Source organism: Peromyscus maniculatus, chromosome 4 (genome assembly GCF_049852395.1).
Source record: "Peromyscus maniculatus bairdii isolate BWxNUB_F1_BW_parent chromosome 4, HU_Pman_BW_mat_3.1, whole genome shotgun sequence".
Lineage (NCBI taxonomy): Eukaryota > Metazoa > Chordata > Mammalia > Rodentia > Cricetidae > Peromyscus > Peromyscus maniculatus.
In genome coordinates, this window is record NC_134855.1 from 67,164,410 (window position 1) to 67,236,498 (window position 72,089).

A 72,089-nucleotide genomic window follows, 5' to 3' on the forward strand; every position below is an offset into this window, starting at 1 on the left:
AGACGGATAAGATCAGGAGACATGATGTGGAGACATAATAACATGATATGAAAGACACAAAGAATAAATGTTTTAAAAGTTAAAAAATCTTCAGGAAAGAAATGGCATACATATCTAAACAGAGAATTCTCAACAGAAGAATCTAAAATGGTAAGAAACACGTAAAGAAATGTTCTTGGGAGAACTTACCCTTTTTGAGGAGGGGATGAGAGGTGGGTTGAGGGAGGGTTGGGCAGGGTTGGAGGGAACAGGAGGAGGGATGAGAAGGGGATCTGTGGTTGGTATGTAAAATGAATAAAAAAAATTCAACATCCTTAACCATCAGGGAAATGCAAATCAAAACAACTCTGAGATTCCATCTTATACCTGACAGAATGGCTAAGATTAAAAACACAAGTGACAGCTCATGCTGGAGAGGATGTGGAGCAAGGGGAACACTCCTCCATTGCTGGTGGAAGAGCAAACTTGTACAGCCACTTTGGAAATCAATATGGTGGCTTCTCAGAAAACTGGGGATCAATCTACCTCAAGACCCAGCTATACAACTTCTGGGCATATACTCAAAGGATGCTCCATCATACCACAAGGACACTTGATCAATTATGTTTATAGCAGCTTTATTGGTAGCCAAAAACTGGAAGCAACCTAGATGTCCCTCAACCAAAGAATGGATAAAGAAAATGTGGTACATTTACATAATGGAGTATTACTCCACTATTAAAAACAATGACATCATGAAATTTGCAGGCAAATAGGTGGAACTTAAAAAAAAATCATCCTGAGTGAGGTAACCCAGACTCAAAAAGACAAACATGATGTGTACTCACTTATAAGTGGACATTAGCTGTAAAGTAAAGGATAACCACGCTACAATCCACAGCCCCAGAGAAGCTAAGTAACAAGGAGAGCTCAATGGGGGACATATGAATCTCCCTGGAAAGGAGAAATATAATAGACTTCATGGGTGGAGGGGGAAGAGGAATAGGAATGATGAGGTTAGGAGAGGATGGAAAGAGTACTGGGAGAGACAACTGTGTGTGGTGTTTACCCACCAACCCCACAGTTCCACAGAGCTTTCTTGAGTGTGAGCAGCAGGAAATATTAGAAGGATTTATATTGTGGAGATAAACAGATAGAGAATAAAGGATAGCCTCAAGAAGGCCCTGACTGTCTCTGCCCCAGGGTATTTATAGAAACACCAAGGGGTGGAGCAAAAGACCACCACCACCACCACCACCACCCACCCACCCACCCATTCACCCACCCACGACCAGGCCCACCACAGCCAAGTGCAAGCCATCTCAGACACCTGCACTCAGGCCCATGGTCCAATCATCGTCTCTATGTGGACCTGCTGGGCAAAGCCACAAGGAACCTGAAAATGGGCTCCCACACAACTGGAATTGGGGGATATCTCAAGGATTGCCCTAGCTAAGACTTCTAGCAATGGGAGATACAGAGCCTGAACTGGCCATCTCCTGTAACCAGGCAAGGTTTCCAGTGGAAGGACTGGGACACCAACCCAGGCGCATAACCTTCAACCTACAAATTGTTCTGCCTACAAGATGTGCTGGGTACAGGTGGTGTAGAAATTATGGGAGTGGCCAACCAATGACTGGTCCAGCTTGAGACCCATACCATGAGAGGGAGCCCATCCCTGACACTGCCTGGAGGCCTAGAACCCAGAGGCTGGATAGCACAGAAACCTAGGGTGGAACCAAACACGACTGGAAAAAAATCAATGTAATGATTCCTAACAATACTCTGCTATTACTCATAGCTCGGTGCCTAGTCCAATTGTCACCAGAGAGGCTTCATCCAGCAACTGATGAAAACAGATGCAGAGACCCACAGCCAACCATTAGAGAGACCTCAAGGAGTCCTGCAGAAAAGGAGGAAGGATTGTAGAAGCCAGAGGGGTCAAGAACAAGCAAGAGAAAACCCACAAGAATCAACTAACCTGAGCTAACAGAGGCTCACAGAGCCTACCATCACTAACTGAAGTTGACCCTCTGCGTATATGTTACAGTTGTGTAGCTTGGTCTTCTTGTAGAACTCGTAACAGTTGGAGCAGGCCCTGTCTCTGACTCTTGTGCCGACATTTGGGACCCTTATCCTGGTACTGGGTTGCCTCCTCCAACCTTCAACTTGATATGCCACGTTTTGTCAATATCCATGGGAGACCTGCCCTCCTCTGAATAGAAATGGAGGAGAAGTGCGTGGAGGGGGGTCTGAAGGAGAGGGACTGGGAAGAGAGGAGGGGGAAAAAAGAGGGTGGGCTGTAAATAAATAAATAAATAAATAAATAAATAAATAAATAAATAAATAATATTCACAGCAAAATAAAAACAAAAATAAAGGTGATAGATACCTTAATTTTCTTCATTGTACTAAACTTTTCATTAGGTATAAGTACATCAAAAAAGCATGTTATAATTGAAAGCAAATATAACTGATGTTTCTTTTTATTTAATAGTCTTTATATTTTCTAAAAATTTTATACATGAACACATTGAATTTATATCACCCCTGTTCCTTCTTTTTCACCTTCTAAGACCTCCACCTCTCCCAAATTCTCAATCTCCATTTTAATTGTTACGTGTATATACACATGCATATATATATATATACACACACACACACACACAAACACACAAACATACATGTATATGTAACCTACTGAGTGCATTTAACTTTGCTCATATGTGCATGTGTCCAACCCTGAGCACTTTGAACTGGACAACCTATATGGAAATTTGTGCCTGAAGACAATCAACTCTTAACAGACATTAACTTCTTGTAGTTCTTCATCTAGGAGTGTGGATCATGTGGAATTTCCCCATCTGCATTGGTACATCAACAAAAAAGAAATTCAAAATAAATAAAATCTGTCCCTAATATGTACAAAGCTCTGAGTTAGAATCCAGTACCCTGTCTCCAACCCATCAATTATACAATAACTAAACATATGACCTACACAAACTTAATCACCCATATTTATGCCCAAAATACCGTGTATATTTTGTACATTAAATTAGCAATTTCCATGTTTTAGGACTTTCTAGTATATACATGGTTTTAAAGAACTTAGAAATTGTGTTGCAAAAGGGCAAGTTTGGTATGCAGAAACACCACAAAAAAGTATTTATTACTAAATGTTTAAGGTAGATTGTTTAAAATGCTATTAATATGGATTTCAAATATTGATTTTGAAGGTCTTTAAGCAAATACAAGTGTGTATATCATAAGAGTTCATCTGGTTTAATTATGCTAAATCATCTAGGCATGCTTACTCACAAGATTGTAATTTGTGTTCAATTCTAAATGTTTTCTGTCATTAAGAAGATATTTATACAGCATGTATATTAAATTATTAAAATATTCAATAACTTTATCAACTATGCCTAATATAAATAAAAATAGTTCATTAAATCATGGTGTTATATTATGTATTTCCTCTAATATCATAGCTTTCAAAAATAAAGAATCCAATTATCACAGCATATCTCCAAATATTTTATTGGATTTATTTTAAATTTAATGTTTTGATGTTTCTGTAGTGGTTTATTGTTATCAATATATACCACATAAACCACAATTTTAATTTTTATTAATATCATCCAGATATTTATGCAAATTAATGTTAATAAATTGTTGTGACAATTTTTAAATGTATATATTCTAAAATCTTTGAAAGCTTCCACATAATGTCCTTTTATCCCTAGTACTTCAATGAGTAATTCCTAAATCCAAAGATGCTCTCTGAGATGGACTGTGCCATTTTCAAAGTTAGAGAACTTTTACACAATCCTACTACTTCATCCAGGAACATATGTCACATTCAGCTGTCATCAGTACATAAAGAGAAAATAACTTTTTTTTTGGTGATAACATACCATTTGTTTTTTGTTTGTTCATTTTGTTTTGTTTTTTCCTTTTATTGAAAATAGATGAGAAAGACCCATAAGGCTCGAGCCTGGAATCGTCATTAGGAATTCTTTTTTTCTTTCCTGAAGTGAAAAACTAAAAATGCATTCAATCTGAGGCTTGGATCCCTAAGGGGGAAGTTGGAGTGGGCTGCTGGGGACGCGGATGACTGCCCAAAGAGAAGATGAGGGAACCAGAGAAGATGGAGAGAGTGCTGAGGAAGCTGGAGAGCAAAGGGAAGAGTGGAAGCACATGAAGAGTGGGGGAGGGTCCAGGCCTCGAAGGGAAAAGGACACCAAAAGGACAACACAAATGAACAAAGATTGTGAGCTTTCCACGAGACGCTTCCGTCCAAAGAACAAAGGGAGGGTTACATAGGAAAATGTCACCCTCCATCAGCAACTTCCCAGTTCTTGATACATCTGTGGACATCTTAGAGCCGTATGAAGTGCTTTGTGAGGTTTTCTAATACACAAAGGTTTTGGCGTGGGAAGCTGTCATATAAACTGAATTTCACTGTTGAGTGCCCTGGTGTGTAAGACAGAACTCTCACTACATTCTCACTGCCAAACAAAAACAACACACCTTCTAATACCACAGAGAATGTATGGGATTACTGGATCTTTGTCGAGGAGAAATGTCATTTCATTTTCCAAAGGATTAGATAGTGACCCTTGGAAGGATCCACCATAAAATTTCAACTTTTTAAAAATGTTTTAGGAAATAATAGTATAAATACCCACAAGAAGTCCAGCAAGAAAAATCTAACAATCTACTTCACACATCTCAAAAACTTTTCAAGCCTAAATATAAGCAGAATTACCTATCACATTATTACTTCCTTCTCCTGACAGAAAGTTGGTTTTATACACAATTCTCCAGGTGATAAAATGTTACACATAGCAACATGGTGACATGTTCACTTAAGCGTCTGCAGGGACACAGTTGAGTTTTGCTACTCAATAACCTTCTTCCTGAATAAACAATTTAAAAAGAAACTTCATCTTTAGGCATTTTGTTGAAGGATGTTCAGGGGAACCCCAAGGCTCCCAAGGTTATTTCCTGGCGAGTCCTAAACAGGTTTTCCACAGCCAGCCATTACTAACAGCTGGATCTTATTATGGTCTGCCAAGGAACAAAGAGCATCTTTAATGGTGGTCATGTATTTTAATTATCTGCAGAGCACAAAAGAAACAACTGTGTGTGGACACCACCCTCTCTTTGGAAATCCCTCCAGAGGTACTTAGGAGTCTTCTAGTTGAGGAGCATTTGAATAACAGGCTGTGAAATGTTTCCAAGATTTATATGATACCTGTTACATCTTTAATGGGAGCAAGGAGTTTTAGAGATGTGATCTTACACACACACACTATAGTGACAACTATCTATCATTCAAATAAATTATGTTTTATTTCACTTTTACAAAAAAAGAAAAAGAAAATGGTTTTTTCATATATATACATATATATATTCTCATAATTTATCCTTACAATGGTTTCCCCTTCCTCTACTCCTCCCAGCTCTTCCCTACCTCCCCTCCCATCCAGATGCACCCTTCTTCAATCTCTCATTTGAAAACAAACAGGTTTCTAAGATAATGATAAAATAAAACAAAAACTAACACATAGGAATAGGCCAAAAGAAAAGAGTCAAAGAAAAGACAAATAAAACAGATATGAGAGTGTAGACCCACTCATTTGCACACTCAGGAATCCCATAAAAACACTAAACTGGAAGCCATCATATATATGCAAAAGACCTATAACACAAAAATAGATAATTGTGTATATATATATATATATATAATTAAATTTAAAAATAAGATAAAGCTTTTTTTTTAAAAAAGAAAAGCCCTGGCACAATATTATGAGATGAGAAAACTCCAAAGATGCCATTGAGTTCACTTTCTGTTGGCCATCTACTGCTGTTCATACAGCCTACCCTTAAGTGTAGTTTGAAGGGGAAAGAATTCTTCAATCTTTCTTTTTCTTCACTCTTTTGAACAATAAATGCCAGTAATGTTGCAGAACATCCTTCAGTTTGATTTTCTCTTAACCTATTACAAAATTATACTCAGGTTGTATGTTTCGGAAAGAATAGCAGAGCAATGATGTTAGGTGCTTCTGCAGCACATCATATAAGGAGGTGTGCTCCATTGGTGTATATCATTGCTAATAATGCTCCCTTTGGGCAATTGTCTAAGAGGTAGTTAAGTTACATTTCCTTTTGTAATTAACAAGCATCTGTCAAGATACAATGAGATAGCTCATCCATTCATTTATTTCTCAGCCAAAGAAAAAAGTGTCTCTTCTATTAAATGAAGTGTTTGTTTCTATCAAGAGTACATTCATAAGACAGATTGCTCAAAGTAACCCTGCGAAACAAAGATGTTTCTGTCCCATGTCACAGTAAAATTACCATAGAAGGTGAACCTAAACCAAAATAAGTATACTCTAGTATTCTGCTGCAAATATTGCTATTGTAGCTAGAGGTAAGAATGAACGCAATCTAAAATAGCTAATTATGCCGGGCGGTGGTGGCGCACGCCTTTAATCCCAGCACTCGGGAGGCAGAGCCAGGCGGATCGCTGTGAGTTCGAGGCCAGCCTGGGCTACCAAGAGAGCTCCAGGAAAGGCGCAAAGCTACGCAGAGAAACCCTGTCTCGAAAAAACCAAAAAAAAAAAAAAAAAATAGCTAATTATGTAAGAGTGTTTTCATTAAAGAAACTAATTTGCATGTATTTTAGAAGATGTTCATCAGTTACAATAATGCTGTTCTTTCCACTCATAGTTCCCCATCAGTTTGGACTCAGCATCATTCCGATATTGATAGCCAGTATCCAGACTCTATTTCTCATCTACTTTCATTGTCCTGATCCATAGACTCTTCATGGCTTTCTTCACTTCTGCATTTCTCAGGGAGTAGATGACAGGGTTCAGGAGGGGAGTTATCACTGTGTAGAACACAGCTATCATCTTGTCTACAGGCAGGGTAGCAGAAGGTCTCAGATAGATGAAGACACATGGACCAAAAAACAATATAACCACAGTGACATGGGACCCACAGGTAGAAAGGGCTTTGTACCGTCCCTCAGAACTTTGAGTCCTCAGATGAAACAAGATGACCACATAGGATGCTAAGAGGACCACAAAACTGATCACAGACAGTGTACCCCCATTGGCAACAATCAGCAGACCAATGAGGAAAGTGTCTGAGCAGGCAAGTTTAAGCACAGGAAGCAAGTCACAGAAATAATGGTCAATAACATTGGGACCGCAGAAGGGCAAGTGGAAGATGAGAAGGATCTGGGCAAAGGAGTGTACAAAGCCCCCCACCCAAGCTGTTCCCACAAGGACAGCACACACCTGTCGGCTCATGATGCTGGTGTAATGCAGGGGCTTGCAGATGGCCACATAGCGGTCATAGGCCATCACTGTGAGCAGGAAAATCTCAGTGCCACCAAAGAAATGCATGAAGAAAAGCTGTGTCATGCAGCCCCACACAGATATGGATTTCTTCTCAGCTAGGAGATCCAAGATGAGTTTGGGGGCTGTTGTAGAGGAGTAGCAGATTTCCACAAATGAGAGATAGCTGAGGAAGAAGTACATGGGGGATCCAAGACTTCTGCTGGCCACAACAGTGACCACCATGAGGAGGTTCCCCAGCACAATGGCTGTATACAAGAGCAGAAATATCACAAAGCAAACTCTCTGCACCTCTTGATTGGGAGAGAGTCCCAGAAAAATGAACTCAGTCACATTGTGTATGTTAGCCATACGGGAGCAAGTAGGGTGTTATGACCTGAAATGACACAAAAGACTTCATGAAATAAGTAAATTAAATAAAACCTTTTGCAGGAAACCTGAGGACTAACTATTTTTAAATGAGTAGGAGTTAATAACGAAAAAAGAGCATACTAAACAGACAGAGGAGGTGTTAATGCATTGTGTATGGCTGGAATTGAGGAGAAAATGACTAAATATAAAGCTGTATGAAAAAAATGCCCTTGATATAAGAAGGTGTGTTAGAGACTTCAGACTTTACCTACAGTCAATGAGGATTCATCAAGGATGTGTCAGCTGAGGAGCATAGACTTGTTTGCAGAGAGGGGAGTCAATGGGGGATGACCAATTAAAACTCAATAAATCCACTCATTGTTCAACATGGGGCATCCAGGATAGTATTGCTATAGCCAAGTTAGATGCTTTCCTAGTACTTTTGAACATCTTTATTGTGCTTTCCCATGCGTATTTCCTTCTTTGCCTTTCTCCTATCTCATTTTCTTTCCTTGGTTTACGAAGGGTGGGTGCGGAGGGGGGGTATTCAATCTCTCACATACTCATTAGTGTCTTCAGAAGACATGTTCATGGTGTACCTCCCTTGGCACATTGCACCCCTTAGAGAGACTGCAAGCCTGTACACAGTCATAATCTGTGATCTTCAATCTGCTTCTCCTTCAAATTCTCACTTTGTATAGTTGTTTACTTGATGACATCATCATAGTTTAGGCCATGCCCAATTTTCTTCTTTGCTGTCATGCTCATTTCCTCTAAACTTGTGCCCTCAGCATCAGTATTCTGGTAACCTTTCATAGTGCACTCATGCTCTGGGACATCATTCCCTAGAGACAACTATCTACCTTCTCAGGAAATCACCAAGACTGACACTAACTGACTTGAAACTATCCCAGTACATGCTAGACTTTGTCCAAAGTAGTTGAGGACTGTATTGTGTCCACAGAGCCTCTCCTACAGCAAGACTCCAGGACACCTGAGAGTAGGAGCCAGATGACTTCCACTCATATCACAAAGCTTCCCCTCCTTCAGGGATCAGACTAGTGATACGATTTTGTTCCCTACAGGCCAAAAGGGACACATTAGTACAAGGGGGGGGGGGCAGGCGGGAAGATAAAGACCAAAAATCCATTCATGAAAGAAGGCACTGCTCACAAGCTGAACTCCTGACCTCACACGTTCAGATTTTTGCATATGGCAATTGTGTGATATCTAGGAAGTTCTTTAACTTCTTAGAGGCTAAGGTTCCAAACAATACCATGCAGACAGCACATGCCTCAGATATTGAGACCATAGATTCCACTCCCAGTCTCCTGGTACAGGTTAAGTTCTTATCATAAGACTCTTTGTGCCACAGCCACAGGCCCTCACAGCCAGTGGTCCTTCTTATCTCATGACATTTTGGGATCACAGCACTTACTGACTGAATAATAATTATTTATGTAGTCATCTGTCTAGCTATCGTGTGAGCTTCCTTAAGGCAGGGACTATTTCTTTCTCACCACTTCATTGCTAGTGTGTTATGCATCTCATGACACCACTCCCTTTTCTTTCAAAGTACACTCAGTCACCACATGTGAAAGAAGCCCATTAACAGAAAACTAAAGCCACACCAGAGTTCTTCTGGTTTTGCTGTTCTGAATATACATATGCAAAGAAGTCTCTGGATTCCCACTGTTTCTTGCTGAGCCAATGGAGAAGTACTAAGGCAACTATGGGCTATCCCTGCCTCCCTGTGTAGCAGGATAGATTGGCTCCCCTTTCAGACGTAGACTTGGAGACAGAGACTATACATAGATACAGAGACACGAGGACTTAGCTCTACCTGATTATTAAGTAAAAGAAAAGTAGACTTACCTCCCAGGTGTTCCATAGAAAGCTGATCATTCAGAAGGCTCAGCCTTAAGTTCATGCTGCCTCGATGACACCAAGGGAGAAGGCATGATCCAGCGAGAGGAAGGAGCTCCCCAGAGATCTGTAGTCTCTCTTCCCTTCCTAATAAGACAAAATGTCTCATGGGAAGCAGGACCTCAAACGCCTCTACAGGAAACAACTTTAGATAGAGGGAAATGCAAACTAGTTGAATTTACCCAGTGTTCACAGAACGCTGACCCATGACGGTCTGTTAGCAGGTGAGAATTCACCTACCCATCATAAATCTAATCTGGTGGCGTCACATAAAATGACACACTAATAAGAGTGGCCCAGGGATTAGGAAACATACATGTCAGGAAATTGAAAAATCTCATTGTCTGTGATGAAAAAATCCTCATTGTCTGTGATGAAAAACACAACTGAACAAACAAAATAGTGCAAAACACAGACTCTCTGCCAGGGGTGGCTTTGCCTCAGAGGAGGTTTGGTTCTGTCTAAAAGCACTTTCCCATTGTCCAACCTAGTTGAAAAGATACCAGTGACATTAATAAGGTAGAGGTCAAGGATGCAGAGAAACACATTACAAGGCACAAGACACTCCCATATAACAAATAGCCCAAAGTGAAGAGGCCACAGACCTACCATTAAGATATCATGGCACAGAGGAAAATTAATTTGCTCCGAACTGATAATCACTAAAGTTGTCATTTGGTAGATTGCAGGGGAGTTCATAACACTGCTATGAGCATGCCTGTATGTACATGAAGCTTCCTGTGGTAAAATATCTTAAAGATGCTATAAAATCATTTTTCAAACAAAATATCCTTTATGTCAGTGCAACACATAAAAACTCAATCTTGAATAAAGATTAAACAAAATGTATTAAATTTAAACTAATTATTAATAAGAAAACCATAAGACCTATTAAGATTTAGGAAAAAGTTTGAAACTTCTTTTTGCATATTCAACTCACGAATCAAACATTATCCTTCAGAAGCAAGGATAAATAAATAAATAAATAAATAAATAAATAAATAAATAAATAATAAATAAACAAGCAAGCAAACAAACCAACATGAATAATTAGGGCTTGAGGAATAGATCAATAGTAAAGAGCACTGACTGTTCTTCCATGGCCAGGTTTGATTCCTGGCACACACATGGCAGCTAACAACCATCTTTAACTACAGTTCCAGATAAGCTGATGCATCTCTTCTGGTCTTTTGTTTTCTTTTGGTTTGGTTGGGTTGTGTTGGGTTTGGGGTTTTGGATTTTGGTTTTTATTTGAGACAGGGTCTTTCTACATAGTCATGACTGTCCTAGAACTCACCATGTAGACCATGCTGGCCTCAACTCACAGAGATCCATCTGCCTCTGCCTTCAGAGTTTTGGGAATTAAAAAGTGTGTACCAACACCTTATAGGTGTAGCTTCTGACATTACTACTTGACACAATTTCATGGAAAACTCCATGATCCTCTGACTCTAACAATCTTTCAGATTCTTCTTCTACAGTGTTCCCTGAGCCTTAGGAGCAGAGGTGTTTAATAGGTATGCCCATTGGGATTAGGAGCCATGACTCTGCATTTTGGTTGGTTGTGATTTTCTCTAGTGGTCTCTGTATGTTAAAAAGAGAAGTATCCACCTGGGCATTGGTGGCACATGTCTTTAATCCCAGCACTCGGGAGGCAGAGCCAGGAGGATCTCTGTGAGTTCAAGGCCAGCCTGGGCTACGAAGTGAGCTCCAGGAAAGGCGCAAAGCTACACAGAGAAACCTTGTCTCGAAAAACCAAAAAAAAAAATGAGAGAGAGAGAGAGAGAGAAAGAAGTATCCTTGATGATGAGTCAAGGCTATATTTATCTGTGAGTATAATGACCAATGCTCATAGATTGTTGTTAGGGGTTATGCTAGTTTAGTAAATTAGTGCCTGTAGAGTCTCCTCTAGTAACCATTATTTCATTAGTCCTGAGTAGCTAGCTAGGTATCCATTCCAGGAATGGGCTCCCTCTTGTTGATCAAGTCTTAAGTCCCCTGTGGTGTGACTCCTTGCACAGCCTTGGTGCAGTGGGAGGGCCTTGGACCTGCCTAAGCTCAGTGTGCCAGGCTCTGCTGACTCCCCATGGGAGACCTTGATTTGGGAGATGTGGGGATGTGGGGTGGCTTGGGAGGGAGGGCTAGGGAGTGGGAGGAGGCAGGAAGTGGGATCTGTGGGTGGTATGTAGAGTGAGTAGAAAATTTCTTAATAAAGAAAAATGAAAAAAAAACTATAAATCTGTTCCAAGGGCTAATATAAATGTGAATCAATGAGAAAATTATACCATTAATTGAAACAGTAACATGATATAAATATAAAAAAAACAAGTCCTAAGTCCAAGTAGAGAATTGTTGGCTACCAACAAGTTATACACATTGCTACTGCACCCTTAGGGTTATCATGCCATGCTTGTCATTGATGGAGTTCGTTGCCATCCTAGCTGAGTAGGAGTGTTGGTTGCTTCCCTCCTTTAGAAGCATGCATGGTACCTTTTGGTATCATAAAAGCTAGTCTTCCGGAAGGGGGCATTCAGATCAGTTCCTGCTCAGGGGTCTCTGGGTCCTGTATCTGAAGGGCATGGAGTCTTTAACAATAGGGACTTACCTTCTACCTCTGGGGAGTAACCAAGGGAAGTGGCAACATACTGTGTGTTTTGAGAGTCTCTTGGAAAACCCTAGCCAACAACTCAAAAGAGAGCTTCTCATGTCTAGTATTAGGAGGGGGGATTGTCAGGTGGTCTTTAGAGTCTTGGAAGGAACAATGTCAACCCAGGTAAGTTTTTCTTTGGCTCTTTTTCTCCTATTAGTTTGTTTACTCCTATCTTAATTTATTGCTATGTTTTATCTTATTTATTATATTATTATTCCTTGGATGCCTGTTCATTTTCTAACAAGAGATGGAAGGGGTGTTTATCTGGAGGAGAAGGGAAGTGAGAATGAATGGGAGGAGTTAGGAAGGAAGAAAATGTAATACTATGTATTTAAAAAAAGAAAATACTATTTTCAATAAAAAAGAAAAAGTTCATTAAAACTATATTGGTATATTTATACACAGCATTATTGTATTAGAGGTTTGTTATTTGGGCGTCTTTGTGAAATGTTAAGTGGCTGGACTTCCATGTACTCATGTTTTAGTCTTCTGTTTTGTTCCATTTATTTGCATGTCTACTTTTCTGCCAATACTATATTGTTTTTATTACTATAGATTTGTGATATAATCTTAAGATCTGCAATGATAATCTCTCCAACATTGTTCTTTTTGCTCAGGATTGTTTTGGCTATCCAAAGTCTTTTGTGGTTCCATATGAGTTTTAGGACAGTTTATTGTGTTTCTGTGAAGAGTAAGGTGGAGATTTTGATTGGGATTGCATTTGATTCTGTAAACAGCTTTTAGTAGGATGGGTATTTTCACAATGTTGATTTTACTATTCCATTAGCATGGGATGTCTTAATTTTCTATTGTCTTTCCCTATCTCTTTCTTCACAGGTATAATTTTTCATTATAGAGGTCCTTCATTTCCTTAGATTTATTCCTAGATAGCTTATTTTCTTTGTTGCTATGTGAATGGGAGTGTGTTGTGATATCCTTCTCTGTATGTCAGTCGGTAGTGTATAGAAAAGCTATTGATTTTTATGAGTGAATTCTTTATCCTGACACACTGCTGGATTTGTTCATCATTTCTAGAAGTTTTATGATAGAATTTTTGGGATCTCTGATGCATAGTAGCATATCATCTTCAAATAGAGATAGTTTAACTTCTTCTTTTCCCATTTGTATCCCTTTAATTTCCTGTAATGGGTAGCCATTCCAGCTTTGATCTGGAAGTTCCAACCCCCATTGAGGCTTCGGTAATTGTCAAGCCTACAAGGTGGGGCCAAGGGAGGACCCTGGAGACCTGAGATCCGGATGGGCCAGCTCTCTCTCTGTTCCTGGACCCTGGATGGTGGAGGTTGACCGAGCAGAGCTCCAGAGAACACCGCTGGACTGCGATATGCCTTCCCCAGACCCTGCGACCTACCTATCCCTTCATGTGTAAGTTGTGACACTAATAAACTTTCCTTTTAACTACATGGAGTAGCCTTAATAATTTCACCAATAATTTCCTTCTCTTGCCTTATTGCTCCAGCTATTATTTAAAGCACAACATTGAGGAATGGGCATAGTGGACATTCCTGTCTCCTTCCTGACTTCAGTGGGTGCTTCAAGCCTTCTCTCCATTTAGGATGATGTTGGCTGTGGGGTTTTCATACATAGCTTTTATTGTGTTGAGGCACATGTCCTCTGGCCCTCCAATCTCTAGGACTTTTATCATGAGGGTGTGTTGGATTTTGTCAAAACCCTTTCTGCATTCTATTTAGATAACCATGTGATATCTGAAGTCCATTTATGTGCTTTATTTCATTTATAGATTTGTTTGCAATGAACCACCCCTGAATTTCAGGGGTAAAGCCTTCATGGTCATAGTGTATCATCTTTTTATGTAGTCTGTATTCTGTTTGCAAGTATTTTATTGAGTTTTTTTAAGCCTGTATTCATCAGAAATATTGGCCTGTATTTGTAATGCTTCCTTGTTCATTTCTTATTCTATAATTTAGGTCCCCTCTTTCTTTGGGGAGGGGAGAAGTAGTTGGGCCAAGAGTCTCTTAATTTTGTTTATCTTCTCAAAGAACCAGATCTTAGATTTACTGATTTTTTTTGTATTGTTTTATTTATTTCTATTTCATTGATTTAATGCTGCCAATTGGGTTTAGATTTGGTTTGTTTTTCCAAATTGTGTTTGTGCTCTTTCTGACTTTTTAATGTAGACACTGAGAGCTAATACATTTCCTTCATAGGACTGTTTTCAATGTGTCCCAGAGTTTTGTTGTTTTGTCTTTTTATTAGAATTCACTTCCAGGAAGATTTTCTTTCTTTCTTGATTTCTTCTTTGACCTGCCCATTATTCAGTAATAAGTTGTTTAATTTCCATGACTTTGCATATTTACTAAAGGTTGCTTTTTCTGTCAATTTTAAGTTTTATTGTGGTCAGATAGAATACTAAAAGTGGTTTAAATCTTTTTGAATAACTAAAGATTTGTTTTGTGTCCCAGGTGTGGTCTATTTTAGAAAAGATTTTGTGTGTGGCTGACTAGAATGTATATTCTTTGTTGTTTGGGTGGAATATCCTGTAGATATCTCTTAAGTCCATTTGATTTGTGAAGTCAATTAATTCTGATATTTTTTCTAATTATTTTTCTGTCTAGAGTCTCTCTATTAGAGAAATTGCGATAGTGAAATCACTTTCTCTTGGCGGATTAATGTTAGTCTGTATCTTTAAATCCAGTAGTGGAATTTTTATAAAATTGGGAGCCCAGAGTTTGGTGCACATATGTTTAGGATACTAATGTTCTCTTGATTAGAATGAAGTATCCTTTATCTCTTCTGATTGGTTTTAGTTTGAAGTCTATTTTGTCAGATTCTGGAGTAGTAAAACCTGCTTACTTCCTGGTCCCATTTGATCAGAGTGCTTTTTTTTTTTTTAGAAAGAAAAGTAAAAATCAAACTTGTTTATTGTTGCTTTTTGCCATTTGGTAGCATTTTACACATGGGCTTCAATCTTCAGAATACCCTGGATTCAGTAGAAAAACCTTTTAAATGAAGTTTTGTACAATAGAAACTTCTCAGCAATCAAAATTTGGACTGTAAAAAAATACATTCAAAACTTACTTTTCTGAAAAGACTTAACTTTGAACAAAGCACCGAACTACACAAACGCAGAATGAAAACAGCATGTCAACTCCACCAAAAGTAGTCATCATAAAAGGTGTAAAAGTCACCTAACCTCACTAGGCACTGTTCACTTTTTAAACAGGAGACAATAGAAAATATTGTCCACAAACAATATCCCAGCTCTATGGCAGCTTTCAGAAAGTCTTCAACTTCATGCTTTAATAGCGACAAGGTGAGTATGATCACGATCTGGACCGAGATCTGTATCCTCCACGACTGTAGTAAGGAGAAGGTGACCGCCTTCTGTAAATCTGATCCCTGTCTTGAGTTCCTCTCCATCCACCACCTCCTCCACCACCTCCTCTGTGTGATCTGCCGTAATAGTCCTGATCATCATAACCCCGATCATATCCTCTCTCATAATAATCTCGGTGACGTGAGCTGCCATAAGTGGGTCTCCCCATGTAAATTCCTGGTGTTGGGGTATGGGGCCATTTTTTTTTTTTTTTTTTTTTTTTTTTTTTTTTTTTTTGGTTTTTCGACACAGGGTTTCTCTGTGTAGCTTTGCGCCTTTCCTGGGACTCACTTGGTAGTCCAGGCTGGCCTCGAACTCACAGAGATCCACCTGGCTCTGCCTCCCGAGTGCTGGGATTAAAGGCGTGCGCCACCACCGCCCGGCAGGGGCCATTTTATTATAGAGAAATCGACCCTAATTCGGCGTCCATCAAGCTCCATTCCATTGGCACGTTCTTTAGCTTCCTTGGCATCATCTACATTTTCAAAATATACAAAGGCAAATCCTCTTGAACGTCTAGACTGTTGGTCATACACAATAGACACATCAACAATGGGGCCATATTTAGAGAACACTTCTCTTAGGTCTCTTTCCATGGTGTACAAGCTCAATCCAAATACTCCAAGACAACAGTTGGGGTCAGGATTTGCCCGGTTCCCAACATGACACCTTCGAGTAGACATGGGAGAATGGGTGTGGCGTGCCATCTACGATAATCTCGGCTGTAAGACCTGCTCCGGGATCGTCTATGGGAGCGGGGTCGAGATCATGACCTTGTAAAATGCCTTCTAGAACTTCTTCTGGATCTAGACCTGGATTTAGATCTGGACCTTGACTTTGATCTAGAACGCCTTGAATCTTCCTTGGAGCGAGACCTTGCAGGGGTATGCCGTGCAGATTTCCCCGATCCATGAGCACTTCCACTTCTGGAAGCAGAACGGGATTCCCGTTCGCCGTAGTTCTGCTCGCCCGCTGTCGGATTGCTGTCACCGCTCCTGGCCTTTACGGAAGCTGTCAAGTTCCTGCCTTCTTACCAGAGGCCCCGCCGCAGCCTCTAGCGATGACACACTTTTGAGAGTCGATCAGAGTGCTTTTGTCTATTCTTTTACTCTAAAGTGTCTATCCTTAAAATAAAGGTCTTGTAAGCAACAGATAATGATCCATTCAGTCAGTTTGTCTTTTAATTAGAGAATTGAAGTCATTGACATTTGTGATGTTTGAATGAGAACTGCCCCATAGACTCATATATTTGAATGTTTAGTCACCAAGGAGTAGAACTGCTTTGGAGGAGGTGTGTCACTGGAATGGGCTTTGAGATTTTAAAAGCCAAAGCCATACCCAGTTTCTCTCTCTCTCTCTCTCTCTCTCTCTCTCTCTCTCTCTCTCTCTCTCTCTCTCTCTCTCTCTCTCTGTGTGTGTGTGTGTGTGTGTGTCTGTCTGTCTGTCTGTCTGTCTCTTTTTCTGTGTGTGTGTCTGTCTGTCTCTCTCTATCTCTATCTCTCAAAAGCCAACGCCATGCCCAGTTTCTCTCTCTCCTCTCTCTCTCTGTCTCTGTCTCTGTCTCTGTCTCTCTCTCTCTCTCTCTGTCTCTTTTTCTCTCTATCTCTCTCTATCTCTCAAAAGCCAATGCCATACCCAATTTCTCTCTCTCCTCTCTCTCTCTGTGTCTGTCTGTCTCTCTCTCTTTCTCTGTCTCTGTGTGTGTGTGTGTCTGTCTCTCTCTCTGTCTCTCTCTCTGTCTCTCTCTCTGTCTCTGACTCTGTCTCTCTCTGACTCTGTCTCTCTCTGTCTCTCTCCCTCTGTCTGTCTCTCTCTCTCTCTCTCTCTCTCTCTCTCTCTCTCTCTCTCTGTCTGTCTGTCTGCTGCCTGCAGCTCAGGATGTAAATCTCTCAGCTTCTGTCTCTGTGTCAGGTTTGTCTGCTTCCTGCCATGACCATGGATGACTCCCTAAAACTTTAAGCAGTCTCTCGAATTAAAGGCTGTCTTTTGTAAGAGTTGCCTTGGTTGTGGTGTCTCTTCACAGCAGTGGACACTGACTAAGGTAATATTTAAAGCTATTGTTTAAGTGTGTTGGTTGTAGTCATCTTGCTGTTGATTTTGGAGCTGTTTGTGTTCTCAGTGGTATTTTGTGTTTTAATAATTATAGCTTTGTATTTTTTTCCAGTTTCTCAGCTATGCTCATTAATCTCTTCAGCCCTAACTTTCTTTTGCTTCCTGTATTTTCTTGAGATTTAGTTTGTTTGATATAAATGTTTTAGGCTGTTTGTGTTGTTGAAAGTTTTTCCCTCTCCTTCAATTACTGAGGATAGCTTTTGCTGGATATATTAGTTCTGGCTGGCCATCATAGTTGTTTCGGAGTAAGAATGCATTTGTCCAGACTCTTTTGGCTTTCAAATAATCCTTTGAGAATTCAGGTGTTATTCTGATGAGTTTTCCTTTATATGTTTGAATTTTTTTCTCTTGCAGCTTTCAATTCACTTTCTTTGTTATGAATACTCAGTGTTTTAACTGTGATACGCTGTGGTGATTTCCTTTTCTGGTCTTGTCTATTTGATGGTCTGTGTGCTTCTTGTATTTGTGTGTGTATGTCTCTCCTTAGTTTGGGGAAGTTTTCTCCTATGATCTTGTTGAAAGCCTGAGTTATACCATTGACTTGGGATCTTTCCTCCTCATTTTTGCCTATAATTAAAAGGTTTGTTTTTTTTTTTCATGGTGTCCCATTTTTCCTGTGTATTCTTTCCTGTGGTTTTCTTTGTTTTTCATTTTTTTTTCTTATTTGGTCAAGAACATCAACTTTACCTTCAAGTCCTGGTTTTTGATATTCTGGTTGATTCTTTCTACTTACAAGGCTTTCCTTAGCATTTTCTAGTTAATTCATTGGGTTTTTCACTTCCATCTTCATTTCAGCTTGGGTCCTCCTCAGTGTGTCTATCTCCATGTTGAAGTCATTCTCAAGTTCTGGATTTTCTTCAGTTCCTGTTGACTTTATTTTTATGTTTTCTTAGGCATCACCAGGCATTTGTGCTCCTTAAGACTTTTGTCCTTAATTTCATTGAGCTGTTTCTTGGTATCTTCTTTAAACTCCTTGAATTCTTTCATGAAGTCTATGATTGATCTTTTAAATTCTATGTCCTACAGTTCATCTATTTAATTCTCATTGGCAAACATTTCCACAGGCATGGGAAGATTTGGAGAGAAGACACTGGCTTGATCTTCCACATAGTTGGTATTCTTGCAATGAGCTCTGATATGTGGGCTTCCTTTGTTAATTCTTAGGTTTGTTTTTGCCTGTTTAGGCAGAGCATGTTGGGGAAAAAGAGAATTTTAGAGTGTGGATTAGGTCTAGAAGTTGAAAATGGCTTGAGTGGAATGAAGTCTGGGGGATGGAAGGGACTGAGCTGGTATACTAAACATGTTTCCTGTTCCCAGCCTAGAGTGTGAGAGTAGATCTGTCCTGGTGGAAAGGTTGAATATGACATGGGAGAGTCCTGTGGTTCGGGTAATATGTAATGAGGATCCTGGCGCAAGCTTAGAGTTCCTTTGCCATGCAGGCAGGGAAAGTCAGACTAAGCTGGTGCATTACTTATGAGACCCAGGTTGTGGGGAAAGTATGTGTGGTGTGTATGAAAAAAGTGTGCATGAAGATGGCAGGAATATTCACCAGGCTAGACCTTGGAGAGGGATGTGTGAAGTCTAGGTACCAAGTGGGGTTGTGGGGACAGCACAGAAGGTACATATGAGTGGTTGCAGGTAGAGTTGGTCCTGGTAGAAGCCTAAAGTTTGGCTTCTTCACAGGCCTGGGTGGCCAGACCAGGCTGGAGCACTTGCTATGGGATTCATGCCAGATCTGGCTGATTGTGGAAAAACAAAGATGGTGTGTGTGGTAAGAGGTACTCACCAAGCCAGACATGGAGGAGGACAGATGGGAATTCTGGATATCTAGTTGAGTGATGAAAATGGTGAAGAAGCATATGTTTTTCTTACAAAATAGGAACTTACAAATACTTCTCAAAGCTTTTGTAAAAGTAACTATATATTCATTTGGAAGAAAAAGTATACGTATCCCGTGTTGCAGGAGTGGAAGTCAGAGAACAATTTTCAGGTGTTGGTTCTTCCCTCCCACCATGTGGAAGCTGGGGATCAAATTTGGCAGCAATCACTTTAATGTCTCACAGATTTTATTTACAGTATCTACTAACCCATGATCTCTGGGTACAAATCTAGATATCTGGCTCCTAGACCTGATGTCTTCCTCCATGCAGTCCCCTCATCCATCATGCCTGGTTTAAACATCCTGACATGGACAGGTGGAGTTTCTCAACCCTTATTTGTCTTAAGCATTAGAACACCCCTAACTGTCATCATAGAGCCTTTCTCCAGTAACTGATGAAAGCAGATGGAGAGATCCACAGCCAAACACCAGGCAGAGCTCCAGGAGTCCAGTCGAAGAGAGAGAAGAGGGAATCTGTGAGCAAGGGGCATCAAGATCATGATGGGGAAACCTGCAAACAAACCAAACTAGTGGGGACTCATGAAATTTAGACCAACACCTGTGGAGCCTCCATGGGACTGGACTAGGCCCTCTGCATAAGTGAGACAGTTGTGTAGCTTGATCTGCTTAAGAGGCCCCCTGGCAGTAGGATCAGGATCCATCCCTGGTGCATGAGGAGGCGTTTTGGAGCCCATAGGTAGTGAGGAGGGGCTTGGACCTGCCTCTACTGAATGTACCAGGCTCTGCTGACTCCCCATGAGAGGCCTTACCTTCTTGTAGGAGGGAATAGGGGTCAGGTTGGGGGAGGAGGCTGGAGGGGTGGGAAGAGGGAAGAGGGGGATCTGTGAATGGTATGTAAAATGAATAAAAAAAACTTAATAAAAAAAAAAGAAATATGCCCAATGTCCACGAATGAAAGAACTTTTATTTACTATGATGTGTTCCTACAGTGGCACACCATTCAATTAAAAAAATATCAAATTATTGTAATCCACAGTACAAATGAGTTTCAAAACATTAAAATCAGTGAAAGAGGCCCAGTACAAAGAGGGTGCCCACCATGCTAGCATTTCTGCGAACACAGCAAGACTCTACACTGGTGGCAGAAGTTAGACCAGCAGTTAACTGGAGGAGGAGGTGGTGATATCCAGAAAGGACACAAGAAAATCGGCCATGTCTTCACTTAGATGTCAGGGAAACAGTGTATGTACTTGTCAATAATCATTGGATTGCATGCTTAAGATTTTTACATTTCACAGGATATAAATTGCTAGTCAATGGAATGCTGCCATTGTGAATGAGGCTCCAGCACTCATCTCAGGACATGAGGTAAACATGGAAATGGAAGGGCTTGGTGATAGACAGACATGACAATGTTTCTACCCTGAATCACTTACTTCTTCACTTCTCTCTTATTTCAGATTCTGTTCCTTGCAACCAAAACCTCATCTAAATGGCATTAAATATCTAAAGCTATACATGCAGAGCAATTACTTACTATTTCACTAACATCAGAGAGTTGCTTTGAAGATTCCAGGAAGTAATGGATGTAAAAAGGCTTTGAAATATGCAAAAGCTATTTACTCAAATAGAATGCATATCAACCACTCCAATGATAAATCCAAACAGGGATTAGGGGCATTCTCATGGAGTTTATAAAGCTGATTGATATCTTTTCATTGCAAGATAATATATTAACACCACTTTAATAGTTATAGTTTAATTAAGGTAACTCCTAAAAAAAAAATCTGCCTTGCTTCCTGGTATCCTCATATCTGACCCAATCCCCTTCCAAATGATGAATTCTGTTGGCATCACCTTGATGTCTTTGTTCATTGAGTAGCCCAGTTCCTGCTGTGTATGATAAGGTTACCTGGAAAGAGCACAGATGTAAGGGGGGGGGGGAGGGAACAGGCTGATGATTCAATATGGTCAGCCTAGGGAATACAAGTGGAGAATCAGGGAAGAGTGTCCTAGGACTCCCTCCAAAATTACAAGGAGACAAAGCAAAACATGAACATTTGCCATGGGATGCCAAGATCCTTTCACATACCACAGTATACAAACGTTAAAGGGAAAATGAATAAAGCTGAGGTCACAGAGCTGATATGGGGCAGGATGGGGTTCCATTTTTGAATTGAGGTTCCCAAGAAAAAGCCACACCTGGGTTTAAGATTCTAAAAAACTAACTGACCAATTAGAATTTTACAATTATGAGATGTTGGGATGTTGTAGATCCATGCCAAATTATCATGAGCTAGCTTTAGAATCATTAATAGCCATCCATTGTCCACTTCTGTGCCTAATCTAATGTTCTTGTGGCTATAATATGAATCTTTGGGGTATTTATTGACATAATGGACCACCAGCTTCACAACTCAAAAACTAAAGATGTCAGCATACACTATCTGAAGCCAATAGCAGAGATTGCACACACACACACACACACACACACACACACACACACACACACACACACAGAGTTCCATAACCTATCAACCTGATGTTCACACCAATATATTTGAAAAGTGCCTTGATTTATGACTTTTTGTTCTATGAACCTGTCACCACAGTGAAACATGGTGTTTGGTATAGCCTGAGTCTATGTTCTCAGGCCACTTAACTCATATTGGCTCAAGAATAAACTATTTAGTTCCTTTTTATATGAGAGCTATGTTTTTATATCCACACATTACAGAAGTTTTATTCCTCAATCATACACACTAGGGATTAGTGGAGAAGAGAGGTAAAATAGCCCAATTTGAACATACTCCAAAATACTGATACCTATGACATGATGGAAGTCAAATAAAACAAAACAATGAGCATGTAGATTTTGATCTGTGCTTTCCCTGATTGTTAGAGTCAAATTCACATTCTTGTCATATTAGTCATGCTGTTTATTATTTCATGTTTCTAATTTTACTCCAGACTTGAGTTCACCTTCTTGCCCCATAACTTCTTCACAGCATTCTTCACCTCTGCATTCCTGAGTGTATAGATGATGGGGTTCAGCATGGGAGTGATGACCGTGTAGAACACAGCTACAAGTTTGTCTTCAGTGTAGGTGGAGGCAGGTCTCAAGTAGAGGAAGATGGCAGGTCCAAAGAACAAGACAACCACCATGATGTGAGAGGCACAGGTAGACAGGGCCTTGCGCCTCCCCTCAGCAGAATGATTTCTCAAGTTGAACAGGATGACGACATAAGAGGACACCAAGAAAAGGAAGGAAAATACAGAGAATAATCCACTGTTTACAAACATAATAACCCCAACCACAAAGGTGTCCGTGCAGGCCAGCTTGAATAAGGGATGGAGGTCACAGAAGTAGTGGTCAATCACATTGGGACCACAGAAGGGCAAGGGGAGAGTGATGAAAATCTGAATTATGGAGTGAAAAAAGCCCCCCACCCAGGAACCAGCCACCAGATGGTGACACACAGTCTTACTCATGATGGTTGTGTAGTAAAGAGGTTTGCAGATGGCCACATAGCGGTCATAGGCCATCACTGTAAGCAAGAGGATCTCAGTGACCCCAAAGAAGTGGAAGAAGAATATCTGAGCCAGACAGCCCTTCAGGGAGATGGTTTTAACTTTAGCAAGTAAGTCAGTGATGAATTTAGGGACAACAGTAGAGGAGTAGCAGATCTCCACCAGGGACAAGTAGCTGAGGAAGAAGTACATGGGGGAACGCAGACTCTTACTGATGCTGACTGTCACAACAATGAGGCCATTGCCCAGCACTGTGGCCACATACACAGGAAGGAACAGTACAAAGCACACCTTCTGCACCTCTGGATCCTGGAAAAGACCAGTGATGATCAGTTCAGTCACGTTATTTATACTGACCATGGTGTCAGTTCAGGTGTGCCAGACACCAGCTGTTGAGGGACCTGCAATAAAACAAACAACAACTGTGGCATTATTCACTTTGTTTATATCACTTCAAAGAGTGCAAACCAACTTACAATGTGTTGAGGTGTGCTCACTGAATACTGAGTGATAATTTTCTAACACTTTATTTTAATTACCTTACTTTGATTATTAAAAAATGAAAACCTAGTAGAAAATTAAAAGTGAGAGAAGTCTTTATTTGCCAAAGATCACACAGAATACGGTAAAACTTAAGACTCAGACAAGTGTTTCTGACTGTCCAGGGTTCTCTCTAATCCATACAAGACACTGAAACATAGGTGGAGGACTCAAGTGAAAACTCCGTTTGTATCAGTTACACAGCATTTCAATAGCTCTCTCCCACTGTGAAATCCCCTTGGAATATCTCTCATCTGTTCCTCATCTGTCTTCTCTGCGCCTCAGGAACTTAGCTTCTCACAGATCATTCTCCTCATATTTCCCTGTGCTGTCTTATTTCCTCAGCCACACACACTCTTTCCTCCTCCAATAACATAAGCAGATGGGAGCCATGTTTACACGCTTTGGGGGTGTGAGGCCGTGACACCAAGACACGCTGGCTTTGGGTGCATCTTATCCCAAGTGCACCTTCAGTGATGTCATGCTGGTTGATTGAAATGTAGTCAGGTTGTGGGGCCAGTGTTTGCACATTAGAAACCAGCAACACTTCAGAGCTGAGTTTTTGTTAAGGAGAAAGAGTTGTTAAAACATTGGTAAAGGTGCACAGGAGAACATTTCCTCTCTACCCCTGATGCCTCCTTCCAAGATGAGGGAGCTGTAGAAACATAATCATAGCATAGTTATCCACACCCTGCCATTAGAGGGGCGGGCTGAATTTGGAAGGAGAGATTGGGTACACCCAGCTGGGCCCTTTCCCTCTCCTTATGTGAAATGTTTCAGGATGAACTTCCTAATCTGCTTCCGGGCCAACTTCTGTCTGAGTGCTGTAGAGACAGGGTTCTCTCTGTTGAGCATATCTGAAGCTGCCACAGCTGACTGTCTGTCTACTTCTGGAGCAAGTCATCTGAAGGTCCCTGACAACTAATGCCAGGCCATATTTATTGTCATCTTTGTCAGCAACTAAGGCAATACTTCCTCACACTCAGGTGCCATTTCTGTTAAGTTAGCTCAGCACCCATATAAACAAAATGACAAACCAAATTTATCAGACACCAAAACAGTCTTTCTCATACTTTTTTAAAGCAGGAAAAAAATGTAAAGCACCCAAATATACATCAAAACTGTGAAAACATTTCCTGTCTACTCAAGCAGGAGTCATGCCATCTAATATTTTAGGAAGAATATCTCTGTGGCAAAAATAAAAGGAATGGCCTCAGAAGAGAAAGAGAAATCAGACATTCATAGAACCGAAAAGAAACTGACTCAAAAGGCTAATGCTTTTAAAGAAACCTTATTCAGCTGCCAACTTACATTGAAATTCAAGGGCACAACAAGGATTATGATTAAATTCAGCATGGCATGTGCTATAAAATAAGAGCAATAATTTGGTGCAAGGCTTTTGAATCACCAGGAATATCCAGTCCCCTGAAAAATCAAGTTGCTGAATAGGGAGACAATGCAGAATCACTTTTTCCACATCTTCCCTCACAAGCAAAAAGATACGGACAGGGGTTATCTTGTGGCTGGTGGGCTACACTGTGATTTCACAGAAGACCTGGGAGCAAGGAGGCCCCAGAAACTCTTCTGATGATCCTGTTAGCCTCTGAGCTACCTGACCTTGCAGCTTTGGTGTCAACGTTTCATTGGCAGGCCTATGTCATTTCCCACGTCCTGCCCGCACAATGCATTAATTTGACCTGGACACCAGCTCCCCATGTGCCCTTTCCTCTATCTCACTGTCGTCTCCTCACACTCAGAAAGCTGATAACTAGATTACCAAAGTCTTCCGATCTGCAGTCACCCCGCCCCATCCTTCCTGTAATGGAAAAATCAGAAGACTGCTTTACTACACCCTTCCTTCCTCCCATCACTCTGCTGCCTTGGAGTAACCAGGGAAGCCTGAGTCCCTCTAACTAGTGTTTAATGACTTGTCAACTAAGACTAACCAGGGAAGCCTGAGTCCCTCTAACTAGTGTTTAATGACTTGTCAACTAAGAATAACCAAGGAAGCCTGAGTCCCTCTAACTAGTGTTTAATGACTTGTCAACTAAGACTAACCAGGGAAGCCTGAGTCCCTCTAACTGGCTTTTAGTGGCCTTCAAACCTCAGCAATTCTTTCTATTGTCCAGCAAACTTCAACTTGTGTATTTTCAAGTCAGTGTCCTCTCCACCTCCACAAACCTACCCTGTTCGTTGCACCAAAATCACCCACTCCTTGTCCTTCCAGCCTTATGCACCTTCTAGGACCAACTGCAGTCCTGCTGGTTCAGTTTGCATTAATTACACAATCCACATACTTCTTCTCTCTAAACACTGGGGAAATGCTCCAACCATTTTCCTTATGTACAAATCTAACCACATTCCTTCTCTACTGAATCTTACCAATATTCCCCACTGTCCTCAGCATGAGGTTTGGTATCTTCAAAGGAAATGTAAGGGCCTTCTTAAACTGACTGTGAGCTCTTTGCACCCTTATTGTCTCCCCCAACTGAACACCATGAAGCTGATTATAACTTAAAGTGCTCTTACCTCTTTCTTTGGTATTCCTTCTTTCTAAGTTGTACGATGAACCTCATTGCTATAAGAATGAAGCTCTGTGGATTTCTCTTTCAACAGTCCCCCATCATATTTCTTTCAAAGAAATTCATATAATCTTTTATTATTTCAGCATCTGTATTTATATCCCTTACTAAGAAATACATTGTCTAGTGTTAAAATTACAATTAATTATTTTACAATTTTATGCATCTTGGGTTAATATAAAAGACTATCACTTCAAAACTACCTAACTTTTATCACACATTTATAAGTACTCTATATGAATTAATATGTTTAGCATGTACAGCAAACCTATAAAAATTGGTGTGATTATTAGCTCTTCTTTTTTTTCCGAATGAGAAAACAGAAACACAGAGAAGTGAATTAGGTTGCCTAGGTTTACACAGCAGCACAGGCAGGATTTGACAGCTGGCAACCAACAACATCTGTGCTCTTTAACTACCACGCTATACCCAGTAAGAAGAGGGCACTTGTGTAGCATGTAAATGAAGAGAAGTACAAATGACCAGCTACTAGAAGCAGGGGATATATTCACTTGACAACACAAACTCATAACTCTTATGAGATCTTCTGTTGAAATATTCCTGATCCATTGCAGAAATGAAGGTAAATTTAGTAGAACCATGCTGAGACACTCAGAGATACAACACGAATTCTAAAATGGTATTTTAATAAAAACCAGGAGCTAGATATTAGGGTAAATGCTGAAAGATCAGAAAAACAAAGGAACAATCCACTGCCACGTCTCACCTCACCAACTCCACGAATCCTCTCACTGAATGTCTCTGAGTTCTCTGCTAAAAGGGGTCCAGCTAAAAAAGCTTTCCTCAACTGAAAAAGGCCCTGCTAATTCCTGTCTCCTCAGGCCTTATAAAACTCTCTCCACCCAGCCATATCACTTCCTTCTTAGTGCTGGGATTAAAGGCATATGTGCTTCCCTAGCAAAGGCATGAGATCTCAAGTGCTAGGATTAAAAGCATGTGATTCCCAAGTACTGGGCTTAAAGGTGTGTGCCACCACTGCCTGGCTTTTATGTTTAATCTAGTGGCTTGTTCTGTCCTCTGCTCTTCGGGCAAATTTTATTAGGGTACACAATAGGTCACCTCACAGAGATGAGGAAAATCATGTAAGAACCCATGTTGCCAACATTTTTCAACAAAAGGAAGAATACCTAGTAGCTTTCCTCTTTGAAATAATAACTTCTTTTAATCTATCTATCATCTCAGCCTTTTCTGTATTTCTTCTCTCTCTAGCTCTCACTTCTTTGTCCCTACTCCTTCCCATAGCTGATAATGAATACATCCTCTCAGCTCACAATCTAGAGCCATAGATGACAAAGTGATCAATATATGGAAGCATGAATCAGTACATGAGCATGTAGAATATATATCAAATAATCTCTTGGAACTTGCATTACACCAAATGGTATCATGCCTGGGAAAAAGTATAAAGCAGAGCTTTATGTGTCAATTATGCCTGATCACTATGTGAAGCAAAGGAACCACTATTCTAATTACAGGCTCCAACTTCCTTAAACCCAAATGATACCTCACAAGAACCCCAAAATTACAAAGGACTTTAAAAATATAGAGACTCTTTAACGTTGTATAAAATTATCAATTTAAATAACAACTATCTCCAAAAATACATATACAAAAGAAACTATCTCATTTAGCTAATAAACTCTGACTCTCGGAGAAAAAGCCATGTCCAGCATCGTGTGGCTGCGAAGAAACTCTGCACTTTGCTTCTAGGCAGATCGCCTACCTTTAAGTCAGAAGAGCGGCTGCGTGCTTGCTCTGCTTTAGAAACAAATCATTGAACAAGAGGGAATTCAAAGACACTCAAGATGCACCCAACATGAACTTCATAATGCTGCTGAGATGGGGATGAGCACTGTATTCTCCCTTTTAAATCCTGGTCCTTAGCAAATGAAGTCACTTAACTAAGAGCACCACCCAGCAGACATCTCACCAACTACATGATGCACCAAATCCAAAACAGTGTCGGCTAAACCCTCTAAGGGTGATACAGAAAAAAATTCAGAAAAATATTCTACTTCCTATTCATAGGTGGAGTGGCAGAAACTGAGAGCAGCTATTAGCTTTCTAAGTGCATACTCTAGTTATTTCCAGTTACTAACTTAAAAGCCAGTGCTTCTTCGTAACATCTGGCTGCTTCCTGAAGGATCTGGGTGGTGGGTACAACTTTGACTCAAAGATCTGACCTGATTTCATATTGATTCCCCAGGATCCAAGGGGGCTTTGCTATGTCCAGGGTGGGATATCAGGGGGAAAACAATCTACGTACACTATGTTCTTATGTCTGTTAACTTTATTCCTCTAAGACAAAATTCTATCAATTCAGCTATAGCTCCACCAGACATTCAAGGCAGGAACAACTCTAGACATACCAAGCTCTATATATCTGTCTACTTTATTTCTCTGGGATGAAATCCTGTCTCCATAACTTCAGTTCCGTCCAGCTCCCTAGCTCATAATCCAGCTAACGACTAAACTCCTATGCTTTCAGCCTCATCTTCGTCCTCTGTATCCTCTTTCTCCATCTCTGCTACTCTCTACTCCTGGCACTCAGAAAAGTCTACTCGAGATCTGCTTACCCTCTATGGGACCTCTGTCGTCCCCTCTTCTCTCTCGCCATGCAGTTCTGTTCCTGTCTACAGAAAATGCCTATCCTTTCTTTCCCTGGTCACATGGTTCCCTGCCTCCTCAGGAATGTTGTTTTATCTCTCACCTTGATATGGTAAAAACCTCTTGCCTCCTCAAGGCAAGGGTCTGAGCTTCATTAGCACAGGAAACAAAGCTATGTCTCCTGAGCTCATCAGGGCAGTTAGTAACTTAGTAGGTTCAGCAGGTCTGGGGAGCTGAACTGTTTACCAATTGGTCCGGGCAGGCAAGGATTTCATAGCAGAAGATAGGTGGAATATTAAAGGCTGGGTAACACCAAATATTCATAATGAATAGCTTTGCCTTTTGACAGACCCTTGGCGGGTCAAAGTTCAGCTTTAACACACAGCTGAATCTCTATGATATATTCTTGCGGCCCGCAAGATCCTCAAGATAAATCACCAGTGCTCTTGGGAGCTTTATAAAACAAGATAGATAACACCCAAGACAAATCACAAAGAAAATTCAAGGGGTTAGAGTAAATGATAATATTTGTATCTAAGAAGTAAGAGCTACGGAAAGAAATAGAAAAAAGAAAAAACCCTGAAATTTTAAGAATCTGTTTCATTTCAGGAATCCTACCTCCTCATTCAGACTCCAAGAGTTGTGATTAAGTGCTCAGAACTTTGAACTATTTAAAATAAATGAAGCTATACACTGTAGTCAAGAGACTAACTTCCCCATAGAATTCCTGTTCTCTAGAGTAAAAATTTTCCAAATGAAGTATGATGCAAGGACAGGGTCAAACGGTCTCAATTAATTACATGCATAGCCATAAAACTTTAGTGATTCAATGGAAAGGTAATGAAAGAAACAAATTTAAATGATTTCCCTCTACACAATTCCACTGAAAATAAATATCAGATTATAAATCAAGTAGCCCACGGGCACTAACTCAGGGTGAGCAGTTGAAGAACTATGCCACTACACTCACACCATCTCGCCTCCCCACATCTTAGTCCTCCCTGGTTGGCTTTTTGGACACCACTGCCCCCTGTTGATGCTTGCTGTGGCCATGATCAGCCTCACCATGACGTTTGACTTTGTGGCTGATAGCAAGCCCTTGGGCCACATCTCCTTTGAACTGTTTGCAGACAATGCTCCAAAGACAGCGGGGAAACGTTTGTGCTCTAAGCTCCAGAGAGAAAGGATTTCACCTTTCACAGAACTGTTCCAAGATGACAACTTCACACACTGTAATGTAGCATGTCCATCTACCGGCAGAAATTTAAGGATGAGAACTTCAGCCTGAAGAAAACAGGCCCGGGCATCTTGCCCATGGAAAATGCTGGACCGAGCACCAAGACTGATTGGCTGGATGGCAAACAGGTGATCTTAGGGAAGGTAAAAGAAGGCATGAGCATTGTGGAAGCCACAGAAAGTTTGGGGTCCAAGAATGGCAAGACCAGCAAAAATATCTCCATTGCTCACTATGGACAACTCTACTTCTTTTGACTTTCAGACATCTTACCCATCAGACCATTCCTTCTGCAGCTCAGGAGAGCACCTCTACCCCATCTGCTCACCATACCTGTAATCACCGCTCTCACTGAAGTTCTTTACGTTCTGTATTCTCTCCATTCCTCTCCAAGTCTAACAGGATTGCAGAGTTAAGTTTATGATTATGTATCAAAACTAAGTAATAAATAATAAATAAATACATATTGGAAATGTTAATCTAAATTGTGTTCATCGAACCTCCTAATTCCACATTCATGTATTTGAGTGTAAGATTCATGTATTAAATCACTTAGTCAACCTCTGTCTGTGTCAGTGAGGACAGTGGTCATGATCAAAGACTAGGACTAGAATTTTCTCTGAAAGACATGTCATTCTTTCACTCATTCAGTCATTCAACACACGCTGTTAAATCCTATGAAACTCTCTAAGCACTACTCTCAGTAATGAAGAATGAGCAGAGGGAAAACAAAATACCTGAATTCTTGGTAATAAAAACCATCATACCCTTTCCTGGACATAATGGAAGTGGAGATAAGCATAAACAAATGCAATTTGATAAACAATTCAGTAATAAGTCTGTGGTAGCTAATCTTGGTTGTCAACTTGTCACACCTGAGAAAAGGGAACCGCAGCTGAAGAATTATCTCCACAAACTTGTCTTGTCAGGATATTTTCTCTACTGGTAATTGATGTAGGAGGCTCAGCCTTCTGTGGGCAGCACCAAACCTAGACAGGAGGGTCTGGGATGTCTAAGAAAGACATTTAAATGTGAGCCTGTAAGCAGTATTTCCCCAGGGTCACTGCTTTAGTTCCTTCTTCTGGGTTCCTGCTTTGGATTCCCTCGGTGCTGGACTATGAGTTGTAAGATGAAATAAACCCCTTCCTCCTCAAGTTTCTTTTAGTGAGGGTATTTTATCACAGCCACAGAAAAGTAACTGGAACCGAGTCCTATGGAAAAAAATAAAACAGATCAAAAGTGACAGGAAATTCTGATAGATACTATTTTAGATACAGTCACAAAGAAAATCAATCTCATGCCACAGTCCCTCCCAAGAATAATAAAGAATAGTTGTAAACACAGCAATAGTTAGAAGACCATACCAATCAATATCAAGGAGGAATATAGCTTGATCCAAGATGGCACTAATGAAGATTTTAAGAAGTGATCAGCATCTTGGCATTCTTTGAAGGTAGAACTAATAATATCTTCTGAGGGTTTGACTAAAAGGAGATAGATAAAGAAAAAAAATGAAGAATACCTACAAAAAGATAAATATCCATGAGACTACAGGGAAGAATAAAGCATGCTGGAAATGTTAATTTGGGAATAGAAAGATCTCAAAACTACAAAACCAACAGAATGGCACAAATTAATATACACCTTCCAATAATAATGTTGAGTATTAACTGAGTCTCCCAATAAAACAACACAGATGAGCAGATTGGGTTTAGAAACAGGCTCCAGGGCTGGAGAGATGATTCTGAAGTTATGAGTACTCACTGTTCTTCCAAAGGAACAGAGCTCAGTTCACAGCACCCACATCAGGCAGTTCATAACTCCCTGTAACTCCAGCTGCAGGGCATCTGACACCCACTTCAGGCCTCCTCCACAGGCACCTGCACTCATATGCACATACACATACACATACACACAGAGGCACATAATTAAAAGTAAAAATATCTCTCTTTCTCCACTCTGCTCCCTGAGACAGGGTCTGCCCTGCAGCCTTCCTCTGCCAAGTGTTGTGATTAAAGGCATGTGCTCTCATGCCTGGCATAAAGTAAATGTTAATGTTTTTAAACCCACCAGTTTGTCACTTCTGAGAAACCAAGCTTACCATCAAAAACAAATGTAACCTTAGGGGGAAAGGAAACTATGACTGCGAGCAACTGGAAGTAAGAAGCAACCAGGGGTCAACTAAGTGTACGGATACTATAATATACTTCAAGGTAAATGTCAAACCAGAATTAATCAAAAAGATAAGCATAGTCACTCCATGCTAATTAAGAGGACAACTCATGCAGAAGACATTATAATTTTCAACATTTATGCAGCCAACAGTGATATATCCCATTTCATAAAGTGAACACTGCAGGGTGTAAATACACAGATTAAACCCAATGTAATAATAGTAAATGAGTTGCGCAGCCTTGATGCAGATTGGGAGGGGCTTGGTCCTGCCTCAACTGAATGTATCAGACTTTGCTAACTCCCCATGGGAGCCCTTACTTTTTTGGAGGAGAGGATGGGAGCAAAATAAATAAAAATAATTCTTAAATAAAAGAAAAAGAAAGAAATCAAGACAGTTAGAGTGGCAGCCATTCTCAACATTTACTAATTTTTACGAGAACATTCAAAATTCTCTTGTAAGCAGTTTGGAGTGTGCAAGACCCCACTGCTAACTACAGTGACCCTACTGTGCTGCAGAACGCTGAAGCCTGTTGTTGTGTCTGGCAATGGAGGCTTGTCTGTAATGTCTGCACATTGTAATACAGAACATGCATATTCAATTGAACGTATTTTGGGTCACTAGATGTTGTGACATGTCTTGATGTTTAATGATTTGGACATCTCATTTTGACTCACTGAATGAATAAAAAAATATTTAAAAAAAAGAAATGAAGAAAAGAAAAGGAGCTGCCTCACTCCTGATCCTCAGAGTTAGTCACAGGTTTGAATCAGAAGTAAACATGAAAGCCGATAGACTTCTGCTATCCATTTTGGTAGTCATCAGTATGTAGCTAAATATAATTTTAAGTTAATTATTATTTAACAAGGTAAAAAAAAAAGAATGCTGTGTATATTTCAAGTGCTCAGTAGCCCTGTGGCACAGGCTACTATAAATTAGCACAAAGATTTCTGCCATCAGATAAACTCCTATGTTTGACCCAGACAGACTACAGCAACTGTGAAGCAAAAGGTTAACCTGGGTCTGTGTGCCATCATTTCACCAGCTCTTAGAACTAAGCTTCATACAAAACGCATGTTCAATTGATTTTGTTGAATAAGTTATTAAATGAATCCAAACCCCTAAAATGGATCATTAGTTAAGAAAATTATGCTACAATTAAGCTGTGTGATAACACCAAATCATTGCAAATCATATTTAGGGGAAATGTTACATGAGAAAATGCAATGGATCTGATGTTACATGAAAACACTTTGATCCATTCTCTTCTTCCTCTTTGGAATTAGGGAACAGACCTAGGGATAGAACAAAATTAAAGTCAGATTTTTAGATAAACACAAAATGAAATACTTCAATCACCAACCTCATTTGTTATTAAGGGTGGCCATGTGACTATTTTCTCAGATAATATGACAACAAAAATGTCGTGCAGCATATTTGAAGAATCTCCTAAAAGCCAAAAGGATCAGATTATCCTTCTCTTTCTTACTGCTTTTTGATGACATAAATGAATTAAAAATGTTATGACCCCATAAAGCAACCACCAACCTCATGTGATTGCTAAAACTTAAACTTTTTAAAATAACTTAGAATTCATTTCTTCGGTCTTTCACGACAATGGGCCTGTGATCACCACATTAGACCACCTCCAGTGCTGCACTTTCCACCCCCATACTTCGGAATTCTAGACCATTAATTTTCTCTTTTTTCTGTTAGTATTCAGTCAAAACTGAAGGATCCAAATATCCAATGGGAAAAGAACATAATACTATACATGCAAAGTGGGTCCATACATTCTGTAATTTCTCTTGCAAAAAATAATTATACAGTGTTTATTATCTAAACTATATTTTAATGTGACAGATTAGTGAAGATTACACACTTTCCAATGCTGGGGTGATATAATTAGGCTGTCACTAGTTCTTGAATTGAGAAGCTTTTGGTTTTTTGACTGTTTTGATTTTCACAAGGTTTTTAATTCTTTAACAAATGGTAACCTCTGAAAACATATATGCAAGTAGCATTATACACACTGAGTTCATTGTATTTAGGAATACATATGTGTGTATCTATATGAATATAACAACAATTCATGAAAAAAAGAGACCATAAATCTGAAAGAGAGCAAGGAGGGATATATAGGATAATTTGGAGGGAGGAAAGGAAAGGGGAAAATGAAGTAATTACATTATAATCTTAAAAAGATAAAATAAGTAATTTAAAAACAATGGGAAAATATTTTCCATTAATCTCTGAGGTTTTCTCCCAGTGAGAGTAGAACAAAGTGAGTAATGAGTTCTCAGTAGACCATCATGTCTCAACCCTCAGTAGGTGAGGTAATTTCTGAAAATGTTGATGGTTCCATTAGAGCAAACTTTATCAATCTGTGCAGTCCCCAGCCCCTCATGGGTCACTGAGGAAGTCCTGTCTGTAGCTTTTGCTGAAGAAACCAAACCTGCAGAAGAGTGAGGAACTCCATCACAGTCAACTTCCTACAGTCCCAACATGCTATAATGCTTTAAAGTGTGTCAAGAGAACAGGGCATGTCTCCACTGTGTTTAGTTCTGAGCCAAGAATGTTAAATATGCATTAAGAAACTGTGAAAAGCATTTAGCATAACATATAACAGAGGCCATTACAGCAAAAAAGTTACTATACCTATGACGTGCCACGTACAATATTATACAGTAAAAGGCAATGCAATAAAGAAAAAGAAAAAAAAAAGATGTTACTTCAAAGAAGCCCTCCTTAAAAAAGAAAGAAAGAAAGCCTTGAACTGTCAATTAGTGCTTCAAAGCTGCAAGAATCGGGCATGTCCTGAGCATCTGTACAGGATAGACATGGGTGCAGTCATCACACAAAATTAATGCCTAGCACTAATGGTGGTGGTGGTGATGTTAAGCTTTATTAAGTGACCTGTTCTCTCCATCATGTTCTTCTATAAATGTGTCTGCTATAGTCCTGCCACAGCTGGGTTCAGGTCCCGAGATGGGGAAGGGGCATGGATGCAAAAGAAGTGTCTAACTATCAGATCAGTTTCACACGAGAAGCCAGCCTGGAATAGCTTGAGCCATCTCACATTTGAAAAACAAGCATGTTTTCCCATCTTCCATCATTAACTCTGGAGAAAACAAACATATTTTTTCTCTAACTTTTACATCAAAACAACTTTTAAACCAAAAACAATGCTCAGCATTTTGTTAGCTTGGCTAAATATTGAGCCAGGCACATCCTGGCCTTACAAAGTTAAAAGGTGATAAATACAGGCACATGCTCTCAAGAACAACAATATTGTCCAAAACTTAACAAAGTATATTTGCAGAAATAGGGGTGATTTGCCATAAGCTGCTTGCAGACAATTAGCTTATATTTCTCTAACTATTCCCTTGTCCTACAAAAGGGTCCTGCATGCCCAAGATTCTCTATAAAGGGCAAACTTTGACAAGGCACTCTTTCCATCTTAATGTTTTTTCAAAATTAGGAGATGTAGTTAATGTCCCCTTTGTTGCTTCCTTGTATATGCCCCGTAACTTTTACTGCCGCTGATCCTGCCCACACTGAGTCAGAAAAGTTCCCAGGGTCTGAGGTGAGAGCTGGTATTTCCAGATATGAAATCTGAGAAGCTTCAGTTCCCAAAGAATTTTAGAAGAAAAAAATTGGAGAAAAGGAAATGGGTTTCTGGGAATGATCACATCTGTACCATTCATGACTGACAGAGTGAAACTAAAAGCCACCAAGAGAATCATCAATATTATGAGAGAAAAGAGAGCTTGCAGGCCATGGTTTTGCTGCATGAGAGACTGTTTCCATGGGTCTTGCCTCTCAGACACCTGTTAAACAAGGGCTCATATGCTGATCCAAAACCAGGCCCCACGGCTCCCATAGGTGTTATATGTGGGCTGGAGATCGCTCATTAAAAAACTTAGTTGCAAGTATGAGGAGCTGAGTTCAACAACCAGAACACAAGTAGATGGTAGAGTGTTTAAAAGCTCTGGGTAGGAAGGGACAGGACAGGGAGGTTTCTAAGGCTCACTGGCCACTCAGCTTAACCTAATCAGCATGTACCAAACAAACAAGGCATTCTGTTTTCAAAAAACCAAAGTGGTCAACACCTGAGGAACAATATCTGAGGTAGCCCTCTGGCCTCCAGATGCTAGTGAATGCATATATACATACCCACACATACATATTCACATAACACACACACACAAAAAAAAAACTTCTACATGTATATTATTGGATTAAATAGTTAGCATAATCATACAGATGTCTTCCTAGCATTTGTCTTGCTAAATTTAGGCAAAAACCATTGTTCACAGAAGTTGGGCACCTTAACTCTCTGGCTGTAGCTGGCAGGCAGTTAAAACATCTTAAGGAATTTAGAGCCAGAGCTCTCTTAAAATTTAATAAGGAAAGGATGTGCTGTTCACTGTGAAAATGTTCAAGAAGAATCTGTGAGAGCTGATGTAGCAAGCCTCAGGAGTTATTCATACACCAAGTATTTATAAAGCATCAAGTATGATATTCACAGCTACAAGGGAGAGATAATGAATAGTCCTCTACTTGAGAGTTTATACTTTGAGAGAGAAACACATTTATTATCATTATAATAAAGCTACTAGAGCAATGAAAATTTTGGAAACAATTCTTCTCAAGAAGGAAAGTGATCAGCAAACACTTCACAACACAGGTGCTTTTGAAGCAGGACTCTGCCGGTCTGCTGTGTAGGAAAAGGAAGTAAAGTCATCCCAGGCAGAGCAAGCAGCATCTTCTTGGGAATAGATGGTCACTTGTGAAGTTCACCCATGAACAAGAAATAGTGGAGTCACCAAGAAAAGGAAGATCCCATGCTGCCATTAAAGACATTATTCACCTATAGCTTCAACCAACACAGACAAGAAAGAAAGAGAGGAAAATCCACAAGTTCAGTGACATCACAGACGCTCCATCTCTCTACTAAGAAAGGATGTTTTTTTTCTAGTGCCATCCATTTGCCGACAAATTTCGTGATGTTATTTTCTTTTTTTTTTTAGCAGCCAAGTGATATTCAATTGTAAATATACCACATTTTCTTTCTCCAGACCTCTATTGAAAAAAAGACTGGAAAAAGGACGTCATCTTCAACAAATAGTGCTGGTCAAATTGAAATGTCTATGTCACTTTAATATCATCTTTGTTGAAATGCACACTAGAGAAAAGACAGCCTCTTCAGCAAATGGTGCTGGTCAGGCTGGAATGTCCTGTCATTTTAAAATCATCTTCATTTATAAATTGTGGACAGTGAAAGAGGGCCTAAAGCAATTTCTTAAATGCCAAAATGTCACAAGTACTGAAATTATTCACAGGAATTATCTAGTGATCATAATCAATATATGATACAAGATTCTAAAAGCAATCAGAATAATAGAAAAACCCTTAGATATAATTTTAAATGATACATTTTTCCAAATAAAAAGAGATAATGAGATTGATAACCTTATCCTCTGATTAATTCCTCTGGCTGGTTTCCTTTTGAAGTTAAATGTAATGAGCTTCCTTTTTAAGTTATTATCCTGAGGTATTTTAAATAAATAAGGAAAAAGGAAAAAGAAGAATCAACTTTACCCATGAGGTAGTTGTGAAAACATTCTCCTTATACTGGGTGCAGCTAGGTTAAGGAATATCTCCTAATATTTCACATTACTTCATGATAATTACTAGTGTCAATAATTAATTAAATGTTTCAAACTAGGTAGCAGAGACAATGAAAAAATTTTCCAACATGAGAAATGCTAAGTGATTAAAGTGATACACATCACAATTTCTCTGATCATACATGTATTGAGATTACTATACTATACCCCATATATTATGTTACTAAGTATCATTTAAAAATGTTTTCTATTTTTGAGAAAAAAATTTTTTGGCATACATATATGTGTGTGTGTGTGTGTGTGTGTGTGTGTGTGTGTGTGTGTGTGTGTGTGTATTCCTAAATATAACCTATTCAGTCTGTAAAATGTTACTTGTAGGTATGCTTTCAAGGCTGACCTAAAACTACAAATTTTTAATGGGCTTTACATTGACTTGAATATTCAAATTACTCAAGCCATGATAAAAACAGGTATCAGGAAGATAATCAAGTTCCATAAATTTACAGAGAGGCAGCTCAGCACTGTGCTTGCATATAACACTAGGTTACCATGGAGTTTTGACCTATTAATAAGAGTCACAGAGCAGCAATGTGATATCCTTGTATCTGTGGTGACCGTTGTTTTTTTTTTTTTAATATCTCACAGAAAAGAAATACACTTCAATGATAAGTTACATTTTTAAAAATCATTCCCATCACTTAGCTCTCCTTCACTCCATCCCTGGGTTCTTTTTGACCCACAACTTCCTCATGGCATTTTTCACCTCTGAATTTCTGAGTGTGTAGATAATGGGGTTCAGCATGGGGGTGATGACCGTGTAGAACACAGCTACAAGTTTGTCTTCAGTGAAAGTGGAGGAAGGTCGCATGTAGAGGAAGATGGCAGGTCCAAAGAACAAGATGACCACAGTGATGTGGGAGGCACAGGTAGAGAGGGCCTTGCGCCTCCCCTCTGCTGAATGGTTCCTCAAGTTGACCAGAATGATGACATACGAGGTCACCAGGACAAGGAAGGAACACAAAGCAATTAAGCCACTATTGGCCATTACAGTGACACTCTCCACAAAGGTGTCCGTGCAGGCCAGCTTGAATAGTGGCTGGAGGTCACAGAAGTAGTGGTCAATCACATTGGGACCACAGAAGGGTAACTGAATAGTGATAAGAACCTGAATTAGAGAATGTAAAAAGCCCCCCAGCCAAGAAACACCCACCAGCATGTGACATACTTGGTGACTCATGATGTTCATGTAATGAAGAGGTTTGCAGATGGCCACATAGCGGTCATAGGCCATCACTACAAGCAAAAAGATCTCAGCAACCCCCAAGAAATGGAAGAAGAATATCTGAGCCAGACAGCCCTTCAGGGAGATGGTTTTAACTTTAGCAAGTAAGTCACTGATGAACTTAGGAACCACAGTGGAGGAGTAGCAGATCTCCACCAGGGACAAGTTGCTGAGGAAGATATACATGGGGGAACGCAGACTCTTACTGACAGTGACCATTGCAACAATGAGGCCATTGCCCAGCACTGTGGCCAGGTACACGGGAAGGAACAGTGCAAAGCACACCTTCTGAACTTCTGGATCCTGGAAAAGGCCAGTGATGATCAGTTCAGTCACGTTATTTGCCCTGGCCATGGCTTCAGTTCAGGAGTAACAGACATGAGGCAGGGAATGTCCTGAAATTAAAAAAAAAAAAAAAAAAATGTAGCGTCGGTTTACACCGTTTACAGATGTCAGAGAAAGCAAACCACTTACTAACCCTGCCTTTAGCCAATAAGTATTCATTCAGAATTCAACATGGCACTCTAACTATTTACGATATTATAATTTCCTTAGTTTTATCACTGGAAAACAGAAATCCAGAGACATAATTACTCACCCATAACCACACAGAGGTCAATTCTGGGTCCAGAACCATTCTTTGTAGCTTTTGATACACTGATGTTTATGACAACATATTCTGAATTTGGGCAGCCATTCAAGCTAAGACCTATATTTGTACTTCTTATATTTTAATATGTATTGTATTTTAATACCTCTTCTTCTTGGGCAATTCCCTTGACATACTTCTTCCCCTCTATTCTTTGTTTCTTTCTTCTGTGTCTCAAGAAGTATCCATTTTCTGTTGTATCAATATATTAATGCATATAAAAATATGTCTCACCAGGAGTCAAGTAAATTCCCATAAAATATAAAAGGAAACTTGCATTTTAAAAAATCAATCAAGGCTTTTTACTTGGAAAGGTGATGAGCAGAAGAGAGATAACAAATACTAATATGAAAGTTATGGTTGGCCTCATAGTCAGTTGTAAACATGAAGATAAGTACCACCATTCTAGAGAACAAACTGCCATCAAATTTATGGACAGGTACTTCCATCAATGAGAAGCAAGAAAAGTCTAATGCTACACTTAAGTATTGGGGGCAGTGTATTGCAGCCTTTAATAAATCTTCCCAAATTCTACATTCAAGAGTGCCATCTTGGTATCCTTATATCAGTCAAGGTCACAGTATTTATATATTGTAAATCATCAAACACAACAAATCAGATTTATCATTATTAAGAAGACCCATTTGCAAGCACACAACTTAGTAGAGACTATCAGAAGAGATTTTTCTTTTTTGATACAGTAAAAATACACTCCAGTCACACCCTGCCAGAGAGCTGAGTGAATTTGGAAGAAGAGATTAGGCATACACAGGAAGACCCTTACCCTCCTCTCCTCTAAATGAATATTTCAGATAACATCCTTTTTCCTCAGGGGCTCTGTCTCTGTGGTTGAGTACATCCAATGCTGCCATGCCTGTGTGTATATGTTTGCCGGACTCCTGAGCAAACTACACTAAAGCTACTTAGACAGACACAAGCCATCAGCTCCCTACCATCTTCATCAACAACAAGGCAATGCTTTCTGCTCACTCATGTGTCTCCCTTCTGAATTACTTCCATAGGGTGGGGCAGAAATATCAAGTTTCCTAAAAACATAGAACGTATGAAGTGATACCACTTTACAACAGGAAAAATGTAATAATCTAAGTATATATCAAAGCTATGGCAGTATTATTTATCTACCCAAATAGGAAGCATAGTCTCTTATATTCCTGAGCAAATATCTGTTATTTGACCAAAAAGAAGAAATGAACGAGTCATTCATTAACAGAATCTGTAAACAAAGACATAAGAGATGAGCTCAAGCCGGGCGGTGGTGGCGCACGCCTTTAGTCCCAGCACTCGGGAGGCAGAGCCAGGCGGATCTCTGTGAGTTCGAGGCCAGCCTGGGCTACCAAGTGAGTCCCAGGAAAGGCGCAAAGCTACACAGAGAAACCCTGTCTCGAAAATCCAAAAAAAAAAAAAAAAGAGATGAGCTCAAATTAAATATGACCTCTGTTAGAAATTTTAGGTGTATTTACCTAAATAAACGCATAATTCTTCTCTGAGTTTAAACACAATTTAATCTTGATCTATTACAGAAATTAAGATAAATTACTAGAACAAATATGAGACATCACTTGGAGATAGAATTGTGTAGATTCACAGTGTTCCAGGCTTCATCCCAAAACTCCTTTGGGAATGACCTTTGTCTCTGGAAATCTCTCTCTCTCTCTCTCTCTCTCTCTCTCTCTCTCTCTCTCTCTCTCTCTCTTTCCCCTTCTCCCTGTCCTTCTTCTTCCTCTCCCTGCCCCCACTCACCCATTCCAACATTCTCTTGCTTAGATGGTAAGAAATCTCCTGCTTTGCTTCATACTAGAACATACGATAGACTATAGACCATGACTAGGGAAAATAGGAGACAGCTTGATGTAGTAACTGATCTTGGGGTGAAGTAATAGAACTCTACCAATAAAGGCCCCAATCTGGTAATACCCAAATAGTACTTTATAGAATGCATAATTGCGAAGAAATTTCAGCATCATCACATTTCATGCTATGAATTTTATACCATAAGAAAAGTTATGAGCTCAACCACCACTTCTTTTCAAAAATGAATTTCCATGGCTCTAATAAATATTTAACTAGCCCAACATCCTATGTCAGCTGAGAAACTCTGCACCTTGCTTCTAGTCACACCACCTACCTTTATATCAGAAAAGTTGCTGTGCTCTTATGCTTCCTTGGAACAACAAATAAAAAAAACGGATACCATGAATTTCAAATACACTCAATATGCCTCCAAGTCAGCATAATGTTAGGTACCCTGCTGGAACATATCACTACTCCAGGTGTGTTGAGACTTAGGAAAACTGGCCTGGGAGAATAGGTGGATTGTTGCCTGAAAATGCTAGTCCTAGAGCAAAGCAGATCTGTGGGCTAATGTTACCACCCAGCTGATTTCTCACTAAAGACACTCAGCTCATACTTAACTAAGCCACTCTGGGGCAGTGCTGAAAAGAATTTAAAGGAAGATTATTCTAACTCCCTCTTTTCGTGAGGGCAAAACCACACTCTAATCATTTTCCGGGTACTATCTCAGAAATCATTACTCTTTCAAAAAATACTAGTCTATCATTGGTGATATGGGGTGATCATTGTTACTATAGTTAAGGAGTTGGCTTTGTCTCCTAGAACATATCAAGATGAATCCTGGCAGCTTTAAAAAACAAGACACAGTAAGCAGAGTCTAATATAAATCACAAAAGAGGAAAATTCATAGCATCTGCGTTTAAATTTGTAATTTTGAGAAACAAAGTCCCTAAGAATGGTAAACTCAGAGTCTCTGGGATCCTGTTTTGATAAGGAACTACCCACCCACACAAAGTCCAAGCACTGCAACTGAATGCTCACATACTTGAACTGTTCAGAGTAAATCAACCCTCAGCTTGTAGCCAAGGGACCAACTTCCCCGTGGAATTTCTTTTCCCTGCACTAAAACTTGCCAAATAACTATGACTTGAAGAAAGTTTCACAATCTATTCCAATTATCTCACTGTCCCTTCCACGTTGTTTTGCACACAGTAGAGAGAAAGAACATGAAGTGTCGGAAGCAAGGCCTGCAGGGGGTATTTGACAAAACTTGTCAACTGAAACTCAATCCCAGATGAGTAAGGAAAGAGCAGAAGCCCACAGGGCACTGGTCTGATCAGTCCTGGATTCACTGTCCACCTACAGCTGGGCCGCTCCACTTCCCTTGTCCTTCTTCTTTGCTTACACTTCTCATTTTAATAAGATTCCACTGAGCCTAGCGTTGCTGTAGCCTTTGACAGCCACCTTCATGGATGGTGTATACTACTTGTGTATAAAAGCACTTAGTCTCTGTGTGGCTCTGTCCCTCTGTCAACAACAGTGGTCCAGTCATGGAACATAGCCGGAATTTCTTCTGGTTGAGAGGTCGTTTGTTGATCCATTTATTCATCCATCAATTAGCAAATATAATATTGAATTCTGTGATGTTCTAAGTTCTGTTATAGGTACTAAACAACACAGTGTGAAAAAAAATAAAGCCACTTAAGCTCATGGATGCAGCATCCTTAATTTCTCTTTTACGATATAGCTGAGGTAGAGAGAAAATGAAAAGATGATTCCAGACAGTCAACTCAGACCTTTCATGAGTAGAAAGAAAAAAGTTAAATATGACAAAAAATACTAGTGGACATAGCCACATGATAAGACATGCTGAACCCATCACACAGTTTCACTCAAGGACATAGATAAATCAATCTCAAGCCAACTGCAAAACTTCCTCCGTGCTGAACATCTTTCACAGTGCCAGAAGGTGCTGTGCAGGCTGCGGGAAAGAAAAGACAGCAGTGATCTTACCCAGTGCTGGGCCATACATGCTACAATAGTGACATGCCGGGAGCAACATGCCCACTGGGCAATCGTGACGTGATGGCTATAGAGTAACCAACAGGTCTCTGAAGGATGGGAGGCCTGTTCCACAGGAGGGGATTCATGCCTGGTCAAAAGCCCATAGCTGGGACAGTCAGAGACCCTCAGGTAGAAGTTGTTGTTGCTGCTGCTGCTGTTGTTGTTGTTGTTGTTGTTGTTGTTGTTAATATTCTGACCCGCCCCTTCTAATCCCGCCTCTTGGGGCCGCCTCATTTTAAGGAAAACCTCCTCCCCTTCCTCTCTCTCTTCCGCTCTCTCTCTTTGTCCATTTCCATGAGGTGTGCACACCTCTGCTTTCTCTCCCTTCTCTTTCTTCCCTGCCTCCCTCTTTCCTATCTTTCTCTTCATGTCTCAGTTGTAATAAATCTCCATGTGGATGCAGTGCCTGGGTGTGAATGACTTTCCATGATGCCCCCACTGCATCTGCCCAGCAAGTTTTCCCTCACCCCTGGCCTGGCCAGCTGGGGGTTCCCAACTCATGCAAATTCATAACAGTTGTTGTTGTTACTGTTGCTGTTGTTGTTGTTAAAAGGTCATGTTGTCAAACTCTCCTTCTAAATGTTTATGTTTATATCCACTGTGATGGCTAATCTTGGTTGTCAACTTGACTATATCTGGATTGATCTACAATCCAGAAAGGAAGGGCATGCTTGTGATCTGGATCTTGAGGCAGGAAGACAACATGCCTTTAATCCAGATCTTGAAGCAGGAAGGCACACCTTTAATCTAGGCCACATCTTCTGCTATATATAGGTAAGCATATATATAAAAATATATATGCTTATGTAAGGACAATGGAGAAGAAAAGGTTCGTTCATTCTTTGCCTGCTTGTCACCTTGTCAGCATATTCATTCCTTCACTGGCATTGGAACCTATATCTTCAGGATTCCAGAACATACGGAAGACCAGCTGAGACACAAAGCCTCATGGGATTGAGGGATTATTAGATTCTTGGACTTTCCATTCACAGCTAGCCATTGTTTGGCGGCAGCCTGTAAATCATTTCAATAAATTTCCATATATGTGTCTGTGTATGTACATATATGGAGAGAGAGAGAGAGACAGAGAGAAGGGAGAATTCATTCTATAAATTCTGTGACTCATAAAACCTTTCTGCAGCAGGCAGTACAGAGATTCATAACTTGTCAAAGTGCTGAGAATAGGTGACTGTGAAAACTAAACTCTCAATGGGATCTTTTTAAACCCCTCCCCCAAACTCAGGAACATCACAGAAGAGGAGGCAGAGAGACAAGACCTAGAAGATGGGGAGGAGGGCTGTGAAGTTCTGTCTTCCGGATATGGCATGGATATTGTACTCATGAACTCACAGGAGTTGTGCTTTCTAGCACAAGACCTCCAGAAAGTCAAGCCAGTCAATATTCCAGTATCAGTGGAGGAGACGTTAATGAGGTCCTTCTGCTAATGTAGTGGCTATTGGCAGTTGATAGCTACGAGAAGAGGATGCATCCTTCTCCTTTGGGGATGTGGTCATTGGTAGATTGCCAATGCTCCAGCAGATGGCGCCACACTAAGGTACATATGGCAGAAATTAGATTTAGTAGATTATTTCTTCAAAAAGAGAAAGATGTGTCAGAGGTTGTGGTACACCTTTAATCCCAGATTTTGGGAGGCAGAGGCAAGCAAATCTCTATGAGTTCAAGGCCAGCCTAGTCTACATAGCAAGATCCAGGACTACATAAAACCCTGTTTTAAATTTAAAAAAAAAAAAAAAGCAGAAATACCAGAACATGAAGTTCAAAGAGGGATGTGTTAGGAAGAAGTCTGGGAAGAGATGGGGAGATGGAAAGTAGGTATGATCAAAATACATTTTGTATATATGTATAAAATTCTCAAATAATAATATTTTTAAGTTTTTGAGAAAACATGAATGATTTATTTAGGCTAGCACACGAAACATTTAATCATCATAGCTTTAACTGAAAAAACAAAACCTTCATAGGAGTGAAGGATGCTATCACAGCCAGCATCCTAAAGACCTAGCCTACTAAAAACATAACGTATCAAGAGAAGTGGAGGTGTCTCTACACTGCTTAGTTCTAAATCTAATGTTTTGAAATACATTTTAACAAAGCATAAAATCATTATTGACTATAATGTAGCCCCTGTACAGTCAATAATCATTTAATAAATAGCTAACTGTATCCCTAAGATGTACCAAGTTCTGTGCTACACCCTTGAAAGAAATTGGATAACAAAGCATGTTTACCACCATGCCCCCAAAACACTCAAACCAATATGGTTGAACTACCAATTGATGTTGGTCTGGGTATAGAACAGACCAATTCTGAGCAGATCTACATGTGAGAAAGACCAGAGGCAGAGATGTAGTTATCACATAAAACTAACAATCAGCATAATGGTGATATAGCTAATATTTATTGAGAGCCATATTCTTATCTAAAAGCTTAGCATGCATATTATCTAATGATTTAATGTCCAGAGTAATCCTATGAGTTTCATCATGGTATTGATATAATTAAATTTAATCATCAAAAACAGTTGTTCACAGAAGTTAAGGAATATGTACCTCAGGTTGTACCTGATGGGCAATTGGATTAGCCTAAAGAATGTCAGAGCCTGAGGAAAAGATGTGGTGCCAACACATGACTTTCAAAAAATTCTATGTGATTTGCATTGTAAGGATTCACACTCAACCCACTCAACCAGAGCTTATGGAACATCAATTATGGGCAGGGTAGTAGGAACTACAAAGAGGAAGGAACAGCACATACTTTTATACATGACAGCAAACAGTCTGAGAAACACATGAATAATCACAATGAAAATGGTGATGTTTTCACCAGGGAGGCTACCTGGAAAACAGGACCCCAAGAAAGACACGGAGATCGCCCAATGACGGAGAAATGGCTGAGATCTACATGAACATCCTGGACATGAGTGGGAGTAATGAAGGGAGAGGGTCGAGGGAAAGAGAGCCTGTGGGAGCGGGAGATCCCAGCTGGATCAAGAACAGAGGGAGAACAAGGAATAGGAGACCATGGTAAATGAAAACCACATGAGAAAAGGAAGAAACAAAGTGCTAGAGAGGCCCACAGAAATCCACAAAGATACCCCCACAATAGACGGCTGGCAATGGTCAAGAGACAGCTGGAACTGACCTACTCTGGTAATGGGATGGCCAAACACCCTAATAGTCATGCCAGAAACCCCATCCAAGGACTGAGGAATCTGGATGCAGACATCCACGGCTAGGCCCCGGGTGGAGCTCCGGGAGTCCAACTAGCGAGAAAAAGAACGGTTTATATGAGCGAGAACTGTTGAAACCAAGGTTGGATAAAGCACAGGGACAAATATACAAACGAAAGGACACACATGAACTATGAACCAAAGGCTGAGGGGCCCCCAACTGGATCAGGCCCTCTGAATAGATCTCTGAAGATTTCAAAGGCCACCTGGCCAAACATCCTAATTGTCATGCTAGAAACCCCATCCAATGACTGAGGGAATTGGATGCAGAGATCCACGGTCAGGCCCCAGGTGGAGTTCCAGGAGTCCAATTGGTGAGAAAGAGGAGGGTTTGTATGAGCGAGAATTGTTGAGACCAAGGTTAGAAAAAGCACAGGGACAAATATACAAACGAAAGGAAACACATGAACTATGAACCAATAGCTGAGGAGCCCCCAACTGGATCAGGCCCTCCAGATAAATAAGACAGATGATTAGCTTGATCTGTTTGGGAGGCATCCAGACAGTGGGACCTGGTCCTGTCCTCAGTGCATGAACTGGCAATTTGGAACCTGGGGCTTATGCAGGGACGCTTGGCTCAGCCTGGGAGGAGGGGACTGGACCTGCCTGGACTGAGTCTACCAGGTTGAACTCAATCCTCGGGGGAGTCTTTGCCCTGGAGAATATGGGAATGGGGGGTGGGGGGGGTGGGAGGGGGAGAACAAGGGAATCCATGGCTGATATGTAAAATTAAATTTAATAAATAAATTTAAAAAATGAAAAAAAAGAAGAAAGTGGTGATGTTTATATTATTTTTCTAAAATGGCTACAAAAAGGAGACCCAAGTCTACCTCAGGAAGAGGGAGTTTGGGAGAGACTTTATAAGAAAGATGATTTTAGTTAACCACGATTTTAACAGATCTGTAAGATTGTGCCATATGTTAAAGGAAGGTAAAGGCATCCACAAAGAAGAAGCAGAATTTACTCCAGGAGTGTTCACCTGTCCTACTGTCATTTCCTGTTGCTGTGATAAAATATCCTGCCAAAAGCAACTTAAGGGAGAAGGGGCTTGCTTGGCTCACAGTCCAGGTTATGGTCCATCATTGCAGAGAGACAAGGTGGCAAGAACTTGAAGTGGCGAGTCACATCACATCCACACTCAACAGCAGAAAGCAAGAGATTAACTCAAGCATGCTGGTCTTCAGTTGCCCACTCCACTTCTACAAAATTCAGTATCTCCTGCCCAAGGAATGGTGTCATACAAAGTGAGTGAGTTTGCCTATTAACCAAGGTAATTCCCCACAAAATGCCCATAGGCCAAGCTAAACTAGGCAATCCCTCATTGAGACTACCTTCCCAGGTGAGTCTAGATTTTGTCAACCTCCTAATTAAAACTATCACACCAACCATGTTTAAGGATTGGTGCATCTACCAAAGAGAATGAAGAATTGCATGATGATTGTATATCTACATATTGAGCCAGTATCTCCATTGGAAATGGAGAAACAAATGCTCCAAGTATACCTCTAGCATGCTTGATCGATTCTCCAGGGAAGCTGCTGGCATTAACTTACCTGGTCTGTGATACATGAAACAGATGCACAACAAATGAAGTGCAGGCCTTAGTAATCTCAAAGCTGAAAGGGGCCAATTTCGTGACAGTCTTACATTGCTGGTAATTCTTTGGGATTGTGGGTGACATGAAAATTCTGAAAGGTGAAATAACATTGAAGACACATTTCTCTTGTATTTTCACCAATAAATAGTAATAAACTTTAAAAATAATCAATATGGTATGTCCACTTTAAAAAGGGTACACAGGTCTGGAGTTAAACATGCATGAAGTCTGCCTTTTGCACCATGATGTCACAAGATGTAAAAATGATTCAGACTTTGTCTGATGATCAGGATCAGATGATCTAAGGTGCAATATGCCAATCAGAAGAAGAGAAAAATGTAATGAGGCACTTGTCTACATTACAAGAGAAAAGGAGATTAATAGCCTCATGCCAAATATCCCATGATCATTCCATTGCTTTGTTCCCTTTCTAAATGAAACACAAGTTGTTATCTTGAGGGATGGAGAAGAAAGGAAGGAAAAGAGGGAAAGAATGGAGGGAAAAAACAAGAAAGGGAGGGATGAAGGAAAGTAACGATTAACCTACAAAATATTTGTCAAATTGTCTCTATTCAGTTCATGGGTTTGGGCGGATAACAGGATAAACTTCTAATCTTCCATAAAACAGCAAGAAAACTATGTAGACGAATTTCTAAATGGTCTTATTAAATAAAAAAATCACAGAGCCAGATATAGGGGGTGAAAACCTGAGAGATCAGAGGAATAGGGAAAACCACAGCTAACCTCACCTCATCAACTCTGCAGCTTCCAAAGGGCAAGTTACTTCCTGTCTACCCACACCTATATGCCTCGCTGAGCTGCCATCTGATTTGCTCTCTCTATCCAGCTGTATCACTTCCTTTTCCTGCCAAGCTCTGTCACTTCCTGTCTCTCTTTACAGACCACCAGACCTCCATGGTTAACTAGTGTTGGAATTTAAGGTGTGTGCCACCACACCTGGCTCTGTTCCCAGTGTGGCTTTGAACTCACAGAGATCCAGACAGATCCTTACCTGCCAAGTGATAGGATTAAAGGAGTGTGCTACCATTGCCTGATTTTTATATAGTGGCTGGTTTTTTCCTCTGATCTCCAGGCATTTTATTTTATTGGGAGACACAATGCATCACCACAAAATGAATGAGAACTAATGAATATCTTAGGATCAGTACTGGAGAACAAGTTGAATGTACTCAACATATGAAATCATGAAATATGTGTGTGTGTGTACATATACATACATATACATATATACATACATATACATATGTATGTATATACCAGTTACTATGATCTAATAATCACATATTCGATATATGTATTGAAATCTATGCTATATCCATAAGTGCATAAAGATATTATGGAGTGGGGGAGGCAGAAGGAATAAACCAATGAAGTGGATTTTGTCCTAGAAAAAAAAAAAACACTTTGAATTTGTACTTTGTTTCAAGCCAATTGTGTTATTAAATGTCATGGATCCAAATATGTTCCTCAAAATGGACCTCTGCCTTAGAACATTATACCCAAAAGCAAGGATGCTCATTACTGAGGAGAATCACAGATACAGACACACCAAGCTCTTGTATTTACTGACGCCATTTATTAAAAAGAGTGGACAGAGGGCTTGAAAGAGGACTAGCAGGACAAGGGTGATATGAAGAGAGAAATGGATAAAACGGAAAATGGGTTCATCTGAGAAGGTGGGGGAGCCAATACAGAAGGAGAAGGAGGAAGGAGGGATGAATGATAACAAAACCATATTTTTTTAAATTGTGAATTTTTACAAAGATGTTCTATGTCACAAGTTTCTTGCCCAAATGGCTATTTTTGCCAAGGTGAAGATAAACTCCATATGGAGTGTCTTCGATGCCCATTCTCCTTCCTGAAGTAAATTGGTGCTGCCAGGAGCAGACATGTCTCACTGTCCAGAAAGTCTAAATTTTTAAAACATTTTAAATGCCATATTCTTAGGTCTTTGAAGTGTTTGAAGATTACCTACCTAATTGAATTATATCTATGTATACCTAGAAAACAACATGACTGTAAGTTTGACTATAATAAAAGACTAATTATTAATCTGTATTTTTAATTATCCATTGCAATTTAAATGAGTTACATAAACATAATACCTCAAATGAGAATAGAAATATATATACAATATAACAAAATTAAGTTTAAATTTGTATCAAGAAACTAAAATCCATAGCAATGTAAAACATTTTAAATAAGTTGCTCTTTAAAAGTAGATTCAATAATCTACCCTTTCATCCTATCATATCTGTATCATATCCCCTTTTCTTCTTTAGAAAGAGATCACATTTATAATCAACCTGATTTAAATAAAAATATTGGTTTTTCTCTGTCCCACACCAGAGGGCTCTTCTGATTTGGGACATAAGAATCTCTTAACCTTTTTTTTTTTTAGCAATATACCTGCATTTAGAGAAGGAGTGAGCCAATTGTATCTCCAAAGCCAGCTTGGTATATTTGGGAATTTGGGCGTAGCTTCTCTTACTACTTCCCGCTGGAGGGGGATGCTGTATCTTATGGGGACACAAAGAACATTTTAAGATTATGGAGTAGTCCATGAGGGTGTATCATCTGAGCCAGTTGCCTTCAAACCGTTCTGGATGTTGGATCATCTGGGCCATGGTATCATCGGAGACCTTTCTGGGGGTCTTGGCTGGTCAAACCTGAAGTATCATAATCTGGAACAAATCCATAGCCTCTGGCTTTCTGTGGAAACAAAAGCAGAGCCTCCTTTTCAAAGCAACATATCCTTATATCCAAATTTTGAAGTCAAGGTACCTTTAAAATATACTTATTTGTTTACCTCAACAGCTTTTACAATCAAATGTTTTTCTGCAGTTGAAAATCCCAAAGACAACACAATCCAGATTCTCTGTGTAATATCCATCTTTACATGGCTTATTTTTTTACTACCTTTACTGTCTCTTTAAAGACTTTATTTTTTAAAACAATTTTTTTTATATAACTGTATATATTTCTTTTTTTCTCTCTTCCAAGCCTACGTACATTTTTACAAACATTGTAAAGCATTTAAAGTCTTGTTCCATCTGAATCTGTCTTATTGTGAATTTATTGTTTTAAACTGCAGCATTACTAGGGCTAAAATAACAGCTTTGGCTGGTGGCTCCACCCACTTCAGCTTCCCAGCATGGCAATGGTACATTTATCACAGCTCTGGGCACTGCCAGCTCTGGGAGCCATCAGTTCTTAGAAACAGTGGTACTATGCTTCTATCAATGTAGCATGTAGCCCAGAAACCTCTTTTGTTGTTGTTGTTGTTTTGGTATTTTGGCTTTTTTTTTTTTTTTTTTTTTTACCAGCAAAGACTAAATCTACCACGCAGTGTAATGTGCCTCTGGTAGATGCCTCATTCCCGCCATACTACCAGTCAAATACACAAGCCAGGAACCTGCCAACTTGAGAGAGACAACTGGGAAGCTGTTTTTAGCTCTGTTTTAGAATCTTTTTTCTCATGTTTTAGGTGGAAACTCGTGCCCCATGTTGGGCACCATTTGTAGCTAGAGATTTTTCTCTCCAGGTCCTGCCAAACCCCGGCAGTCCCATAGCCCACTTATAAAATAAACATACATACGCTTATATTATTTAAACTGCTGGGCCATCAGCTCAGGCCTACCATTGTCTAGCTCTTACTCTTAAACTCAGCCTGTTTCTGTTCATCTATATGTCGCCACGTGTTCCTTGGCTTTATCTGCTGCCTTTACATGATGTTCCCTGGACAGCAGGCTGGCGTCTCCTCCTCTCCGACTTCCTGTTCTCTCAATTCTCCTCTCTGCTAGTCCCACCTGTACTTTCTGCCTGGCTACAGGCCAATCAGTGTTTTATTTATCAATCAGTCATCCACAGAAACCACCAGAGATTCTTTTGGGTTTTTGTCTAACTGTGCTGCTGGGAAGCTCAAAATAAAGCAGACTTATTTAACTCTGGCATTATAATGGCTTGTATAATTCTTCATTGAAATTTTTTCTTTCTTTTTTTAAATGTTAATTTCTTTTTATTATTTTTTAAATTTTATAATTTAATTTAATTTTACATATCAGCCACATATTCCCCTGTCCTCCCTCCCCCCGCTGCCCCCTCACCCCCACCTGTCCCTCAGTCCACCTCCCATTCCCATCTCCTCCAGGGCAAGGACTCCCCTGGGGATTCAGCTCAGCCTGGTAGATTCAGTCCAGTCCCCTCCTCCCTTCACCCAGACTGAGCAAAGTGTCCCAGCATAGGCCCTAGGTTCCAAAGAGCCAGCTCATGCACTAAGGACAGGTCCCAGATCAACTGCCTGGGGGCCTCCCAAATAGTTCAAACTAAGACTTACTGTATTTAATGTTTGTTTGGATGTTTGTTTTAGGCAAAGACTTAAAAGTCCCAGAAGAAGAAAAAATAGATGGGACAATTAGTGTTTGGTCAGTTCATGCAAGAGTGTGAACAAGGCCAGTGGGCTGTCCTTGAGCTGCGACAGGCTGTTTGGTGTAGCACTTGGGGCTCTTGAGGCTTCTCCCTACTCTTCCACCAACTTCTACTTCCGTGAGAATCAAATATCTGCACACATTGACAAATGTCCACAGAGCAACATGAAACACTACTCAGTGCTTCTTTAAGCGTAAAGGACAACCAGTATTCTTTATATGCTTATTTACAGAGGTGTGGTTCAGGAGTCATCAAATTGTGTTCTAATTTTTAAAAGGAGTGATATACTTAAGGTAAGATATTCATTTCCATTAACATGTAAAAAGTATGTTATAATACAAATGAAAAACTACATACAGTAGACTCTGCTCTCTATGCTTTCCAGTTATCTGTGGATAACCTCAGCCTCAAAACATTAAGTCAGAAACTTCAGAAATAAGATTTTTAAGCTATCATTTTCAGGTTGTTTTACTCCATCCTCCTAAAGACATGATCCCCACTTAGCCAGTGTTATCACTGTGCATGCCACTCAACACTCAGACACATCTTCTATCGGGCCACAGCCCAGCATCATAGTTCTTATGTTCCAGTAACCCTTATTTACTTCATAGTGGTCCTAAAGAATAATGGTGATGCTGCAAAGGAGTTGCCAGGGAACAAAACATGAAGGACAGAGCAACTCTGTGCTGTGTGACATCTCCGTGGGGCAAACAGAGAAATCAAATAAAACACCTCACAATCATGCATATTATCTACCTTCTGTTCACTGGGATAGATTACAAACTGTGGAAACATGAGCTGTTTTAAGGAAACATGAACATAACATGTATTTTCAAGAAAGGAAAAGTTAGTTTGAAATTAAAAAAAAAACAGATTCAGTGGCATGGCCTCTTGTTGGTAGAATAATTTTTGAACCAAGCATATAAGGAAAAGCACAGCACAGGGCAAGTTACCTAATGAACTGTGCCATAAATAAATATTTATTGCAACTTGTAGTAGACTTTTAAATTAAAAAAAAAAGAAGAAAGAAAAAGAAAATCCTACTGAAAACAAAACCCATTTCAATATGCACAAAAAGCAAGACATATTTGTAATTTGTCTGTAGTCCCTCAGTTCTCCTTTTGGCTCCAGAACTTCCCTATGGCATTTTTCACCTCTGCATTTCTAAGAGTGTAGACAATGGGGTTCAGCATGGGGGTGATGACCGTGTAGAACACAGCCACAAGTTTGTCCACAGTGTAGGTAGAGGTAGGTCTCATGTAAATAAAAGCACCAGGCCCAAAGTACAAGATGACCACTGTAATGTGAGAAGCACAGGTGGAGAGTGCCTTGTGCCTCCCCTCTGCTGAATGCTTCCTCAAGCTGACAAGGATGATGACATAGGAGGTCACCAAGACAAGGACAGAGATTATAGACATTATACCACTGTTGGCCATCACAACAACCCCCTCCATAAAGGTGTCAGTGCAGGCAAGCTTAAATAATGGCTGGAGGTCACAGAAGTAGTGGTCAATCACATTGGGACCACAGAAGGGCAATGGAATGGTGATGAGGATCTGGATTATGGAGTGAATGAGGCCCCCCAGCCAGGAACCAGCCACCAGCATGTGACACACTTGACGACTCATGATGTTCATATAATGAAGAGGTTTGCAGATGGCCACATAGCGGTCATAGGCCATCACTGTAAGCAAGAGGATCTCAGTGACCCCAAAAAAGTGGAAGAAGAATATCTGAGCCAGGCAGCCCTTCAGAGAGATGGCTTTAATCTTGGCAAGTAAGTCAGTGAGGAACTTAGGGACAACAGTGGAGGAGTAGCAGATCTCCACCAGGGACAAGGAGCTGAGGAAGAAGTACATGGGGGAACGCAGACTCTTACTGATGCTGACTGTCACAACAATGAGGCCATTGCCCAGCACTGTGGCCACATACACAGGAAGGAACAGTACAAAGCACACCTTCTGCACCTCTGGATCCTGGAAAAGGCCAGTGAAAATTAATTCAGTTACATTATTTTCATTGGCCATGGAGTCAGCTCAAGTATGTTGAACATCAGATAGTATGAAGGCTAGAAAAAAGTCAAAAATTTTAGAACAAATTAATTTCACTAAAAGCATTCTAGAAAGGACAGACTGTTTTATTATATACTTACTACATAATCTTTCATTTAGCAAGTATATTCCCATTCAGCATTAAATATTAGTAATTTCAGATTCCATTTCTTTTATTTTAGTTTAATTTAGCTATTAACAGAGAACAGAAATCCACAAAATGTATATTTACCCATAATCACATAGAAATTGTAACTCAAAATAAGTCTTTCTAACCTTCAGCTCTTCAGGTTCTTTCTAATTCATCACAAGGAATTCTGAATTTAAGATTTCAAGATATATGATTGTTACATAGATAATAGATGCATAGATGAATACATAGATCATATATTTGTATTATCTTCATTGCATTTAATAGGTCTTCCTTTTAAGTTACCCCTTTGATATTGTTCTGGTCCAATTCTTTGTATCCATCTGTTCCTCAGAGAAGTACTACACCTGAAGTATAGACTTGGTAATTCATAAAGAATACACATAGGGACTGGAGAGATGGCTCAGTGGTCAAGAGCACTAACTGTTCTTCCAGAGGACACGATCTCAATTCTTAGCAATGTCATGCCAGCTAACAACTGCCTGTACCTCCAAGATCTGACAGCCTCACCCAGACATACATGCAGGCAAAACACCAATGCACATAAAATAAAAACAAATATATTAAAAAAGAATACACATTTATAACCTCAGAATTCCACAAGCTCAGAAGGCCAAAGCAAGCTCAGAATCAAGGGGGTCGGGGTGACCTTCCCTCTGTGTTGTGGCATGGCAGAGCTATCAGATGATGAGACAGAGCAAGCATGACAAGGCACACTCCCTTTATAGCAATGCCACTCAACCTTCAAGCCTACGGATGCATGAACAGAATGAACCATCATGATCCAATCACCACCTAGAGATCAAACTTCCAAAACCATAAACTCATCAGGAAATAAAACTACACTTTAGCAAGAAATGTTTTTCCTGTTCTTTCTGCACTTTCCCAATATCTTTCATGCTGTTTTCTCTCCTTGGTTGGGCCCGTCCTTGCTTTACTCAAAGCAGAGTCCTCTACATCTTCTTGCATCAAGAAATATGTTTCTATATCAAATGTTCACATGTCTGAGAGTACTGAACTAAGTACATTTTCCACACCATTCTACAATCATTTCTCACCATCTACCATCAAATCTACTGAGAGACATTCATTACAAAGAGACTGAAAATTTTCTCAATAGCTAAGTGGGATCAGATGAGTGGGAGAAACAGAGAAAGGATTCCATACAGAAACTAGAGAGCTGATGAAAAGGGAAAGGTTATGTTTCCAGATACACAGGGCCAGTGTACATATGAACTCACAGAAACTGTGACAGTATGCCCACAGCCTACACAAATTCAATACAGACAAAAATCCCGGCATGGAGAAGGGGAAGTCGATAAAAATCCCACCACTAACCAAAAGGCTATTTGCAATTGATTCCTGCTGGGAAAGAGAAATATCAGTTTTCTCCCATGGAGTGACACTGTGTATATAAACACACTCCAGGACAGTCCCCAAGCTCAGAAGTAATAAAGCAACACAAAACGGACTCGGTATTTGGAGGTATGGAAGTTTTGGGGGTGGGTTTATTACTGTTGTTTGGTTGGCTAGTTGGTTTTTGGTTTTTGGTTTTGTTTTGTTTTTTTTTTTTGATTAGCTGTTTTTTTGGAAGAAAAACAACATGAATTTGGGTGGGTAGGGAGAGGAAGAATCTGGGAGGGGCATATGATTAAAATATATTGTATAGAATTTATTAATAAAAAATGAAATAAATAAAAATTCAAAAGCAATAAGAATAGATTATAACCAAACATATTTTTTGAAGAGATAAGCCATTATTTATGCTTCCACTTGGGATGAAGCCTAGAAACACTGAACCCTACACAATTTTCTTTCTGTCTCTGACTGACATCTCAAAGTTGAAACACTTATTCTAAATTCATATGTAAGAAAAAAATATTCTTAAGTCAGCTTTAAACAGACTGAAAATGGTTAGTGAATGGGTATGTGTTTCCCTAATTCAGGGATTAAGTTTTGTCAAGGTCATTTGTAACAAACACAAACTTCCATTTCTCTTATCATCTTGTCAGCAATGAAGATGTCTTCTGCTGTCTTAAAAGTTTTAGTTCTTATTAGTTCAACATTCATAAAGAGAGAAATCAGGACAATTATAAATTACTCCAACTTAATAGTCATTGTTTTCATAATCTGAGGCTCCTCAACACTTTTTACAACCTCATCTGCCCGAGCTTTTCTTAACCTTGCTCAAGTCACAATCCTCTCCCTTACCATACACACTCATGCTGTTCATTCCCAACACAGAACCTCACTTAGCCAGGATGCCTTCACTTGTCCCCTAAAACCCTAACCTTCTTGCAAGCCCATTCAAGTCCTGCTTGTGCAGTGAGATTTTTCCAAATGATGCCATTGCAAATACATCTTCTCTTCTCTGAGCACTGAATAAATACTAAAAATACACAAAGACGTCCCTGTTCCCACAAAACAAATGCTAATGCTTTCAGGAGTTCAAGGTTGTTCCGGGATTGCTCTTACTGAGTCTGTCCCCTTATAGTCAGTTCCCTAATAGACACTACACAGTAGTTGCCTACCCCAGGGTATCCTCTCTTCCCTCTCTGTTCTGTATTCTTCTTCACTACGTTGCAATGTGGATTTCACTATCACAGAATAAAGTTCTCATGACTCTCTGTCCTTATGACATACTACCATTCATAGCAACTAGCATGTTATTTTTGTCATTGAAGTGTCCATGTTACATCTTCCAATAAAAAGTTTACTATTACATTACTCAAAATCATTTTTACTATTTTTCTTAAATCTTCATTTTCATCTTAGTGAATCTGAACAGCTAGCATCTCTTTTTTTTATATTTTGAGTATATAGGTGTGTTTCTGAATGTATGTATGTGCTCCACAACATTCAGGGGCCCTGAAAAGGTGAGAATGAAGCATCGGATCCCCTGCAATGGGAGTTACAAGCAGTTGTAAGCCCCCATGTGGGTGCTAAGAACTGAACCTAGGTCCTTGGCAGGAGTAGCAAGTGCCCCAACAGCCAGCATTTCAAAAGTACATATTATATGCCACACTTTTAGCATCCAACCACAGATCCAGAAATTTTTAGTGTTTTAATACATGTCTTGGTTAATTGATGGATGTGTGTACATATACCAGAGTATGGGTGTGGTGTGGTGCTCAGAGGACAACATAACAGAAGTCAATTTTCTCCTTTCCTCCACCTTGTGGGATCTATGTGGGGGAAACTGAACTCAGTCATAGCACTTAGAAGCAACTGTTTTTATCCACTGAGCCATCTTGTGGCTCTTATATATCATGCTTTTAAAGTAAATGTGTTAATTCACCTCACTTTAGATAAAAAAAAAATTGTGAACTTCCTCTGATTATTATCAGCTTTTGTGTATGAAGAAATATGAACACAGATAAATGAATTAATTTGTATTTATAGCTTCTGGGTAATTATGTAGGACCAGAGCCAAGATTTTTTAAAAGCCAGTTTAACCACAGCACCTGTGCATTTTACCCAGAATCATACATCATTAGCAGCTACAGAGTATAAAATAATATAAACAAAGGAGTTCAAATTCAGTGAGATATTTATAAGAAATCACAAGTGTCACAAGTATATTTATATACCTATTAAAGCAATGCCTCTTCTCTAAGGTTTGAACATTATTTCTGCTCCACTAAGGAAATACAAGTATCTATATCTACCGCTTTCATTTGATATACCAATCTGAGACATCACTCAGAGGTAGAAAGAAAATAGTGCAGGGTCCTGTGTTTCCAGGCTGTATCCGACAACAACAGCAATATCTGATAAGCTGACTTTTTTAACATGCCCTGCTCCTATTCAACTCTGTCTTTTCTGTATTTAGTTCTCTCTCTCTCTCTCTCTCTCTCTCTCTCTCTCTCTCTCTCTCTCTCTCTCTCTCTCTATCTATCTCTCTCTCTCTCTCTCTTTCTCTGTCTTTCTCTTTCTCTCTTTCTCTCTCTCTCCTACCCCTAACCATTTAGCAATTCATCCTTTTTCCTCACAATGAATGGCTCACCAAGAAGCATGGAAGGCAAGAGGACAAGTCTATAAAGTCACAAATCAGCAGGTGAACACAGAAGTCTGCATAGACAGGGCTAGAGGAAAGAAGAGTTACCTGATACCTATAGCAGCCAATAGGCTTCATGCTTTTACCTCTAGTCACTTCACCTACCTTCGGGTCAGAAGAGCTGCTGTGCTCCTGCTCTGCCTTGGATTTCAAGTAAATTGTCTCTAATTCACCATAAAATGCTCTGCTCCCATGAATCAGACCATGGCTCAAGGAGAGGTTGTGCTCTGGAAAAAGCTAGACAGGGAAGGAGTATCAGATTCCTCCTTACAGATCCTGTGTTCTTCCATAAATGAAGTCCCTTGACTAATAGTATCACCACCGAGCAGACTGCCCATTGAAGACCCAAACCCAGGTTACACTCACCAAAATCACCCTAGGAGCATGTCCTGAACAATTTAGAGAATAATTATTTAGAATAATATTATTTTAACTTCTGAATGTACAAGAAAAGGGAATAGTCTGAGAGAGGTGAATTGATTTCCCAAAGCCACACTCTATCATTTATCTGGTACTATCACAGAAATCAATGCTCTCTCCAAATCCTTAGGCTTTGGGGATAAAAGGTAGAAACATTACTGTGGTTCAAGGGTTGGATCTGTCTCCTAGATCAAACAGGTGCAGAGTATTTAGAAAACAAGGTTGATGACTAAGACAAATCACAAGGAAAGGAATTTTTGGCCATCCTGTATCAGGATTCATACTTAGATTTACAACTTCCAGCATATAAATAACATCCATGAGAATAAAAAATTCAGGTGTAGTAGAATCCTGTTTTGATGTAGCAATCCTATCTATCCAAACAATGTCCAAGGTTGTGATTAAATGCTCAAAAACTTGGACTATTCATGATAAACAAATCCACACTTATAATCAAGAGACCAACTTCCCTATGGAATTACTTTTCCCTGTAGGAAAATGTAGCCAAATAAACTATGACTTGGAGAAAGTTTCTAAATCTTCTGCAATCATTTTAATATCATTTCAATATTGTGTTACCCCCAACAAGGCGAAGTACATAAAGAAAAGTAAAGGTGATATAGCTTATTGCCTACAGTTTCTGATTAATATAAATATCAGAATTTCTTTTCTTTTTTATAGTATTTTTAATTTATAATTAACTTAATTTCACATATCTGCCACAGATTCCCCCATCACCCCTCTACCCATCCCCCAGCCCTCCTCTGCAATCCACCCCCCACTCCCACCTCCTCCAAAGCAAGGTCTCCCCTGGGGAGTCTACCCAGCCTGACAGACTCAGCCAAGGCAGGTCCAGTCCCCTCCTCCCTACACCAAGGCTGACCAAAGTGTCTCAACATAAGCCCCAGGCTCCAAAAACTCAGCCCATGCACCAAGGACAGGTCCTGGCTCCACTGCCTGGGGGCCTCCCAAACAGTTCAAGCTAATCAACTGTCTCACTTATCCAGAAAGAAAGTCCCTGGGCATTAGGTTTTGATCAGCTAGTGAGTAAGTGAGTATCCAACTAAGGACAGCTGTTTCCAAAATGACTTTCTGTTCTCCTGTTTCCACTTTTATATAAAACTATATATAGTGTTAATTGACATTATTACCACTTCACCTTCTCATTCTCACATTTGCATATGTATAACATGCATTTACAAAATCACCTGGTCTCCCTGTACTTCTACCTCTCTTGGTTATGACAGTGGTCAATAACCACTGAATATGGAAAGAATTAGGCTCAGAAAGATAACAATCACCAATTCATTCATTCAACAAATAATCCAGCAAAATCCCTAGCTATGTGTAGTCCTTCTGCTAAGCAGGTGATCATGAGGCAGGAAATTACATAGGCTTTCACTACATTCTTAGATGGCTAGTGAGAGATCAAGATGAACTGGCTGGGCATGGCCTGTGGCTGCTGCCAATGCCCCTTCTCTCCAGCAAATATCTCTGATATTTGTGTGGGAATTTGGGAGTCATTAGAAAGGATATGTGAGGATGAGATAAAGAACTGGTTAGTGAAAGACTGAGGTTAGAGGCAGTTAGCCAGATAGCCATCAAGGTATTGGCATAGAAGTCTCACCTCTATCAATAAGACATCTACAGGTTTGAAGAAAATATACATATGCTATCAAGTTTCATAGTCCCTACAGTGTGTGCCTATATTGATTTTAGTAAGTTAAAATTAAATTTTAAAAATTCCAGGTTTTAGTGGCACTATACATATTTTGAATGCTCCGTAGCCATGTGATGAAAACAGACAATGTTTTCATCAGCATACAAATTTGTTCATGCCTTGTCCTGAAGCCACAAATTACTATTGCATATAATCTCAGAGTCCAAAGACACTTCGTGAAACCACAGCCCACTCTGGCATGTCACACACTTGAGAAAAGCTGGGTGAATAGATGCAAATCAGTCCAATCCCATACAACTCCTAAGCCAACAGGGACCAATTATAAAATATACTCAGAACTTTTCACAATGGGGAGAGACAACGGGTCATTGAAGAGATTCCAGGAGCTATAACAACATAGATTGTTCGCATAGACTCTTTTATCTCCCTTCACTGAAAAAAAAAAAATCCATGGTCATTAGAAGAAATAGCTGTGGCATGCTCACTTACAATAATGGGACATAGATGTGAATTAGAAAGAGGATTATTACCCTGTCGTTCATTCTTCAAGCTAAGACAGTAAGCATTTCTAACATTCTATATTTTTGATATCTCATAAAGCTGAAAATCATTTCATTTTTGTAAAAACATTTTATTTATTTCTCAATACATAGGTAGAATTGTGTTATTTTGATATTACTTTTATTTACAAATGTTAGACATTGTGAGAGAGCCCACTAGACAGTCTTTCATGCCAGTATAACACAAGAATTAAAACTGTCTTCTCTGGTGGCTGAGATCAGGTGGTCTGCAATACAAGAATCCAAAAGCCTGACTTGTCCATGGAAGATGGTGGTTGCATGCTTCTAATTTGTATGTTTCCATCTTTGTGATAAGATGCTTTAATAAACCTCTCAAATTAAAAAAAAAAAAGAAAAGAATCCAAAAGCCACAATAGAAATTCCCTAGGTGCATTTCCCAACAACATGCTTATCCACAGTAGAAAAGGACAGATTGATAACTGCAGCACCACATACCCCCTGATAATACCTCTGGTTAGTTTCCTTTTCTATAAAATATAGGTTATTAACAAACAGGTGGAACAAAAGGAAAAAGTAGAAGTAATTTGTACCTTCATGCAGATGAATAGAAAGAATAATTCCAAACGTATTATAATACAAAAAGGTAACCACACATGGTAAATATTTCAAAATAGCTACTAGAAAGAATGCTTCATTTTCTCAACTAAAGGAAATGCTAACTTGTGACAATAGTAAACCTATGGCTGTAAAATGATTTTATACATTGTATGCAAGAATTAAAATATACTTTACCCTATATTATCCAATATTACCATGTCTTGAAGAAAGATACAAGCATGCTTCTAAATGTTCTTTGTATTTGCGCTTGCTTTGAGCCTTCAGATTTTTCAGACTCATGAGGAACTATGCAGAACCCAGGAAACTGTGCAGCCAATCAGATTCAATACATCAGTGAGACTACCTGAACCCTGTCCTTAGAGTATTTAGTTACTACGAGGTATACAGAGGTAGAACTATGCTCTTATTACTTTTATATTTGAATATGTAGCAAACAGCAAAATCTATATCAACAACAGACTAATTTTCAAAATCCTTTCTCATCATTTATTGCTCCTTTCACTCTGTCTCTGAGTTCTTTTTGCCCCACAACTTCTTCATGGCATTTTTCACCTCTGCATTTCTAAGAGTGTAGATGATGGGGTTCAGCATGGGAGTGATGACTGTGTAGAACACAGCCACAAGTTTGTCTTCAGTAAATGCAGAGGAGGGTCTCAGATAAAGGAAGGTAGCAGGCCCAAAAAACAAGATGACCACTGTAATGTGAGAGGCACAGGTAGAGAGTGCCTTGAGCCTCCCCTCTGCTGAATGGTTCCTCAAGTTGACTAGGATGATGACATACGAGGTCACCAAGATAAGGAGAGAGATTATAGAGATTAAACCACTGTTGGCCATCACAACAACCCCCTCCATAAAGGTGTCAGTGCAGGCAAGCTTAAATAATGGCTGGAGGTCACAGAAGTAGTGGTCAATCACATTAGGACCACAGAAGGGCAATGGAATGGTGATGAGGATCTGGATTATGGAGTGAATGAGGCCCCCCAGCCAGGAACCAGCCACCAGCATGTGACACACTTGACGACTCATGATGTTCATGTAATGAAGAGGTTTGCAGATGGCCACATAGCGGTCATAGGCCATCACTACAAGCAGAAGAGTCTCAGCAACCCCCAATAAATGGAAGAAGAATATTTGAGCCAGGCAGCCCTTCAGGGAGATTGTTTTAATTTTAGCAAGTAAATCAATGATGAACTTAGGAACAACAGTGGAGGAGTAGCAGATCTCCACCAGGGAGAAGGAGCTGAGGAAGAAGTACATGGGAGAATGCAGACTCTTACTGATGCTGACTGTCACAACAATGATGCCATTGCCCAGCACTGTGGCCACATACATAGGAAGGAACAGTACAAAGCACACCTTCTGAACCTCTGGATCCTGGAAAAGGCCAGTGATGATCAATTCAGTCACGTTATTTATACTGACCATGGCTTCAGTTCAGGTGTGCTGGATGTCAGAGAATCCTGTTGAAAAAACATTTTAACACTAATTCATGACATGTATTGTATTGTAGATAATGTAAAACAGTTTACAATATATGTATTAATCATTTATTTAGTCAATAAATACTAGTTACATATACATTGCAGTCTAACATTTTATATTATTTTAATTTGTTTAGTTTTGTAACTAGAAAATGAATATGCAGAAAAACTATTACTTGACTATAATAATAGAAAAAGTAGAGAATTCTAGGACTCAGAACCATTCTATCAGGCTTTCATTCTGGGATCTTTGTAATTTACAGTGCAGTCCGAATTAGGAAGTCATTAGAGTTAAGAGCCTATTTACTAGTATAACCTTCAGTACATTCTGGCAGCTCCTCCTGCTGAGAAAATCCCTTTACCTGTGAAGAAGTCAAATTCCCATCCAATTATGGGTCCTACTTGGTGATTCTAAAAGAGCAAATTGCAGAATCCAAAACCTAAAAGAACTTTTAAAATCATCCATTTTATGCTATATCTTTCATTGGATAAAAATTACCAATTTAATTAAATCCACCACTCCCAAAATCATCAAATGCAGTCACTCTGTACAAAGTGCCCTTGTGGATCTATGGGGGAAATAAGGTTATTCAATACTCGGTAGCTGCTAAGAAACTCTGTACCTTAGTCACTTTACCTAGCTGTAGGTCAGAAGAGATGCTGTGCTCTTTGTCTTGCAAGAAGGAGCTCAACCATGGATTTCAAATAAACTGAAACTGTCTCCAACCCAACATGAAGTTTGTCCCAGCTGGAATACACCGTGACTCAAGGAGAAGTTTGGTTTTGGGGAAATTAGGAGGATAGGAACAAGCTTATGAATCCTGGTCCTTGAGCAAGCAAGGTCCCTTACATAATACCACCACACAACAGATTTCTCAATGAATACACCCAGTGAGCCAAGTTCTGGTCATCCTCAGCTTAACCAGGCTAGAATAAGGTGAAGTGGGTCTAAGGTGATATCTCCCAAATCTTTCTGCTCATAGACGAAGTGACAAAGGCTGAGAGGGGAGACCTGGCTTCCCAAACAACCTGCGGACGACTCTTCCATGCACTAAGTTAAACCAGCATTCTCAGTAGCTTTGAGATGTCTGACTGTTCTGGGTGGTGGTTGTCATTGCAATTCAAGAGCCTCACTTTGTCTCCAAGAAAAAAAACATCAATATTCCTAGCAGCTATTAGAAAGCAATTGTAACTTATGTATAAAGTTAATCACAGAATAAAAAGGAAACTCAGGGATCTACATGAAGATCAACATTTGAACATAAAGAATCATTACTGGCATAAGAAGCAGCAAAGAAAGAAATTTTAATTTTTTTCTTTTGACAAGAAAATCTCCCCACTCATTCTTTGTCCAAAGGTTGTGATTAAACACTGAGGTCTTTGAATTCTTTATAATAAACTAACTCACAGGCTATAACCAAGGGACAGATATCCCCCCATGGAATTTCTTTTCTCCAGAGGGAAACTTAGTGACTGAACTGTGACTCAAAGAAAAGGTTTAAAATTAATCTCAAGTATATTAGTGACTTTTGCATGAAGCTCTTTCTCTTGATAACTGGGAATGCAATGAAAAAAAGATGAAAATCAGGCATGTAGTTCACATTTTTCTCAGACTTGTCTACCTAAAATATTTAAAAGATAGTAGATAAGAGAAACAAGACTGGAATCCAGGACCTGAACATTAACTCTTGTTCAAAAGGAATCTGTTTTCTTATAACCATCCCATTTTCACCTCCCCACCTCTCATTTTCCCATTTCTACTCCTGCATGAATTAACAGTTAGCCTAGATTGTCTTCATTGCATCTTCCAGTTCCCATATTCATGCTCAATGTCGATATTTTTAAAATCACTTCCATTTCTACAAACTCTGTCTCTCCCTCCACGATGACAGTGGTCATGATCATGAAAGATGGAGGAAATTTTCTCTGAAAAAAGTTTTAATCACCCCTTCACTCATTCATTCACTTACTTACTTAACAGTACTACTGAGTCCTACAAAGTGCCAAGAACTAATTGAAGGATTGGGCTTAGTGGCACAAAATCAAACTCCCTGACACATGGAACTTAAATTTTTCCTATTCCCTGGTTGTACCTTCATTTTCTAGGAGGGTGTGATCAAAAGAGATCTATAAAGCAAATACAAGTAATGATTTTTTGGAACATGTAAGTCAAGAATATATAAGGACCATAAAATATCTTTACCCTTGTCATGCTCTTCTGTCCTTTGTTACTGTGTTCTTGTATTTATGTATATATGGTAGTTTTAGAATACTGTTATATATAAGACGGTGTATAATGAGTCTAATGCTATAATATATTTAAGATTTTTTCCAATAATAATATAGTAGCCATGAGGTCAGGTGATAAAATAGCCACAGAACACTGTCTTTATGGGTTTGATTTTATGTCACACTGGTTTTTTACCTAAACTAAATATACTCTGTGCTTAGTAAGACAAAAATAAATTCCATATTTCCTCCAAGACACAACAGTGATAGAGAAAGAAATTAACAAAACAATCATGTGAAACCCAGAAAGTAAGCAAGCCTGTCTTAGTTAGAGTTTCTATAGCTGTGAAAAGACACCATGACCATGGCAGCTATTATGAAGGAAAACATTTAATTGGGGTGGCTCACTTACAATTCAGAGGTTCAGTCCATTATAATCATAGTGGGACAAGGTGGCATGCAGGCAGACATAGTGCTGGAGAAGTAGCTGAGAGTTCTACATCTTGCAGGCAACAGGAAGTAGTCTCTGTGTCATCCTGAAGGAAGTCTGAACAAAAGAGACCTCAAAGCCCACCCCACAGTGACATACTTCTTCTAACAATGCCACATATACTTCAACAAATCCACACCTCCTAATAGTTCCACTCCCTTTGGGAGCCAATTTCTTTCAAACTGCCACAAGTCCTATGAAGAAAAGTAAAACTTACACTCTTAGCTACGAGACTATAAAGATTAAAAAAAAAAAAAAGTTACACACTCCCAATATGCAAAGACAAAGGAACAAAAAGATAGCAAGCAAGGATTGAACTAAAGCAGGATCAAGACCTAGAAGGGTAAACCCTAAATCCTGTAACTGTATCTGACATTATGAACATGTGGTATTATGGTCTAAGCTCCAAAGGACTTGGAGAGCACCACATCTATGGTCTTTCCATTTTCAATCTGCATGGCCTTTCTCTTTGGCTGCCTCTACTCACTGCCTGTGGCTCTCCCTAAGCCAAATTTCACATTTCTGGCACCTCCAATATGCTGGAGTCTCCACTCAAGCTTAGGCTTCATCCACACAGATTCATATATTGCCTAACCCTCAGGCCTATCTTTAGAATTTCAATGGAAATGTCTATTCCAATGGAGCCTTATAACTCTTCCATTCTGCATTCCTGAAAATCCAGTACCTTGTGGAAGATTCCTAACTCTGCTTAGGCAGTATATGGTTCCCTTGGACTGTCTGCATGACTCTTCCTGTGAACACATGGACAAACTTCTATTCAGTGCAATTAGAGTACCAACAACAGAGCAAAGAAATTATTTCAACCAATGAGTTGCTTTAGGATAATTTCAAGAGCATAGGTTCTTCTCAGGCAGCTGTTGTAGCTGATGTTTTCCTGGGTCCACCCAGCTCCTGCAGCTGCTCAGATGCAAGTAAACACACAGAGTATATTACTTATAAACTGTATGACCATGGCAACCAGTGTACAAAAGCATTATCCCACAGCAAGCTGTATCACTGAAAAGCCTGTATCAACATGAGTGACAACTCACAAAAGCTACATCCCTCATTCCATGCCCAGATCACAACCAGCTCCACCAAAGAGAATCTCTCTTCTCTGGTATTGTGTTTGGCCTATATAGGCTCAAAGAAGGGCCCCTTGATTCATGTAAGTGCCCGTGGCTACCTGAAACTTAGCAACCACCCTGATCCCTGCAGAAGGGAATATTTCAGCTTGGAGAAAATAGATACACAACAGTGTTGTACAAGATTACTTTAAGGTGTATTACTTTTGTTTATGTTGCTTTGGTTTAACTCTGTGAAACTGTGTTACTGTGCCTGTTTAAAACACATGATGGTCTAATAAAGAGCTGAATGGCCAATAGTAAGGCAGGAGAAAGGATAGGCAGGGTGGCAGGCAGAGAGAATATATAGAAAGAAAAAAACTGGGAGGGAAAGAAGTAGCCAGAGAAGGAGCAAGAACAAGGAGAGGAGGATGCTAGGAGCCAGCCACCTAGCCACACAGCCAGCCACAGAGTAAGAGTGAAAGTAAGGTTACAGAAGTAAGAAAAGAAAAAAGCCCAGAGGCAAAATGTAGATGGGATAATTTAAAGATAAGAAAAGCTGGCTAGAAACAAGCCAAGTGAATGCTGGGTATTTACAAATAATCATAAGCCTCTGTGTGTGTGATTTATTTGGGAGCTGGGTGGTGGGCCTCCTGTAGTGGGTAGCCATTCCAGCTTTGATCTGGAAGTTCCAACCCCCATTGAGGTTTCAGTAACTGTCATGCCTACAAGGTGGGGCCAAGAGAAGGCCTTAAAGACCGGAGATCCAGATGTGCCGTGCTCTCTTTGTTCCTGGACCCTGGATGGTGGAGGTTGACTGAGCAGAGTTCTCCAGAGAACACCACCAAACTACGACACACCTTCCCTTGACCCTGCAACTTACCTATCCCTTCATTTGTAAGTTATACCACTAATAAACCTCCCTTTTAACTACGTGGAGTGGCCTTAATAATTTCACCAATATCTGGCACCCAATGTGGGGCAAATTCCAAAGGCCTGGGTGGCTCCCACCCTCAGCCTCCTCCCTGGCTGGCGGGTACCTAAACCTGCCTGCAAATTTCATATAACCAGGGAACACCTACACATTTCCATTCCCAAAAAAGGGAGCAGCTAGTTGGGTCTCAGTTCCCTAGCTTAGCCCCGATACCAGCAAAAAACCACTGTGAGTGAGGCATTCCCCACCTCCCTGAGTGCCGGCACTGGCTCTCCGCCATCTCAACTCCTGCCTTCAGCAGAATAAGTCTTCCTCAAGACCCACCTATATCACTCTTGGGCATATACCCAAGGAATGCTCAATCTTACCACAAGGACACATGCTCAACTATGTTCATATCAGCATTATTCGCAATAGCAAGAACATGGAAACAACCTAGATGCCCCTCAGCTTAAGAATGGATAAAGAAAATATGGCACATATACACAATGGAGTACTACTCAGCAGTAAAAAAACAATGATATCATGAAATTTGCAGGCAAATGGATAGAACTAGAAAATATCATCTTGAGTGAGGTAACCCAGACTCAGAAGGACAAACATAGTATATACTCACTAATAAGTGGATATTAAATGTGAGGGAAAGGTTGGCCAGACTGCAACCCACAACTCCAGAGAAGCTAGCTAACAGAGAAAGACCCTAGGAGGGACACATGGATGACCCAGTGAAGGAGAAGTGGATGAGATCTACATGAGTATACTAGGTGTGGGGGGTGGCAGAGGACAAGGAGTGGGGGATGAAAACATAGGGAAATGGGAGGGTCAAGCTGAAACAGGGACACAGTGGGAGGGCAGAGAGGAGGATACCATGATAGATGAGGACATCATGGGAATAGGAAGAGGCAGGGTGCTGGGAAGGCTCTCAGCAATCTACAACGTTGACCCTACATTGGTCTGCTGGCAGTGGTTCAGAGGGTACCTGGACTGGTCTACTCTAGTGACCAGCCTAGCAAATAACCTAGCTGTGATCACAGAGCCTTTGTGTAGTGACTGATGGAGGCAGATTCAGAGATCCACAGCCAGGCACCAGGCTGAGCTCAGGGAATCCAATTGATGAGAGAGGAGAGATACTACAGGCGAGGGACGTTGAGATCATGATGGGAGGATCTGCAAAGATGACCGGCCACACTAGTAGAAGCCCATGAACTGTGAACTGGTGGCTGTGGAGCCCCCATGGGACTGGACTAGGCCCTCTGGATATGGAAGACTGTTGTTTGGCTCGAACTGTTTGGGGGGTCACCCAGGCAGGGGAACGGGATCTGTCTCTGGTCTATGGGCAGGCTTCTGGAACTCGGTGTCTGTGATGTGACACTTTGCACAGCCTTTGTGTAGTGGGAAGGGGCTTGGACCTACCTAGGCTCAGTGTGCTGGGCTCTGCTGACTCCCCTTGGGAGACCTGGATTTGGGAGATATGGGGATGTGGGGTGGCTTGGGAAAGAGGACTAGGGGGTGGGAGAAGGGAGGAGGGGGGATCTGTGGATAGTATGTGAAGTGAGTAGAAAATTTCTTAATAAAGAAAAATGGGGGTGGGGAGTAAGTAGACCAAGATTTAAAAAGAAAAAAAAAGAGAGAATTTTGCCATTTCTAGAACAGGATAAACTCAAAACTCAAAGGACACTTCTACTGACCGGAGGTTGTTTTACTCCATTGCAGTGATTCTCGAGCTGTGAGTCATAACCCTCTGGCAAACCTCTGTCTCCAAAAATATTTACATTACAATTCATAACAGTAGCACAATTACAGTTATGAAAGAGCAACAAAAATGATTTTATGGCTGGGGGTCACCCCATATCATGACGAACTGTGCTAAAGGCGCACAGCATTAGGAAGATTGAGAACCACTGCTTAGTTGCAATACTGAAAATTTATTAGAGACAGGCTACTCTAAATCAGAATACATTCATTAAAAATAAGTATTTAAACTTTGACCCAAGTCCCACATAGCATGTACATATTATCTTGAAGTAGATAAACACAAACTACAAAACTGAAAATTATTAATATCTATATTATATAATCTTCATGACCTTGGATTAAAATTTTCTTTGTTTTTACATTTAAAAAAAAAAGTCGTTCGAAGGCATCTACAGCTGAGATCCGTGGAATATCAACGCAGCACAGAAAAACCTGAGCTAACAGCAAAAGCGCATGTTTCAGACGGCCCCGGCAGCGGAGACAAGCAGACGCAGGTAGGCCCCGTGGCAGCGGCCGACAGGGACATACAGGCCCGGTGGCGCCCCGCAGAGGTAGATGGGCCTGGCAGCAGTGACAAGCAGAGGTAGGTAGGTCTGCAGCAGCAGCCGGCAGAGACATACAGGCCTGTTGGAGGCCCGCAGAGGCAGATAGACCCAGCCGCAGCTGACAGGGATATACAGGCCCGGTGGCGGTGGCGGACCGCAGAGGTAGACAGGCCCAGGGACGGAGACAAGCAGACACAGCTTGGAACAGGGACGCCCCTAACCCCAACACCTGGGGAAGAAGCTATCTCCGTGGGTTGGAACCAGAACGAATCGGAACACTCCGTCTGAGGACAACCCAGGGCCCAGCTGCTGATCCTGTGAAACCCAACAACTTGGAGGTGTTGGTGAGACTACCCGGCTCAGCTGAAACCCATCTGGGAGAGGATTCAGATTCCTACAGTTTGAAGTCTGAAGAAACAAGATCAGCTGAGGAGTTGACAAATGAACAAAACGTGACCTGGGAACACAGAAGAAGGTGCTACCCAGCCACCAAACCAGATCACCAGAATCATAAGTATATAATTCACCGACTGAAATCAGCTGCCCCTGAAGAAATAGCCCAATAGCACCAATTTAACCAAGAACCCCTAATAAACCAAGACTAAAAATTAGAAAAAGAGAGGCACTCTCAGACACAGACACCACCTGCACCGCACAGAGGAAGAGATGAATGCCAGTGCAAAAATACAGGCAACAACATAAAGACCTATATGGCAACATCAGAACCTAGTGATTCTACACCTGCAAGACCTAAACATACCATGACAGAAGAAACAGAAGAAATCAACCCTAAAAATGACTTTAAGAAGATGATAGAGGCCCTTAAAGAAGAAATAAAACATTCCCTCAATGAGGAAATAAAAACTTTCCTTAAAGAGGAAGTGAAAAACTAACTTAAAGAGGAAATAAAAACTTTCCTTAAAGAGGAAATGAAAATTTCCCTTAAAGAGGAAATAAAAACTTCCCTTAAAGAGGAACTAAAAAACTCCATTAAAGAGGAAATAAAAAACTCCCTTAAAGAAATGGAAGAAAAAATGAACAAAAAAATGGGAAGAAATCAAATCAAGCCAAGAAAAAGCAAT

The 72,089-nt window shown here is 40.0% G+C and overlaps 5 protein-coding genes and 2 pseudogenes across 5 annotated transcripts; 1 reads left to right on the forward strand and 6 right to left on the reverse strand.

Moving 5' to 3' along the window:
- Positions 1-6,773: 6,773 nt before the first annotated feature.
- LOC102905679 (olfactory receptor 4X2-like) lies at positions 6,774-7,703 on the reverse strand. Its single transcript, XM_006998314.3, has one exon. The coding sequence runs from the start codon at positions 7,701-7,703 to the stop codon at positions 6,774-6,776; it is 930 nt and encodes a 309-aa protein (XP_006998376.3).
- Positions 7,704-15,557: 7,854 nt separating this feature from the next.
- On the reverse strand, positions 15,558-16,598 carry LOC102908770 (transformer-2 protein homolog beta pseudogene; annotated as a pseudogene).
- Positions 16,599-22,317: 5,719 nt separating this feature from the next.
- Positions 22,318-23,477, reverse strand: LOC102905367 (olfactory receptor 4B1-like). The gene has a single exon (XM_006998313.3). The coding sequence runs from the start codon at positions 23,475-23,477 to the stop codon at positions 22,548-22,550; it is 930 nt and encodes a 309-aa protein (XP_006998375.2). The 3' UTR covers positions 22,318-22,547.
- A 6,441-nt stretch (positions 23,478-29,918) lies between these two features.
- On the forward strand, positions 29,919-30,358 carry LOC143272636 (peptidyl-prolyl cis-trans isomerase A pseudogene; annotated as a pseudogene).
- Positions 30,359-38,616: 8,258 nt separating this feature from the next.
- LOC102905052 (olfactory receptor 4B1-like) lies at positions 38,617-39,543 on the reverse strand. Its single transcript, XM_006998312.3, has one exon. The coding sequence runs from the start codon at positions 39,541-39,543 to the stop codon at positions 38,617-38,619; it is 927 nt and encodes a 308-aa protein (XP_006998374.2).
- Positions 39,544-54,119: 14,576 nt separating this feature from the next.
- LOC102904755 (olfactory receptor 4B13-like) lies at positions 54,120-55,037 on the reverse strand. Its single transcript, XM_006998311.2, has one exon. It carries the CDS (start codon positions 55,035-55,037, stop codon positions 54,120-54,122), a length of 918 nt encoding a protein of 305 aa, XP_006998373.2.
- A 7,970-nt stretch (positions 55,038-63,007) lies between these two features.
- On the reverse strand, positions 63,008-63,934 carry LOC102904437 (olfactory receptor 4B13-like). Its single transcript, XM_006998310.4, has one exon. The coding sequence runs from the start codon at positions 63,932-63,934 to the stop codon at positions 63,008-63,010; it is 927 nt and encodes a 308-aa protein (XP_006998372.4).
- Between the last annotated feature and the right edge of the window lie 8,155 nt (positions 63,935-72,089).

What these genes read in the sequence shown, in the direction of transcription:
- LOC102905679 (XM_006998314.3), bottom strand. Translation starts at nt 7,703, where the DNA reads ATGGCTAACATACACAATGTGACTGAGTTCATTTTTCTGGGACTCTCT.
- LOC102905367 (XM_006998313.3), bottom strand. Translation starts at nt 23,477, where the DNA reads ATGGTCAGTATAAATAACGTGACTGAACTGATCATCACTGGTCTTTTC.
- LOC102905052 (XM_006998312.3), bottom strand. Translation starts at nt 39,543, where the DNA reads ATGGCCAGGGCAAATAACGTGACTGAACTGATCATCACTGGCCTTTTC.
- LOC102904755 (XM_006998311.2), bottom strand. Translation starts at nt 55,037, where the DNA reads ATGGCCAATGAAAATAATGTAACTGAATTAATTTTCACTGGCCTTTTC.
- LOC102904437 (XM_006998310.4), bottom strand. Translation starts at nt 63,934, where the DNA reads ATGGTCAGTATAAATAACGTGACTGAATTGATCATCACTGGCCTTTTC.